Source organism: Polypterus senegalus, chromosome 12, assembly GCF_016835505.1.
Source record: "Polypterus senegalus isolate Bchr_013 chromosome 12, ASM1683550v1, whole genome shotgun sequence".
Lineage (NCBI taxonomy): Eukaryota > Metazoa > Chordata > Cladistia > Polypteriformes > Polypteridae > Polypterus > Polypterus senegalus.
Genome location: NC_053165.1, coordinates 149,660,263 through 149,721,210, shown reverse-complemented (window position 1 = coordinate 149,721,210; position 60,948 = coordinate 149,660,263). Strand labels below are relative to the sequence as shown.

Below are 60,948 nucleotides of genomic sequence, written 5' to 3'. Positions count from 1 at the left end.
ATTAAATTTATATATAGAAATAAGAATCAACATAGTGCCTTAAGATCCCTGAAATTATTACGTAGCACGGAAAAAACATCAAAAAAGAAAGCAACTTATTAAGATAAAATGGAAAAATGAGCTGTTTTGGTACTCTCACACATATTACGGTAAACAGCAAATAAAGGAAATTACTAGACTAGAAAGGAGTCGCTGGAAATGTTAAACAAAGACGGTGTGATGTATTGCTGTTATCAGTGTCTGACATTTTAATTACGTTTAAATGACAGGCTTAAAACTGAAAAGCACAATTTGATACACTATGGAGGCATAGTAAATTCCAGAATTAAGTAGCCTGGTTTTTAACTGACTTCTCTGCTACAGCATCAGATGTAAGGTAAGAGCCAACCCTGGATGTTTAGGGGTGCTAAACTGTCACAGAGCAATTTGAAGTCCCACGAGAGACACTTTAACTTGCTCCCAGCTCTTAAAACAATGACAAGTGACAAGCAAAACACGCAGCTCGCAGCAGATGATCCGACCGCTTCTTCTTGCGTGCGTTCAGCCACCCTAACCCCCCATCTTCACAACGTGAAAGCAGAGACAAGAAGTGGCAAACAGTGCTCAACTGTCACAGAGCAGACAAATTTCTCATTTATCCCAACCTGAATGCCTTCTTCTTTATGAATGTGCATGCATAGAACTTCTATCCCATTTACTGAGATATCCGATATTACAACATGCCACATTTCCCCAGAAAAAGCAGCTTATTTTAATACATGTGTATATATAATATATTTCTATTGTGTCGGCATTTAAAAATTTGATTTTAATGCCTTTACAAAGGGGTTTCATTCTTAGCCCCCCGCTATATAACGCCTTTATTTGAACCCCTGTGTACTTAGTTGGCTGAATGTGAGACAACTGCTATCAAGTTATTACAGTGGAGAGCTGGATGGTTGCTGTTTTACGATTAAGAAATGACACACAAAAAAATTCAATACAAGTATTCCATAAAAAATAATCTTTGGACTTTCTGCTTTAAAAATAACTTTTTTTTGTCTTTCTTTGGTATGCTATAGTATTAAAAAGTTATTTTTACTTTTTGTTTTTTTTTTTTGTTTTTTTTCTTCTTTCGTTTTTTTTTTTGGTCTGGATACAAAACCCTTTGACAAATAGGGAGAAAGCACTGCTGTGTCGGATGTCGGTTAAAAATGGCCCTGACAGGACTGAACGGAAAAGTCGAAGAAATCTTGGAACTTTTGGGGTTCAAGTCCTGACAGACGGGAATCGAACAGACGATCCCACAAACATTCGAGCCATACTGAGGCACAACCCATTTCATTGTCCTGTCCTGACAATGTCTCTGACCTATGGTACACACACTATGTGTTTATACATATATATATATATATACATACATATAAACTACATGTAAATATATATATATATATATATATATATATATATATATATATATTGTTTTCAACATCATACACCTTCATGGCATTTTGAAACAAAAAGAAAATGGCTCATATTTTGGGATAATGTCCATTCAATTACGAGAACCACAATGCTGCAGACCGCCATAACAGCCAAATACGTTGAGGGATGATGAGGATGATGATGAATATGAAGGTGTACGACCAGTGTCTTTTTTGCAAGAAATCCTATTAAAGTGTGTTGCAGAACAAAGTCTTAATGCAGGTGGAAGAAGTCTTTGGTTTTTCTTTGGATATTATAAATATCATATTGTCTTTTTTTTTATTTGAAAACAGTTTAAAAGGATCAACCTGCTATCTTGAGGTCCTGGTTTGTCTTTCTTTGTTTCATTCATTTTTAGTTTTTTTTTTTTTTAAATTTATAAAGCTTTTCCACCGAGGCTCAGTTCATGGTTATTCCTTCATGCTTTGGTACAAGTGCTTGATGAAGATGAATTAGCTGAGTTAGAACTGCCATCGTCTTGCCACTTATCCAGGCTTCGCCTTCGGGCGTTCATGAAGAAGTTGCTGACAGTGGTGAGCTCCAAACCCAGCTGCTGGGAAATGGTTATTTGCAATTCTTTGGACGGACGCTTGTTTTCCTTGAATATTGCATGGAGAGTTCGACGCTGGACATCTGTGAAGACCAACCTGGGTTTTTTGGTCACGCTTCCCCTGTCTCCTTTGCCATGTTCTTGTTCTTTTCTCTTGCAAGCTACAAAAAAAGTAGAAGAATCAATGTCAATAAACAATTACAGTTTTTTAGCATTTCGTTTCATTAAACATAAACCAGTCACTTTGGATAAAAGTGTCTGCTAAGCAAATAAATGCACATTTAAATGCAAGAGTCATTAATGTGTGTCTGCCCAATGTCTGTGGGCACCTTTTCTCAGTGGCTACCCACTAGATGGCAGCAGAGGGTGGCATCGTATCCTGTGATCAACACAAATGAAGTCGACTTCTAATAAATGCACAGATTACAAGCTAACATTTATATACTGATTAAGATTCAGAATTCTCAATGTATTGCCCACTTTGCTAAAAATAATGGTGAATGTAACCAGAAATTAGAAAAGTAGGTTAAAAAAATGGGACACGGGTATCAGGATAAAAGCCTGAATTGTTTTTAAAAATGCTATGGAAGTTGTAAATATCAAAAACCAAATAAACCGATCAAAAATGTTAATACTACAGTAAACTGCTTATTAGGAAATATTGAGATATTGTCCAGTTTGCAAAATAGATACATAAATGTAAATTAACTCGAAACTTCAAAAGCTGACAATTGTGAAACTATTATTACATTATTATGATTACATTACTAATATTACAATTATGACATTGTGGAACTATTACTACATTATTATAATTAAATTACTAATATTACAGTTATTACATTGTGGAACTATTACTACATTATTATAATTAAATTACTAATATTACAGTTATTACATTGTGGAACTATTACTACATTATTATAATTATCTCTCTATTATAAAAAAAAAAATCTTGAGGTGGCAGACTATGGAGACGAGATGTGATCTTCTCAGAAGACAATCTGAAGTCCCACGAGAGACACTTTAACTTGCTCCCCGCTCTTAAAACAATGACAAGTGACAAGCAAAACATGTAACTCGCAGCAGATGATCCGGCCACTTCTTCTTGCGTGCGTTCAGCCACCCTAACCCCCCATCTTCACAACGTGAAAGCAGAGACAAGAAGTGGCAAAAAGGACAGCGGCTGTACAGGCTTTAAAATGATGGCCCGCCCTTGACAACGCGAGCAGCGTTATACGTCCTGCGAGAAAGAGATGTAACCACGCCTGGGGCTGGAAATAAAGGACAAGTGTTGTTTTTACAACGTCACGCGAGACAAGGCAGTGAGACATCATTTAAACCAAGTCCACGGACATCTAACCTAGCAGTTGTTGGATTGATTTTGGCAGACAGGCTTCATGTGCTCCTAGCTCTTAAAACAACAACATGTGACAAGCAGAACAGGCAGCTTGCCAGCAGCAGTAAGCCAGCAGATGATCCGACAGCATCTCCTTAGCGTGCGTTCAGACGCCCCCCCCTACCACAACGCAAGCAACATCATACGTCCAGCGAGAAAGAGATTTAACCATGCCCGGGGCCGGAAATAAAGGACAAGTATTATTTTTACAAAAGTTTTTAAAGTAAAAGTGAAAATAATGCATGTGTAACAATTCCAATGAAAATAACAATCTATTTAAATTGTATATCCAGTAAACCAAACACAGGGGTGGGCAAGCGAAGTGAGCAGTGAAGGGAGCCCCTAGTATTACTAATATTACAGTTATTACATTGTGGAACTATTATTACAGGACAGCATGGTGATGCAGTGGTAGTGCTTCTGCCTCGCAGTACGGAGACCAGGGTTTGCATCTTGGGTCCTCCCTACATGAACTCTGCATGTTCTCCCTGTGTCTATGTGAGTTTCCTCCGGGTGCTCCAGTTTTGTCCCACAGTCCCAAAGGCATGCAGATTGGGTGCACTGGCAATGCTAAATTGGCCCATGTGTGCACTTGGGATGTGTGTGTGTGTGTGTTTGCTCTGCAATGGCCTGGCAATCTGTCCAGGGTTTGTTCCTTCCTTGCACCCTGTCCTAACTGGAATAGGCTCCAGCAGACCCTCATGACCCTGGTCTGGACTAAGCGGGTTTGGAAAATGACTATTATTACATTATTATGATTGGTCAGTCGGTCACCATTATTATTATTATTATAATTATTACATTGTGGAACTTTTAATAGTTATGGAGCTATTATGCTTTTTTTTCCAAACTAAAAATAAAATGGTGAAGTCTTTTATTTTTTATCACTGATTTGTTTTTCTCATGTCTGGAGACTGAAAGGCTCTGAAGCTCCATTACAGGTTTCTGACACCCTATCTATTATATAGTGCCTTTCATATCTATCTATCTATCTATTATATAGTGTCTTATCTATCTATCTACAGTATCTATCTATTATATAGTGCCTTTCATACCTATCTATTATATAGTGCCTTATCTATCTATCTACAGTATCTATCTATTATATAGTGCCTTTCATATCGATCTATCTATTATATAGTGCCTTATCTATCTATCTACAGTATCTATCTATTATATAGTGCCTTTCACATCTATCTATCTAATCAGAGGAAGAAATACAACCTTCAAAATATTCACATAAATTTCAATTCATTTAAACAAAGTCGGACTCCAACTCTGAAAAGATCCACTTAGAGCTCAGTCTATTTAAACATGTTCTCTCAAGCACACACTCATGCTTTTGCCCACAACACAAATATAACTAAGAATTTTAATGCAAAAATATGTACTGTATAACTCCATGAGAGCAGCTCTTTTGTGTTCTTTATCGCGTTCACTATAACTGTCCAAATGTAAATTAAAATGTCAGGATATCTGCATATCTGCAGATGAAGAAAGCTGACATTGACCAGAGATGGACTTCCTCTCAATGAAAGCGACTTGTCCCAGTGTTGTCTATAATAATTACTGACTTGTTGGAAAGGTGGTCATTTGCCAGATCAGCTTCCCACATATAGTAGAGGAGTGAGGTTTGGGGTGACCTGTGACCCTGAGGAAGGTGAATAATTGGACTTCAACCAATTCTGGAAGGCAAAGATTACATGACTGTGTGTCCAAACACCTGATAATGAAAATTTTAAATACAAAGAATGGTGACGTGTATTTGGTTGTTATGTGCTCTTTTCATCAGCAGGCCTTGGTCACAGAGACCCAACAGTTCGAGAAAGAGTGTCACTCTCTGCTTGGATGAAGTTTCACTACTGAATTAAATCAACGAGGTTATAAACAGCTCATTGCTTCTGATAAAGTTTGTCACGGAGTCTGACTAAAAAGACTAAAAAGATGTCCGTGAGAAAACACAGTTATTGTATAAGATTGTTTTTAATGCATGCTGAAAGAGGATTTCCACAGTCTCTTTAATTAATATTAATATTTAAGACTATCCATATATTTATTCTTCCTATCAATCTACTGTACTTTACACCACTTGGAATGTTTGGGAAGCCTCAGCTAACCCAGGTACTAATTAGGGTAACATTGACGCCTATCTCCAAAACGGCACTTCACTTCTTTGTAATGTATGCAGAGAAACAGCAAATTGGTCGAGTGGAGCAAGCAAAGCTAACATATGTTTTTTTTGGATAATAGGAAGAAACTAGAACACTTTGAAGAAATTCATAAGAACCTGAGGATGGCATGCAAACATCAAATAGGATTATTACTCATCATGGAAGCTAACCATAGACAATGCACACTAAAGTATAATCCTAGTTCCTAAAATAAGGCGCACCTGGGCTAACTGGACTAGTTACGCTGCCCAAATCCTGAGTAACAAACAGAAATGAGTTAACTAAGTCAAACCTGTTATGCCAAGTTCTATCAGCAGCGAGTCCTGGTAAACCTGGTCCAGTCGAGATTATGGATATTATTATTGGAACATTTTGGAGTGGCACATCTTACTTTGTGTCCTCATCTTACACCTGTTTGTCCAAAACTGACCAGACAAGAACACTAGTGACCTGAACAACATAAGACCAAGACTCTGGAATGCACAATTCGATCAATGTCATCTTTGTACATTGAAACTGGCTAGCAGATTTATGAAGTGGCTGCTGATACCATAACAGACCTTCATGGTTAAAAGGACGTGGAGTGGTGGATGGAACTCATGGGTATCTTGTCAGTCTCCATCCACATCGTGACTCATGATGCTACACTAAAGAGATGTAAGACTCTAAGAACATCTCACCAGTCTTAGCGTCATTACACTAGTTACCTATGTCCTTTAGAACTGATTTTATAACACTATAAAAGGTACCTGATACTCTGAATAATTTTGCCCCTTCTTATATTTTGGAGTGCTCTCATCGTCTTCTATTCCCAGCCATAATCTTAGATCTTCCAACACTGGTTTGCTTCTTATTCCAAGAAGTGCTGAGGTGGATTTTGCTCTAATGCACGAAAAATCTGGAGAGCCTAACCAGAGAGACTCCAAGCTAATACTGTTGGTCAACTCCTCAATTTAGAAAGTTGGCTTTTTCATATGTTCTTATTTTTGTGTGTCTAATCTATTTTAATATCATATACTTCATTAGTCTGTAATCATTACTACCAACTGCTATTCTTCATTTCCTTTCCCAGTTTCCTGTGCCATCAAAGTACTCTGCGACAGTCTGTGATCTAAAAAGGAATGCGGAAAAGTAGTGGAAAGTAGTGTGGAGGAGATAAATAAAAAAAACAACATGGAGAAAGAATTTCTAACCTAAAAACAGATGATAGCCTTCAAAAGAACTCCTAAGGGTTTACTTTACGCCTCAAACTCTACCTATAGAACTTACTTCAGGTGAGCCCAACAACTTCACCATGCTCCATCCATCCATCCATCCATTTCCGCTTATCCGAGGTCGGGTCGCGGGGGCAGCAGCTTGAGCAGAGATGCCCAGACTTCCCTCTCCCCGGCCACTTCTTCTAGCTCTTCCAGGGGAATCCCAAGGCCAGCCGAGAGACATAGTCCCTCCAGCGTGTCCTGGGTCTTCCCCAGGGGCGAGGCGTCCAGGAGGCATCCTGATCAGATGCCCGAGCCACCTCATCTGACTCCTCTCAATGCGGAGGAGCAGCGGCTCTACTCTGAGCTCCTCCCGGATGACTGAGCTTCTCACCCTATCTTTAAGGGAAAGCCCAGACACCCTGCGGAGGAAACTCATTTCAGCTGCTTGTATTTGCGATCTCGTTCTTTCGGTCACTACCCATAGCTCATGACCATAGGTGAGGGTAGGAACGTAGATCGACTGGTAAATTGAGAGCTTTGCCTTACGGGTCAGCTCCTTTTTCACCACGACAGACCGATGCAGAGCCCACATCACTGTGGATGCCGCACTGATCCGCCTGTCTATCTCACGCTCCGTTCTTCCCTCACTCGTGAACAAGACCCTGAGATACTTAAACTCCTCCACTTGGGGCAGGATCTCGTTCCCAACCCTGAGAGGGCACTCCACCCTTTTCCGGTTGAGGACCATGGTCTCGGATTTGGAGGTGCCGATTCCCATCCCAGCCGCTTCACACTCAGCTGCGAACCGATCCAGAGAGAGCTGAAGATCACGGCCTGATGAAGCAAACAGGACAACATCATCTGCAAAAAGCAGTGACCCAATCCTGAGTCCACCAAACCAGACCCCCTCGACGCCCTGGCTGCGCCCTGGCTGCGCCGCGAAATTCTGTCCATAAACGTTATGAACAGAATCGGTGACAAAGGGCAGCCCTAGCGGAGTCCAACTCTCACCGGAAACGGGTTCGACTTAATGTGGACCAAGCTTCTGACACCAGTTGTACGGGGACCAAACAGCTCTTATCAGGGGGTCCGGTATCCCATACTTCACCATGCTAAAAAAAAGCAAACATGTAATCCAAAGAAATGGCACCGGAGCGCAGAACAGGGACAACATGCTCAAAAATGAGAAATGTCAAAAACATGAGAGCAAATAGAGTGGCCAGAGAAGAATTTACGGAGTAAATAATACTAAAGCCCAATTTGGACGAGATTAGTTTGACACCACGAGGTGGGGCAGTCATTATTAGAGGACCTCTGAAACTTTAGTCCTATCCAAATCATTCAAGCCAGTAACTTTTTATGGACTACGCGTTCATATCTTAGTAAAGATTACAGAGACATTTGCTTTCATAAAATGTCAGTAACTCTAACTTAAACTAGCCTAGAGCAAACTGACCTGTCAGCAAAATTCTGATTCTAAAATTGCAAAGGTATTCCGGTATTGATTACTTTATTCTTTGCCTGAAGTGTTAAGAAAGGCAGTTTCCCCCTTGTTGCAGGTGCCGAATAATCGAGGAGCAGGGATATCCCCTCAGAGGTCCAAAGGCACAGGTTATATACAGTTTATATTTAAAATTGGACGGGGTCCCCAGGTGACTAGGGACCTTTTATATCTATGATCTCAGGCAACAAGATGGAATGCCAGAAAAGGCAGGAGAAAAAGTTAGAAATACAGTATGTTATATCATGTGTTATAGGTAATATGCTCAAAATAAAAGCAGATAACAAATATGTAGGTTAACTCTTTTAGGGCGGATGTCGACTTTTGTCGACAGGAGGGGTTGAGGGCGAATGTCGACTAAAGTTAACATCCAGGGATAGAGGGCGATAATCAGCTGTTAATGGCAACAAATCTCACATTCACGTCACAGGCATTCCCTCTGTGCTTGGAGGAATGCTAGACTTGTTGACTTGGCAACTAATCCTAGCGTGTGCGTGAGTTGCGAATTGTAAACAATGGCAAGATGGCATCGACATGTGACAAGGGAGCGAAGCAAGTGCAGAAAAGAAAACACTCGGCAGACAATGTTTTGCGCATTATCGCGGAGTCGGACTCTGATTTTTCAGAATCGGATTTTATTGACAGTGATCAGGAGATCGAGCAAGAGAGTGAGAAGCCGGCATCAGCTGATCAAACACCAGCCGATGCCGCACCAGCGGATCTGCTGCCAGTTGAGCGCTTCGTGTAGCCGATGCATCTACGGCAAGGTTCGCGTGGGATAAATACACAGACATTGATCCGTTGAGAGCCGATCTGGCTGCTGGACTTCACAAGACGGCATGACTTGCTGTTGGACATGACAGATCATCAGCTGCTGTACTTCAGGCTGCTCTCTCCTGATGCTGCTTTTCAGCTACCGTCAGACGAGACAAACAGGAAGGCAGAGAAATTTTTTTGAATCACGGGCTGCGTTTGCATCGCATTCTCGTTTTTCAAAGTGTAAACCCACAACAAAAGACGAGATGAAGCATGCTGTGGTATTACAAATAGAGATGGGACAGAACTGGTGATATAACTTCAGGGAGCATTGGTCCAAACGTGCTTTGTCCCCTGGTGGCTTTGGACAGGTTATGCAGCATGGTGATAGGTACTACGTGCTGCTGCAAAGTTTTATTCACTTCTGTACTAAACAGAAGCAAATCCCATGGGGTGAGCCAGGCTATAATGCCATGCATGCAATGTGGCAATGACTGAAATTGGCTGCTTTGAGCGAGATCAGACTTTGCAGGACTTTGCTGTGTAAAATGTATGTGATATGTATGTGAAATCATAGAGTATGCTGGCTCATACAACATGCAAGACAGTAACATTTGTCAAAAGTAAATATTTTTTGTTGATTTGATATGTTAAACAATTGCTTTGTGTTCTTTTTAAAAAATGTTAGTTTTTGGAAAAATATTCAGCCCTGGGAGATAAGAAACAAAAAAAAAAATTAGCCCTAAAAAGAGTTAAAATAATACAACCTGATAATAGACTACCAGGTGGCTCTCTGTCTTAACGTCTTGATTAAGCTCTGACCTGATGTGCTCTGGCGTGCCCTTGGTCCAGCATGCCAACTGCACAGGGCAGCAGAAATGGCTCCTCATCAGAATGGAAAATAGCAAAGACAGGAGAGAGAGCTTCATTATTACCCTGTGTTTATGTTCATCTGGCTACCTTAAGGTATCTCCTGGACCAACAGGATGTCATAGTGTAGGCTGGCTCGCCTGCTTCATTCGCCACACCAGTTTAGGCACAGCTCACCTTAGGTAGACTCAGCTCCCATTCCTACCCATGCTTACATTTCTAATTACCTGAAATGGGCTCATAAACTCATCCTATCCCTCCCACTCCATGCTAACTGTGCTGTTGGTCTGGTAAAGGCCTTTAGGGTGTACTCACACCAGGCACTTTTGTTCCGTACCGTAGCCTGAGCACGACTGTCCCCCCGCCTCCCTACTGCCCCTCACACTGTGTTTAGTGTTCTGGGCCCGGGCTCGCTTTCGTCATGACCATACGGCTTCGTGTAAAATGAAAACATCTGAACACGGAGTGACAAGCATGCGTGTCAAAATGATTTTCCTTATTTTGTGTATTTTCAGAGTCTGGTGGGGCAGGATAACACTCTACCCGCTTACAGATTTATTGAGTGTGCAGCACAGCGTTTTACTGTTAATCATGTCGCACATACGGGAAGATTTTTTACAGAGACAGATGATGTTAAGGGAGGAATTTTCAGCTTTTCTCGTCAACTACAGTTCATTTTCATCTGTAAGATGAGAATGAAAATCTGGTTTTAAGTTAAATGGTATAAAATGAAATGACACTACATGTGTTCTATGCTCCGGCACGTTTAGCATTCACACTGTTCCCAAATCCTACTGAACTGTGCCTTGGGTCCACCTCTTTCAAGCCGGCCAGGGCATGGTACAGTTGGCATGGCATGGAGTGATCACACTAACTCAACTCGACTCAATTTTATTGTCATTCATTCACATAAATATGATTGAACGAAATTTCGGTGCATAGGCAAAACAACATACAATGGACATACACCATAATATTACCAAAACCCAGAGCAACAATACAACATAACAAGACTAAAGCTGCAGGACTATAAAGCTTGAACAATGCTCGAGATCCATAGTAAAGTGCAGAGTGCAAAGGGACAGTACATAATTGGGGGAATGTTATAGGGATATGGTACTGGGTGTTGTGGTGGGCTGGCGTCCTGCCTGGGGTTTGTTTCCTGCCTTGTGCCTTGTGTTGGATGGGATTGGCTCCACTAGACCCCTGTGACCCTGTAGTTAGGATATAGCGGGTTAGATAATGGATGGATGGATGTTACTGGGTGTCATGTAGGAGTTCAAAAGTCTGACAGCTTGGGGAAAGAAGCTGTTATAGAACCTGGCTGTGCTGGTTCTAATGCTACGGTATCTTCTACCTGACGGCAGGAGGTCAAACAGTGCATGTGATGGGTGAGAGATGTCTTTCACAATGGTGTGGGCTGTACGCAGACAGTGTGTCTGAAAGATGTCCTGGATTGAGGAGAAGGAGACCCCTGTGATTGTCTCAGCAGTCCTTACTACACGTTGCAGAGTCTAATAGTCAAACAAACTTAACTTGGGTGGTGTGGACTGGGACCCGGACACAGACAGACGGACATCTTATGTTCACCCAACACACTGTTTATTCTACAATATATACAAGTTTTTGTGCACTCACACACCCCAGTGCCTCCAGCACCGATTCCCCCAATGTCCAGGCCACACAGTTTCTCTGCCTTTCTCCTGGCCGCCTCTAGTCCTTCCTCCAGCTCCGTCCTCTTCCACCCGACTTCTGCCTCTGACTGGAGGGAGGCGGCCCCTTAGATGGGAACCCGGATGGACTCCAGCTGCTTCCCGGCAATCAGTCCTAGCCACACCCCAGTGTGGCGGAAGTGCCGGCTGCGCACCCGGAAGCCGTCCGGGTGTCTCCTGTCTTCTTCTCCCCAGCACTTCCTGGTGTGGCGGAAGTGCTGGGCTGCAGGGTTCCTCAGGCACTGGGGCACCGCCTGGCGGTGGCCACGGGTCCCTACAGGGCTGGGCGTCCAAGCCCTGTACCCGAGGCCAACAAACATAACCAGGACGGATGCCCCCTCACAGTCTGGAGGAGGCACAAGTCCTCCTCTGGTCTTCCTGGGCATCCCGGCCGGGCTCCAGCCCCGGCCAGGGACCACAGTGGTTACATGCGGACAAACGTGCTCTGGCACATAATGCCTTGCTATTGTGAGTATATCCTGAATCGAACTTCATTTGTATTCCCCCAGGCTAGCCGGCCAGTCAATTCATGCTTTTTTTAACTGTTCTTTGTTAAGATTTAATCTATGCTAGTTATGATCTGTGTAAATACAATACAACATTTGGTTTCTAAAGTATTTTTCTTTAGACAAAGCGCCATTTCAGAAAACTAGCTAGCTATTTACAGAGATCTACACCTCAGTGAGTGAGACAAGGCGTTAGTATGGGAGGTGTGAATCTCACTACTTCTTGTGCCAAAATGGTGGAAATAGAAAGTGTGAGGAAGGTGGAAGATTTCTCGCTCTGCCTTTGCCACCATAGGCAGTGTTGAAAGGGTGAGTTGACAAGAGCCACTCTCCAAGATCAGAGTAGGCCACCCCAGAACTAGACAAGAATAGGCCATTTAGCCCAACAAATTTCGCCAGTTGCACCCACGTAATCTTTCCAAAATAACATCAAGTCGAATTTTGAATGTCCACCACACTACGTACTTATTCCAAGTGTCTGTGGTTCTCTGTGTAAAGAAGAACTTCCTCATGTTTGTGGAAAATTTTACCGTGAACAAGTTTTCATCTTTGCCCCCGTGTTTTTGATGAACTCCTTTTAAAGTCACAGTCTCGATCCACTGAACTAATTCCCTTCAAAATTTTAAATCATGTTGAAATGTTTGAGTGGTGATCCCATTATTCCTTGTCCTGGCTGAAATAATCTGTCTCGATATTTCAGACATTGCTAACCTTAAGATGACGAGCTAAACATACAGTGCTAAGCTCAACAACACAATCTTGAGACTAGTAGGGTAACACGTTAAAAGTAACACGCGTTAAGTAGTCCAGTTACTTTTTGAAGTAACAAGTAAAGTCACAGATGACACGGTGGCACAGTGGGTAGCGCTGCTGCCTTGCAGTTAGGAGGCCTGGGTTTGCATTGGCAATCCTAAATTGCCCCTAGTGGGTGTGTGCCCTGCAGTGGGCTGGTGCCCTGCCCGGGGTTTGTTTTCCTGCCTTGCGTCCTGTTTTGGCTGGGATTGGCTCCAGCTCCCTGTTGTTAGGATATAGTGGGTTGGATAATGGATGGATAGATGGAAGTAACGTCACGCATGTCTCATTTAAGTAAAAATACACGTGTTATTATTATTTCAGGAATTTTTTTGTGCAATTTAATGACATTGGAGCATTACGACAAAGAAGAACTCCAGAAAATTTCTTACGCATGTAAACATAAAGGGCGGAGTGGTGGCTGCGAAGCTAAGGATCTGCACTGGTATCCAGAGGATTACTGGTTCGGATCCTACTCTGCTGGGTCCTTGAGCAAGGCCCTTAAACTGCAATTGCTCCAGGGGTGCTGCACAATGGCTGACCCTGCGCTCGGACCCCAAGGGGAATGTGAAACCTAACAAATTCCTAAAATAAAAAATTGTATAAAATGTCACACACACACACAATTGGGAGACAGCTAAAGGGCCCGAATAACAGTAGTTCCACACCGACCAGGTGGTGAGGTGCATTGACTTTCTCTCTCAATCCTCTGCAGACCATCCACGGAAAATCCCGCACGGTTCCGGTGCAATTGATGACATCACTTCCAGTTCCTGTGCCACTGATGATGCTACTTCCGGCCCTGACAGCACCACTTCTGGTTCAGACACTATTGATGACATCACTTCCGGTTCCCTGGCCTTCGATGATGTCACTTCTGATCCAGAAGACATCAGTTCTGGTCCCGATGACATCACTTCCTGTCACGGCCTTTAAAGCCACCTTCTTTACAACCCTTAAAAAAACAGTTCTGTCTTGAACTCAGATCTGTGAACAACCCAAACGAATTATCCATTTGCAACCAGGGCACAATATATGGGTGGCTGCCCCAAATCTTTTCCGATGTCTTTTGACTATGATTGTGACAAATGTAAAATTAAAAACGTTTTAAGAAGCCAGGTTTCTGCCTCAAGTGCGTTATTCACTTTCTTCTGGTTATGTGTGTGCAAGAGTAAGAGGTGACATAATTGAAGTGTTTAAAATTATGAAGGGAATTAGAGGATCGAGACGGTTATTTCAAAATGAGCTAATCAAGAACACGGGGACACAGTTGGAAACTTGCTAAGGGTAAATTTTACACAAACATGATGAAGATTTTCTTCACTCAGAGAACCCCAGACACTTGGAATAAGAGACTAAGTAGTGCGGTAGACAGTAGAACTTCGGGAACTTTCAAAAATCGGCTTGATGTTTGTTACTTTAGAAGAATTAAGTGGATAGGACTGGCGAGCTTTGTTGGAGAGAATGTCCTGCTCTCGTCCAGAGTGTTCTAATGTTTTAATGTTAAAACACACTCACAGTCACAGCACCCGTTTACCCTAGAAAGCTATAGCAGCCATTTTCAATAGTGTGTTTATATCCCACTGGTGCTTTTAAATAAAAGTAGTAAAACAAAATTAATAATATCACTAGATGCAGGTTGCGTGCCTCTCCTATTCCAGTTAGGGTTATGATTTAGAGTTAGAGAGGAAAGAGAAGTCCTTCCACTCAAACAGAAGTTATTTGAGTGACAACGGTCGAAAAAGGTCTTTTTTTCAGGGGTAGGCAGAAGACCATCAGAGTTGTAGTAAGAGTTAAAACAAAAATGACAGATTGTTAACCAAATTACTAGAGAAAATAAAGATTATGCTGTACTAATGTGGCTGAGTTAGTTTATTATGTTTTATTTTAGTGAACATTCCCAAAACTGTTTTCTTTTAATAGTGAAATGCTTCTGTTTTATATATTGTGAATTTTGTTTAATATGAATGCAATCAGTGTATCTTTTGTATAATAGTTCCTGTTTGCCTGTAGTAGCGGGAGGGCTTTAATTAATGAAACACCCATAGGATGCACATGTAGCGTAACAGCAGACTCCTGGCAAAAGCTGGATGACGCTGTTGCAGGTAAGGCGCCTCTCAATACTCTCCGTCTCTCGTGTAAGCTGACAAGTTTTGAAATAGTGTATTCTGTCTGAAACTGCATAGAAACATCACGTCATGTGGTTATTGATGTATCTTGAGGTTCTGTCGTCACTTTGGTCGGCAGAAATGGATTTTAAAAGTGTTTAATTTAACGGAGATCCAGCCTCATTAGCAAATTGTTTGGCTTGCTACAGGAGACTGAGAGAGCGCCTGACGCTGCGTGTGTTGACTGTACCCCTTACTGCTTGTCTTTTAGGTATGTTACAACGTTAATTATACTTTGTTCTTCATTGTTATTGTTCATATGCATTTGTTAGATTTGTATGGTTTTGAAAAAGTTAATATAAAAAATGCTGGATGATGCTGTTGCAGGAGACTGAGAGAACGCCTGTCGCTGCGTGTGCTGACTGTGCCCCTTACTGCTTGTCTTTTAGTTCACGTTGTTGCAGAATAAACGTCAGAATCCGGATATTGGTGTGTCTGTCTTCTTTCAGATCATCAGCAACCATTTTAAAGCCGCTACGCCTACAGACTAAAGTGAAGCAACGTTTTAACCAAAAAGTCTTTTATCTAAAACAGTTTGAGGTAATCTCAGCAGAACTTTTCCCATACAACTGAAGTTCGGATGCTTTTTATGTGAATGGCTAACTTGTACATCAAAACTCCTCATGTTCAGCTCTGTAGGGTCGCGGTAGCTGGAAGTTTTTATTCCAATCTAATTTCATAATTCAGTTCTGGCCAATCATGGAGATTGTTATTTTATTTTATTGCTTACACTTAAATGTTACCAAGTCATTCCTTATATCGTAGATTTGTCTTTTCTGAGAATGTCATCCAAATGATCTCCGAACATTTTTTTCCTCTTCCATTTCTTTCTTTCTTGTACCCGCGACCTCGTTCTTTCAAGATTCAAGATTAATTTTTATTCATCACATAAACTATTGGGAAGAGTTGTGGCTCTGAGGCTTGGGATTTGCACTGGCAATTGGAAGGTTGCCGGTTCGAATCTCGTAAACGCCAAAAGTGACTCTACTTTGTCGGGCCCTTAACATTGCAATTCCTCCATCCTTGGGTATGACGTTAATCTACATCTAGCCCTGCATGTCGGCCCTCCAACCTGCACGGAAAAACCTGGGGGTTGGTGGCAGAACTGGCACTCCAGCCACCATAAAAAACCTCACATTGTTCCATTCCATCTAAACTAGTGTGGCGCTGAGGTGTCACCCGTTGCATGGCTGCACTCGGGTCCTAATCTGTGATCGTGAGTTGGTTTGTCACGTGGTGGATGCGGCAATGTGCTGTATCAGAGCGTGCTCCTGACCTCCTCCTCATACACTATTATGTGTGTACAATAAAATGTACACCTGATTAGCTCAACAGAGAAATAATATAAGTAATAGATAATGTAGATACAGATACATAAATAGAGAATATGACAGGGGTATTATGATAATAATAATATAATAATAATAACTTAAATAAGGATACTTAGATTAACGAGGGCTGAGCAGCAGTGGCATATCCTGATTAAGAAGTCTTATGGCCTGAGGGTGGAAGCTCAGTTTAAGTCTCTCATTTTTAGCCATAAGACTGCGCAAACGTCTGCCCAATTTCAGTAGGCTGAACAGGCAGTTCATGGGGTGTGAAGGGTCTTTAATAATTTTGTTTGCTCTGGTTCTATATCTCTTACTGTAAATGTCCTGTTGGGGGGCACAGCACAACGGGTGAGACGCTTTGCTGTTTGAATCACTCTCTCCAGGGCTTTATGGTCTTACACTGTGCAGCTGCCATACCAGGATGGGCTCTGGGTTAGTTTGCTTTCTATAGCCCCTGTACAGAAAGTATCAAGCATCACTGGGGATACCCTAAATTTCTTCAACTGCCTCAAATGAAGCAACCACAGTCTTGCCTTTATGACCACTGCTCCAAAGTTCATGACCGTACATGCGATTAGGGAACTCAGACGTGCTGATAAATTGAGAGATTGCCTTCAGGTTCAGCTCCTTCTTCACCACTACAGGTTGTTATAGTGACTGCATGACTGCGCTTGCCGCCCTGTTCCAGCTGTTGATGCCACCATCCCTATTTCCCTCACTCACGAACAAGACCCTGAGGAACCTAAACTCCTCCACTTGAGGCAGCAACTTACCTCTCACTCATAGAGGACATTACACCGTTTTTCCTACTGAGGACCATGGCCTCCGATTCAGAGGAGCTGATCCTCGTCCCTACTGGTTCACACTCGGTCACAATCTATCCAAATGTGTCCTGACAGCCTGATGAAGCCAACAGGACCAGGTCGTCTACAAGGTTTAAGTCCATAGTAAGTAACATGTAAAGAAATATATTTTTGGGTAGACTATTCCTTTAAGAAGCATCATTTCCGTGATAGTAAGGTGCTAAATAAAATCGCAAGTTTGCTGATTCAACTTCTGCTAATGACTCTCTATTTGACTGTGAGAAGGTCATGTAAAAATCGATGTGTGGAAATGTAGAAACAATTAAACAATGTACCTGTATATAATGCTTTTTGAGATATTGTTCACTACGAGAGGGTCTCTGTAAATTCCCTGTGTTGATCCCTGCATCACTGAGTGACTCTAAGCAGGTTGGTTAATCTGTGGAAACAGTTCTAATATACCCAGGAATCATGATGGTGTTCACTGTGGAAAGGAACTAGACTACATCATGCAATTGCTCATATTTCGTCACTAATGCCCAGTGTGATCTCCATTCTAGAAATAACGACGTAATTGAAGGGGATAGTGTTCACATTTGAAAGCGGCCATATAAAATGACAAGATTGCTTGTTCAGTTCCTACCCTGAGTAGGTCACATCAACTTCCAGGGTTCAAGGTATATACTTATGGAAACGTAGGTTCTCTACTTACAAAAAGAGATGAGTCACTTTGGAAAGATGCCCTATGGTGTCACATTTTCTGTTTCAGTTCCTATCACCGATTCCCTGCATGACCTTCAGACCATTTATATATCACGGTCTATAGCATATAAATATCAACACTACATGAAATCACAGTTTTGATGGTCCAAAGTCAACTAGTGACTCTTTGTGTGACTTTGACAAAGACTAGAGGATTATTCTAACCCATACAAAGCTTGTAACATTATGAAGATTATGGTTTTCAATTTCTCCAGTGCCTTCAATATCATCCAGCTATCGCTGACAATGGGTCAGTTCAGGGACATGCAGGTGGACAAGCCTGTTGTGTCCTGGGTAATGGAGATCACAGTTTGAAATACGGATATGAAAAACACTGAAGCACCACAAGGAACAGTCCTGTCTCCTTTTCACTTCACTATGTTCACCTCCGACTAGAAATATAGCAGCATGTCATGTCACTTGCAGAAATTCTCAGATGATTCTACTGTTATGGGATGTATTGATTGTATTGACAAGGGGAATGAGACAGAGGAGAGGAGTCGGGGGAGAATTGTCTGCAACTGAACATCAGCAAATCCAAGGAACTGGTTATTGACTTTCACCACACCAATGGGCCTCTATTTCTGGTCAGCATTCAGTGACTGAATGTAGAGATGGTCCACTCCTTCAAGTACATGGAGGTCCACATCAATGACAGGTTCAACTGGTCTCGGATAACAGAGGAACTATATAAGAAAGGCTTGTTTAATGTGACAAGTGACATCCTTCAAATCTTCTACAAGTCTGTGATGACCAGTGTGATTTTCTACGCTGTGGTGTGCTGGGCTGGTAACGTCACCTCAAGAGAGACCCACCAAATCAACAAGCTAATTAAAAGGGCAGGCAGTTATAGGACACACTCTGGACCCCTTGGATGCCGTAGTGAAGGAGAGAATTAAAACAAAACTGAGTGTCATTATGAACAATTCTGCACATCCTATCTCTGACACACTAACACTAAGGACTTACAGCCAATGAATTATTCAGCAGAAGTGTGTCAAAAACAACTATGAGGGTCCTTTATACCAATGGAAATAAGGCCTTACTGAAAGTGTAATTGACAACACAGATTTCCTGCTTTTAATTGTCTTCCTTTTTAGATATTCTGGTGTTATTTCAGACCATTGTGTAAATATAATTATTTATTTAATACATTTCTGTAAAAAGCCAAATTTACCTATGGGGACAAATAACATTTTTATAAAGTTTATTTAGTTTGTGGGCTCAAATACTTATATTTTCCCACTGAACTAGTAGTTGGTCCGGCCCTCTAACTCTTTCTCTTTTTTTCCCTGCAGAACAGCAGAAGAACCCACCTCATAAACTCTTTTCTGGTCCTCAGAAGCCATTCTCCAACACTTCATCTTCCGGCATTCAAGATCCCACCTTACCCTGATGTAATTTCCAGTTCCCATGATTCTACCCATCTATTACATCACTTCCTGTCTTCCATACATATTTTGCTACCACATTCAGTTCTGTTTTGAGCTCACGTCTGTAAAGACCTTCTTTTGCATTTGCTTGTTTCAAGTATACAGGGTGGTACACCAAACCTTTTTCTTGTTTCCGTGTTTATTTTATAGGGGTGTAGTCGGCAGGATTGTTATTTGTACAGCATATATACATATATAAAGAGGTTATTCTACCAGAATTCAGACTGTAAAAATGTGTTCTTCTAAAAGGTATTGGTATTTTTATTGTAAGACTAAATTTAACTTAAACGAAACCCAACACCTACCATCTGTGAATAAAACTAAATCAAATGAGGATGTATTACAATGTGCATCATACAGACCAATTTCACTTCTGAATAATGATGTTAAGATACTCTCCAATGTCCTAGCCAGAAGGATGGAGAAAGTGCTGCCATCAGTAATATCACAAGATCAAACTGGATTTATTAAAGGCCGACATTTAGCGTCCAATCATCGACGCCTGTTTAATGTAATATACTCACCCGCAAAGTCAAACATCCCAGAGATGGATGCAGAAAAAGCATTTGATATGATTGAATGTAACTATCTTTTCACTAGGTTGGAGAAATTTGGGTTTGGCCTGAACATTTGTGCATGGATCAAACTACTGTATACCAATCCAGAAGCTTCAGTTTGTATTAACAACATTAATTTAGACTACTTTAAACTAGAACTTGGTAGCAGACAAGGATGCCCCTTGTCACCACTACTTTTTGCAATCACCACTGAGCCACTGGCAGTTCACTGTCGAAATGCTTATGAGATAAAGGAGATTATCAGAGAAGGACTTGAACAGAAAATTTCTCTATATACAGATGATGCTGATGACTGTATATATCAGACCCACAAAATACTGTGCCTGCAGTCTTAACAGCACTTACAGAATTTCAAAAGATTTCTGGTCTCAGAATTTATTTCACTAAAAGTTTGCTCTTTCTGGTGAATTCTCAAGCACACAATATTAGATTGTACGCCCTTTTTTATCATTGCAGATGAGTTTAAATATCTAGGGGTAAACATCACAAGTAATCATAAAGCTCTTTATCAACAAAATTGTGCCATCTGAATGGAAAAAATTAAGCAAGACTTGCATAGATGGTCAACCCTTCATCTCACTTTAGCTGGAAGAATTAACATTATTAAGATGAATATCCTCCCCAAGCTTCTCTTTTTATTTCAAAACATTCCAATATACATGAATAAATCTTTTTTTAAGAAATTAGATTCAACCATAACCTCATTTATTTGGAATTCAAAACATCCACGTATCCAAAGAGCGACCCTACCGAGGCCAAAGGCAGAAGGTGGCATGGCTCTGCCTAATTTTACTACTGGGCAACAAACATACAAACTATAAAAACCTGGATATGGACACAAATAGATGAACATATACAGGCTTGGTCTGCAATAGAAATAAAATTATCAGAATGTATTTTAAAGGCAATTCCAAAACATATTCAAATTTGTTAAAAGATTAAATCTGAGATCTGACAACAAGTCTACCTGTCAAATCAAAGCTTGAAATGACTAAAGAGATGTTAACTGTAGCTATCGTAATTGTTATTTTTTTTAAATTTCATTTTGTGAAGTTTTTATTTTCACAGAGTTTCACAGCTTGATCTTTAAGTAGCTGGCTGCCATGAGGAGCCCCCTCACACTGCTTGTGACTAATTTACTTAGCAGCATCAAGCATCCTAGCAACCAAATGGCACCATTTGAGAAGTTAAGATAAAACAAGAAAAATAAAAATCAAAAATAAAAATAGCACAAAATCACAGGTTATTTTTAAAAACCTGATAAACTGAGTGTTTGGAAGATGACTTTAGAGTGAAAAACAGCGACCAGTCCATGGAATGCCCACATAAGTATCTTGAGCGCTGCAAGCTCTGTTTGGGCAGTCTGAGGATCAGTGAAGGAGAATTCAAAATGGTTGGTCTAACTGCAATGGCTCAATTTGGTGGTAGTCCCATTGTAATAGATGGCCGACAGCTCAACCTGGCCAGGATGCCTAGGGACTGCAAGGATGGGGGAAGGCAGCTACTGTGAGACACTGCCTCCCACAAGATGCTAGAGGGTGACTTCTCCACAGCACAGCAGAACCCTGGATGCACACAGGGCACCATGGGATATGGAGTTCGGCTTCACAGCCCTGTTGGGTACCGTTCCGTTAGTGCCGCCAGGAGACACTGTAGAAGGACTGGGAGACTTGTACTTTTTACATAACCTGGAAGTACTATCGGATCATGGAGACAGTCATCCGGAAGTACTTCCGGGTGAACGAAAAACTCAAGTTCTCCATTGGATGAGTCAGGGTGAGTCAAAATTATGTTAGCACTAATGGTACTGCTATGCATGTACGTATATACTATTTTTGTGGGCAATTTATGTGCCACATATGGTATGTCTGTTGAACATGATGGCGAACAGGTTGAGACATTCTTGTAAATCATCTTGCACATATGAAGTATGTTTTGTGAATAAATTGCTTCCACCATTCAAATGTTAACATCATTTTGAATCATCCTGTATATAAAGGACTGCTATGAACCTAGCAAGCGAGCCAGAGTCGGGTGGAGGTGGACAAAGCTTGCTGGGAGGTGTGGAGGAGAAAGAGAGAGAAGAATATTGTGCTTATTGTGTTTATTTAATTGTGTATTGTGGCTGTGGTGCTTGGAGGGCACTGTATAAGAAGAAAGAAAGGAATAAATAACTTCTCAGTGCTTTTACCCTGTGCCCTGCGTGTCTGTCTGTTGGGTTTAAGGGGCAACAGTGACCTCTAGCGTTCACACCATTTATACACTGAACTTCAAAAACTTGCATTTTGTGGACTGGGTGTGCATGTTGTGGAAAGTACCACCATGCACTCAAGAAGGAAGATGATGCCAGGAAGTCCTAGGAAAAGCTATTCAGATCCTACTGCCTATTGATATTAGCGTGTTCAAGTGCAAAAAACCAAAGAACCAGTCTAGAACGCTGTGACTGAATATCATTATGGCTGTAAATCGTTGCTTCGTAGAATATGGAAGCAAAAGCAGACTATGTGGAGATAAAGTACATGAGCACAACAGTTCATTCCACCCATGCATTGTGGTAAATCCATTTGTGGGTGCTAGAGCCTGGTTTGATGGCAACTGGGCAACAGTCAACTCAGCCAAAAGACAACTCAGCGAAAGACAACACGGCGAAAAAACAAGTCGGCGAAGAAACAACTTGGCGAAATACAACTCGGCGACATCCTTTACCAGTTAGGTAATAGGTAGGTTCAAAGAGATTTTTTAATTATATTAAAATGACAACGTGATTTAAAATGTTGAAAATAAATTTATATAATTGATGAACGAACAATATCTCATCCAGATACTTCTCAAAGGTGGTCCTTCAACACCGTGTCTCAGTGACGGTTTCAAAACATGTCACACAAAGGACATGTACTAAATCGGCAGCAGTACAGCGAGTGGACACTCGATATGCCTTTCCAACTTTATTTATGTTATTGTTTCCATTACACGTAAAAATATTTTTTCTTGTTAAAAAAATTAAACGTTTTTGACTCGTTTTTCTGAGGGTATACATAATGCTAGTGAGGTTAATTCCCTTTTGACAGGGGAGCCATTCTTGAGCACAACTTGAGAAGGCCTGAGCAATCTCATTACCCAATACAGAAATCCCAAAGAGAAGCCAAGAACTCAGATCACAGCGGTCAAAAATCCAGAGATATCAGAAAGGTACAGAGCACAGAGAAGCACAAGAGAAGCACTCACCAACTTGCCAGAGCGCATTTAGTGAACCACCTGGAGCGATGGGAGAGTCTCCGGATTTATAGGGCGGAGGGTTGTCCTTGGCAGTGATTGACAGGTGGCCCCGCTTCTTGGAGAACCACCCACAAAACACATGGAATATAATCAAGGCAGAGTACACAGAGCAGAAAATTAACAAAGGAGACTTTAGCATAAATAAATGAAACAAAAATTGAACAAACTAAAAGATATGAAACAAGACAGCTAGTCAGAGATTCTAAATGGGCCATATTTGGTTTGGCATTGCTGCCTTGTGCTCAATGCTGATTTAGCAGATTTGAGAGTGATATGTTATATTAAATATATTAGACAAAATGGTGCTGGTTAGGCCATCTTATCACTACGTGATAACCCTTGCTAAAGCTGTTCTTCATTTCTTCAACATTCAATACTTTTAGCCTCCTTGGCATTAATCCCAGGTGTCTCTTGGGCCTGGAATTGAATGTAAAAATGGTTAAGCCCGAGTGTCTCTCGAGTTAAGCTGTTACGATCTGAATAACGCTCAGGACAGTATTCAGTTGGGGGGACACGGTGGTGGAGTAAGGGGACCATGGTTCATGTCCTGAGTCCTTCCTGACATAAGTTTTTATGTTCTCACCATGTCTGTGTGGGTTTCTTCTGGGTGCTCAGGTTTTCTCCCACAGACCAAAGACATGCAGATCCTAAATTGGCCCTGATGTGTGGTTGAGGCAGCTCTCTGTGTGTGTCTGTGTTTGGCCTGTGATGGACTAGTGCCCTCTTCAGGGTTTGTTCCCGCCTAAATAGGCAGGATCCAGCACCCCTGCTACCCTGTTCAGGACTAAGAGGAGGGAGGTTAGGAGCAGGCACTAATACAGTGCATTGCTGCATCCACCACATGACAAATCAACTCAGGATCTCAGATTAAGAGTGTCACCAATGGGTGACAGCTCAGCGCCACACTAGTTCAGGTGGAATGGAACAGTGTGAGGTTTTTTATGGTGACTGGAGTGCCAATTCTGCCACCTACCCCCAGGTTTTTCCCTGCAGGTTGGAGGGCCTTCATGCAGATTAGCATCATACCCAGGACGAAGCGATTGTAGGTTAAGGGCCTTTCTTGCTCAAGGACCTAACAGAGTAGAGCCCCTTCTGGCGTTTAAAGGATTTGAAACAACAACCTTCCGATTACCAGTGCAGATCCCTACCTCAGAGCCACCATTCCACCCTAGGACTAAGCGGGTTAGAAAATGACTGAAAGTATTCTGTTGCCATCTAGTGGATAAAATAACATCATGCTGCAAAAAAATTGTGATTGTAGGCGTTGTGCTAATTTATGGTAACTCATCAATAATCACAAGTTGAGTGGAGCCTTCAACCAAATCATATACAGTAATTAAAAAGCTGTAAAGCCAGTTTTAGAACAAACTGAAACTGAACCATTACTTGAATGAACTCTTTCAGGGCAGATGACGATAATCAGCTGTAAACGGCAACAAAACTCTCCGTTACATTTTAGTTTGACTCTCTCTGCTAGAAAGAAAGTTAGCTTAATTTATTTTGACCTCGCTTTCCTGTGCATGCATGACTTGCGAAGAGCAAACAGCCTCTACAATGGCAATGACAATGACATCTGGCGAGAGACCAAAGCGAATGTGCACAGCAAAATACTCTGCAGATGATGTTTTGCATATTATTGCTGAATCAGACTCTGACTCTTTGGACTCCCCGGAGATCGAAAATGAAAGTGAGGTAGCAGCATCAGCTGATCGGTCCCCAGCTGACTGTGGTGCTGAACACGTTCATTTGGCAAAGTTTTCCTGGGAGGACTGCCACTTACGATGACAGGAGGTGCAAAACAGATTGCACCGTACTGCGACTGCCCACCTGCCGCGTCAAGACAGTCAGGCAGCCACGCATTTCTGCTGGCTGTCGAGCCGCCAGAGACGGCGAACAGGCGCCGACAGCAGCCAAAGCCCACGGCAACAGACATTTTATGTTTATTTAGGTGTGAAACCATTGCTTTGTGTGTTTTTCAGAAAAATATTCAGCCCTCAAAGAGTTAATCAGTAGTGATGATGATGTTGATCTGTCATCAGACCTTAAGATGGATAATAAAACTGATGTGCATGGCACTGAACGAATGAACTGCCGTGATGACTTTAGTCCCTTAAAGATGTGGGGATTCATTTCGCTAAAAGGAAAAAAGATTTGCGATCAAGAGGAAGGGCAAGAAAGATGTTAGCCCGCTAAGCACTGTTTACAGCGCAGCAACTGTTAATGTCCATTACATGGGAAATATAGAAGGCATTAAGTATTGTACTGTGTTTGTCTATTGTGCGGACGACGCTGACATTCTACCATCTCATACAGTACAATACAATACAATTTATTTTTTGTATAGCCCAAAATCACACAAGAAGTGCCACAATGGGCTTTAACAGGCCCTGCCTCTTGACAGCCCCCCAGCCTTGACTCTCTAAGAAGACAAAAAAAACTCCCACAAATACCCTTGTAGGAAAAAAATGGAAGAAACCTCGAGAAAGGCAGTTCAAAGAGAGACCCCTTTTCAGGTAGGTTGGGCGTGCAGTGGGTGTCAATACAATGAAGTACAATACACAGAACAGAACAAATCCTCAATACACTATATACAGTATATACAAATAAAAATTACAATTTTAGAAGTACGGAGTAGAATTTAACAGTAGATGACATCACATAATATGATTTGGATTTGTTTAGAGTCCTGGAGACCTCATCCATCAAGATGCCTCCCCAATTTGGCCATTCCACAGCTGAAATAGCGCTAATCCAACAAATGGACCCCTCTACCCGACGATTCCTGCGATCCTCCATCAGGGATGACTTTACCTTAGGCAGGCAAAACAACTTGGCAGGTGGGCCGTGGCACCAAGTGCCACATTTGAGTACCGAGAAGAGAAACAGAATAGGTGAGGGTTAGTATCCAATTATAACTATCATGTCACTTATGTTTTAGTGCTAATGACTAACAACAGAAATGCAGTCTGTACAGTTAATCAGCAGCTCTAGGCAGGGTGTGCTAAACTGAAGTAGAGAGTTTTCAGCCGGGATTTAAAAGCTGAGACCGAAGGGGCAATGTGCACGGACCAGAAAAAATAAGAAAAGTAAGCAAAGGAACACACTTCTACTGTCCTGACTGTGATGTTGGTCTGCGCATTGGTGACTGTTTCGAAACACAGGGGGGACGTGTACTAAATCTGTACCAGAATGGCAGTGGACACTCAACAGACCTTTCCTACTGTTCTTGTGTTGACATTTTGGCCTTTACATGCTTCTGTTACATGTAATAACATGTTGTCGACGTCTTTGGCTCGTTTTTCTGGGGATAAACATAATGCTAAAGAGGCTAACAACCCTTTTGACAGTGGAGCCATTCTTGAGTACAACTTGGGAAGGCCTGAGCAATCTTATTAAAATGTGAATTCAGAAACAAGCGTAGCTGGACAGAGTAGAACAAACACAGAAACTGACACTAGAAAGAGACGCTGAAACACAAGCCATGGGCTGAGTAGCAAGTGAAGGTCGGGAGCTGGCATGATGTCCCTAACATTGACTCTACTGTGGCTTAATCAAGGCAGTATAACATAACGAGAGGGCTTGATCTTATTCATTTGATTTTGTTGTGGCCTTTGGGACTTGGTTTGAATTGTATGTAAGTGTACAACACAAGCATGGAGACAACAATGAATGTGGGAGTCTTACAGAGATTTCTCAGACTTTAGCAGCCATTTAATTAGATGGATAACTCATTGAACATTTTGCCATGGCTTGGCGTACAGCCCTCTGTGATGCCCCCTACCCTGTGCTAGCCAGCCCCTAGAGGACCACTGTCTTTCAGATTACTGAGATCATTACGGGTTGCTGACTGCAAAACTGACAGGTCTGACATGGCTAACTGCCTCCATAGTCTCAATTTCTGTTAAATTGCCATTAACCTCAAGTTCGTCATCATTAACACCACCCTCCCTCATAAGCAATTCCAAAGATGAATGCCAAAAAATACTTTCAGTTTTTTTTTCTCAATGTTATTTTTACATCTTTAACTGAAACAGGCTTTTCATCACTGCATCGTCCTTTTGATGGATGTGAAGGAACGTGTGCAGTTTTTTAACAAATGCTAGCAAAAGGCTTAACTGGATTACTTTGTAACTAAAGGCGTTAAAACTAATTGCATTTTATTCATTCACAACTTTACAACCTATCTCTCATTCAGTTTTTCTGAATATATCGGATGCTTTTGTTTCATGGATGTTTGCTCATCTTATTAAGTAAGACCTAGGAAGCCATACCCTAGCGCCACCATTGCTCAGGAGCCTGTTTAAAATAAATCAGCAGATATGGCGGCTAATAGATAGTTGCAACACTGAGTTGGAGGTATGGCATGACAGGACCTCTCCATCTAAGACATGCCAAAAGTTTTAATCAAGGAACTTTAATAAAGCAATAACCACAATGCACGTAAATCCCAAATAATGAACACTAGAGGGGGATATATTGCCAAACCCTGGCAAAATAAACAGGCAAATACAGAAATGTCAAAAATAAAAAGGTTTTATTCTTCACAAAAGGTACTTTGTGATACTGTGGAATTCCAAAAGGCACAATTGCAAAATGGAGTTGCCTAAAAGCACAAGGCAATTGATCAAAGACAAAAAACAAAAAAAGAAAAGCAGAGCACAGACGTCAAAAATCCAGAGATATCAAAAACACAAGCACTCACCAAACTCCTAGAGTGCATTCAATGAACCTCCCAGAACTTTGGAAGACCCTCCAGATTTATAAAGTTGGAGGGTATTTCCTGGCAGGCCCTTTATGGGATCCACCCATAAAACATATGGAACATAACCATGGCAGAGTACACAATGCAGATAATAAACAAAAGAAACTTTAACATAAATAAATCACACGCAAATAACAAAAAAGACATGAAACAAGACAAGAAAGAAAGCATAACATGAAGAAATACCCAAATAAAAAAAATCCAAAAACGGGATAATTTTTATCCATGTATAAATAATCGAAATTAATGGGTTCAAAGACCGCTCGATTAAAAACACCCGTTATGTGTCACAAGCCCTTTGCTTGCTGTATCACAATCTCCTAATGGAGGGCAAGTTGGCCTGCTGAAAGGCCCTGACACATGAAGAATAGTAAATGTCATTTATGGATACATCTAATGACTATTTGCTAATCGATTAGTGAGTTGAGTGCTAATTCAATCAACTGATGAATCAATTTTTTTAAAAAATGAAACATTTGTGCAAAAATTTTCTTCCGTGCACAATACTCTCCTTCATGACAATATGCTCTAAAAGTACATATACCTTTCTTGTTTCTAACTGAAGCGTCTAGCATAACACTTTCAAGGCTGTTGTCGACAAAAGTCGACATTAAGGACAATACCGAAACCAGCACTTGGCATGGTTGTCCCGCAAGGGTGGCGGTATAGTCGAGTCATCCCAATTCTCATTATTATACCTTAAATTTATTAAATGTCAAACAGTACACAAGATACCCCATGGCAATTAGGGGGTACAGTTAGCACTCAGTATTGGCTGAGCACAGAAATCTTACTCTGGTATTAACGAAGAAGCAATTAATCAGTGATGGAGAATGTCATTACTTAGGATATGCATCTTAAGTAGATAGAACACATCATACACAGATGTGCACTCTGCAAACAAAAGTCACAACACCTTATAATATTCAATTATCGATCAGAGCATCCCCTTTTTTGTGAGATACTTTAACACTTTATGCTAAAGACTGCCACCAGCATGGCGGTAATCCTTTGCTCCTGCTGAATGCTGACTGCCTTCAAATGTGCATTTCCTGTCTTCGGCCCCTGTGAAGTCTTACCAGCTGCTGGTAGCTCTGACTGAGGTTCATCACAATGATGGCCTTGTCCGCGTATGAGCAGAATGTACTGTCACACGCATGCGCATTGGGGGCAGCTTAAAGGCTCAGATAATGGTAACATCCCACCAGAACACAAGAGGGCGCTGTTAACTGATACCTTTTCTCTTCCTCTCTCTGCAGCCCAGAAGATTGCTGTCTTTAACACCCATGACATCACTTCTGGGGTTCGCCTGCCTGGACCCATTTCTTCCTGCTAGAAGTCCTTATCACCGGAACCTCTGCCATCTTGAGGGAGACCATTTGGAGACTCGCTTCGACAACAATGTTTCGTTTTCTTTTTTTAACGTTGTCATAACCCTTGTTTTCTTTACATTATACAGAGTTTGCCTATGGCTGCCCCAACTCTTTATAACTGTCTGTGTTTTTCCTTACAGTACTCAAATAAACTTTACCACAGTCACCTGATCGGTGGTTTATGAGAATATCTGCTCCCAATTGCTTAACGTTTAACTTTTTGGCGAGCATCCTCCTCCTCTCAATGGATGTTGAGATTTTAAGTCACATGTCTGCTCTGTTTGGACAAGGGCTCTCTCTTCAACTCCCCAACCTAGTCCTTTCCTTCACTGCAGATTGGCGAATAAAAAGTCAGATCCTGAGGTGCAGAAGCTGTTAGCAGATGCCCCATCTGAAAAGGCCGTCAGATCTATACAGCTACGACCTTACGTGAACAATGTAAAAATTTGGATTCTTTTTTCAAAAAACTGCCTAATTTCTGACAATTTAAAAAAAAATCACAATCTATTTGATAAAATGTTAATTGTTTACTTTCAAATAAGTTTATGATTCTTATTTTTTGTTTGTGAGAACAAACAGATAGGCTGAAATCCTTGTTAAGCGTTGACAAAAGTCGCCTAAGTGTGTTTTGTTCGATTTTATCTGCTAGAAGAGACCAAATTCCCAATAGTATCAAGGCAAGGAAGGACCCCCTATGCAAGTCTCTAGTGGTGGTGGTGGGGGTCTCCAGTGCATTGAAACGCATTATGTAGTCTACCATACATCAAAGTGAGAGGGGGTTAGAAAAGTAGAATTTACTTTCGCTACCGAAAATTCTGTAATGCTGTTACCAAACTGTTTTTAAGAAATGCATTTTTTGCTACTCTTTCAGTAGTGATATATTGTATAACCCCAAGCTATGACTGAAAGTGGCTGGGAGAGGTTGTCTAATGCGACGTGGCTATTAGGTTACCAAAACTGGACCTTTGTCTGTTATAGCTGTTTCTGGGCCCCCCAGAGGTTTGTTTTTCCCAAGAATGCCATTGAAATGGCTGCTCCTCCTCTGTCAACTGGTCACAATTGTAAGACATTCAGTACCACTATACTATCAGTATTTTAATGTTGACCAAATTAAATGTAGTCTGTTTTATTGGGTATTTAAATAACTCGTTTATGTATGTAAATGAGGTGTTTTTTTGTATTAGAGCTATAAACTTGTTCCAGCTCTCTGAAGCTGTACTCAGTATAGAGCGCTCTAAAAAATACATTTCATTGAAAAGTTTTGGCAGCCTGCTCAGGGCTGATTGTCACCTTATGCCTGATGCTTCATAGATACGATCCTACTAATGATGACCCCTGGAAAATTGGGTGCATAACTTGAACGCATAGATATTTTTTAAGTTAGAAATTAAACTAATCTAATTATAATTCTAACTTTGAGGTAAGATAGTTATTTCAAACAAAAAAGACAGACGTTTTGAGGTAAAGTAGTAATACTGATCATGGCACTGGAGAGTGGTGACGTGTTTCATGTTGATTAGCACATGCAAGTAAGAATTTCACTGGACTCTGTACATGTGACAATTATAGCCTTATTTACCATATAGTGCCTTTCATATCTTTCTGTCTATCTATCTAAACACTATATGGTGTCTTTAAATTCTACCTACTATATAGTTCATTTCTAGTCTGTTCTATCTGTACAGTATACTATATGCCTTTTTATTCTATCTATCTACTATACAGTACCTTTCTATTCTATGCTATCTACTATATCAGCGGTTCTCAAACTTTCGTATTTCGCGCCCCCCTTTTCTACATGGAATAATTCTGGCCCCCCTGCATAATATAAGATAGATGAGAATAACTCCTGATATAACTAACAAAAATATGATATTCGTGCGGTGTCGCGGTATCCTCTCATTTTTACTTCCATAAGATTTGCATGTGTTTGGCTAACTTTGATGAAATATTTGCCTTGTGTGGTTTTTGGTAGTAATTCTAATCCCAAAAACATCCATCCATCCATTTTCTAACCCGCTGAATCCGAATACAGGGTCACGGGGGTCTGCTGGAGCCAATCCCAGCCAACACAGGGCACAAGGCAGGAACCAATCCTGGGCAGGGTGCCAACCCACCACAGGACACACACAAACACCAAGCTCACACCAGGGCAAGTTTAGAATCACCAATCCACCTAACCTGCAAGTCTTTGGACTGTGGGAGGAAACCCACGCAGACAACATGCAAACTCCACTCAGGGAGGACCCGGGAGTCTCCTAACTGCGAGGCGGCAGCGCTACCACTGCACCACTGCACCACCGTGCCGCCCTCCCAAAAACAAAGAATACATTATTAATTCTTATTTAATTACTTTTTTTATGTAAAGAAATGATTAAAAATGTTTTATTTTTTAAACATCTCGTAAACGAGGACACCGATGAAGTCAATCTGAGCGAGACGAACGGATTTTCGTCCAACAAATATTATACCGCCGTTAGTTGTATCATGAAAATAACCGAATACGCAGTAAATTATTTAACTCAGTTTGGCAATATTGGCTACTCTGCCAATGTGGTGCAGTCGCGCCGCATTATCACCTGATCTACTGTCACCCGAATGTTCGCGACAGATAACGATACGTCTCGAACTCTCTGGATTGAAAATACGCGACTATAAAAGCAGCAGCGGCGCGCCGTCATAGAAACAAACTTCAAATAGAAAAAGGAGCTCAGAGTGTCAGTCTCGAATATCAAACCAGGCTGTGTACTTTAAAGCAGGCACATATTAGTCATTAGATCGATGCCTTAGAAATGTTTTATTTTAATTTTAGTTATAATGCATTCATTGTGATTATATGCTTGCAAATTTAAATTTGAAAAAAAAAAAAGTAAAAAATTAATTTTGATGTCTTGTTCATTTATTCGATGCCCCCCTTGTACAGCTTCAGCGGGGTGCGCGCCACAGTTTGAGAACCGCTGTACTATATAGTACTTTTCTATTCTGTCTACTGTGTAGTACCTTTCAATTCTACCTACTATATGCTGCCTTTGTATCCTGTTCTCTCTCTACTATATGGTGTTGTTCTGTTCTATCTGATTTTAAGAGACAGCAATTGGTATCTATTTGTGTTTTAAAGGCGTCACAGAAAGCTAAAAACATCTGTGTTTTAAAGCCTTATTAAGCACATCTTCAGAAACGATCAATCATATAGTGCCTTTCATATACTATATACATTTTATGCACATGAATGCTTATTTTTTCCGAGCAGCTGCTATCACTGGCCTTATCACTGTCATTGCAATGTAAACTCCCACAATTTCACCATCGATCTCTCATTAAAATCTCAACTGAATTTCATGCTCATTTTCTGGTTTTTGCATTTTATATCTGATTCCGTCTTTAACTTTTTCAAAGCTGACTTTTTTCAACTTTTCATAATCGTGTTGTCAACCACGCATGCTTAAGGAACATCTTAAAGGCTTCAAAAAGATAAGCATTACCACCCCAAGCAGAGAGAGGGGGCACACTCACTGATACCATCTCCTTTTTCATCCGGACCACAAGTAACCCAGCATCCACACGCATCTCTGTCATAGCCCTCCAGGCTGGCAGCATAACAAGTTGTATGCCACCAGAAGCAGGCGTTCATGTGGTAAGGTGGAAGGATCGACCCCTCACCCTTTCTTTTGTTCTGGCTGATGCCAAATGTTTGGACCTTCGAGTATTTTTTTTTTGTTTTTTTATCCTTTTTCCTTCCTCGTTCATTGACCAGCATTAGCAGGGGTTACTCCAGACCATTTTATGGGCCCTGCTTCATCTTTCAGATTACAATGTTCTTTACAATGTATCGTTTAGCTCTTCTTGCTGCCAGTTTTTCTTTGCATCATTCTAATTGGACCCTTGAACTTGAATACAGCGTCTGTCTCATTGTAATTATCCTGCGCTGTGTCTTATTACGGTGTGTTTTTGTTTATTGCTCTTGTTTGTACTTTGTAAAGTGCCTCGTGATTCTGATCTCTGTGAAGGCCGAGATATGAAATAAACATCAACTGAACGATTAATTGATAGACTAAACGTGGATTTAATGGTTGACTGTTCTTTTTTCATTCCCAAACTCTTCTTTCATTATGGATTAACATTTTCTAACCTCGGACTAGTCTGGATTTTTTCAAGTTATGATCACACTTTCACTTCATTTGAGCCTTGCCACAGACAGTGAAGTCCTAATGCCAAAGTTTTAGACTGGATATAAGAAAGCTTCAGGGTAAAACTCCACCTGGCCTCATGATATTAGGGGTTGCAGTTTTGAGGGGTTTTGTCTAAGGACCCTGATGTAAGCCCTTTGGATGAGGAGCACTGTGAGACTGCAGACTTTCTGCACCTTGTGTAAAACGTCACTGTCATCCACCCGACAACCAGATACAGATACAGTCCCAAATGCAGCAGCAACGCGATGGGGCAAGAGGACAAAAATGAAGGGCATGGGTAGGGTGCAATTTACCTAAAAGTCTTAATAAGATTGGGTTCTGTGAGTTAGGGTTAGGGCTTCCTCAATGAACTCAAACTTGACCTTTACTGTTATACAAAATAGTTGTAAGGAATTTCCTTCTGCATTACGTCTATAGGTGAGCAAAGCAGACACAATTAACAGGCTAATACACAACATACGAAGGACGTTCAAAAAGTTTCCACACTTTATTTTTTAACTCTTTTGATAGTGAGGGAGCAGGTTGAGGAGAACCTGGAGAGCTGGATATATGCTCTAGGGAGGAGAGGAGAGGAGAGAAATGAAGGTCGGTAGGACCACCCAGACAGAATACATGTGTGTGAATGAGAGGGAGGTCAGTGGAATGGTGAGGATGCAGGGAGTAGTGATGGCGAAGATAGAGGAGTTTAAATACTTGGGATCAACAGTGCAGAGTAATGGGGATTGTGGAAGAGAGGTGAAGAAGAGAGTGCAAGCAGGGTGGAGAAGAGTGTCAGGAGTGATTTGTGACAGACGGGTATCAGCAAGGGTCAAAGAGAAGGTCTACAGGACGGTAGTGAGACCAGCTATGTTATATGGGTTGGAGACGGTGGCACTGACCAGAAAGCAGGAGACAGAGCTGGAGGTGGCAGAGATGTTAAGATTTGCACTGGGATGTGATGAAGGTGGACTGGATTAGAAATGAGGACATTAGATAGATAGATAGATAGATAGATAGATAGATAGATAGATAGATAGATAGATAGATAGATAGATACTTTATTAATCCCAAGGGGAAATTCACATAATCCAGTAGCAGTATACTGATACAAAGAACCAATATTAAATTAAATAGTAATACAATGAAAACAATGAATAAAATCAGAGGGTCGGCTCAAGTTGGACAGTATGGAGACAAAGTCAGAGAGGTGAGATTGCGTTGGTTTGGACATGTGCAGAGGAGACATGCTGAGTATACTGGGAGAAGGGTGCCAAGGATAGAGCCGCCAGGGAAGAGAAAAAGAGGAAGGCCTAAGAGAAGATTTATGGATGTGGTGAGAGAGGACATGAAGGTGATGGGTGTAACAGAACAAGATGCAGAGGACAGAAAGATATGGAAGAAGATGATCCGCTGTGGCGACCCCTAACAGGAGCAGCCAAAAGAAGAAGAAGATTTATTAAGAATTTCAAAACCAAATGACATCACTTTTCTACACATTCACCTTCCTTTGTGATGTAATTTTCCCAGCGTTGTACCAACTTTTTAATGCCATCAGCAAAAAATGATTTTGGTTGAGGGCATAGCCACTGATCCACCGGTGCTTTCATTTCTTGTGGTCGTGGCTGTGGCTGGACGTCCAGAGCGCTCTGCATCTGTCACACTAGTACGGCCATTTTCTAAAATTTCAATCCACTCATAGACGACTCTACGAGAGAGAACTTTATCCCCAAAATGAGCACACATAAGGAGATGAATTTTGCCTTGCTCCTGGCACACCATCTTCCCACAAAAAGCGTATGACAGAATGCTGTTCCTCTTTGTTGCAATTTGCAGCCATCTTCACCACAGGGTGACAAATCTTATACTAAACTGCAACTCGTCACATGACACTCTCAGACTCGACCGATTACGACTCCTCCTGCCTTTACCGTTTCTAACGAAAATATAAAAGTGTGGAAACTTTTTGAACGTCCCTCGTACTACATTATGACAGTATTACAAACAGTAAGTAGTAGGGAATGTCAACATACGGCAGAAAACATAATATTAACTCACTAAGCAAATTCTTAGAACCACTATACTAATACTTGGGGGCCTCCATTTGCTTTCCAGATGGCCTTATTTCTATATGGCATGGATTCTCCAAGATGTTAAAAACATTCCTTTGAGATTCTGGTCCATGATGAGAAGATGGCACAATGCAGTTTCTGCATTCCTGCAATGCCACCACATCCCAAAGGTGTTCTACTGGATTCAGATCTGTTGACTGGGAAGGCCGCTGATGAACACTGAACTCATTGTCTTTTTCTGTCTTTTTTGTGAGATGGTGGATTCCCATGCTGAAAGTAGCCATTAGAAGATTGTCAAATTGTGGCCAGGAAGAGATGCTTTTGGTCAGCAATAACATTCAAATAGGTTGGGGTATTCAAGTGATGATTGATTGGTATTAATGGACTCAAAGTATGCCAAGAAAAGCTGCCCAACACCATTGCACCACCAGCACCTGCCAGGACTGTTGACACAAGGGAGGTTGGGTATATGGATTCATTATGTTGGTGCCAAATTCTGATCCTACCATCTGTGCGACTCAGCAGAAATTGAGATTCTTCAGACCAGGCTACGTTTTTCCAGTGTTCAGTTGTCCAGTTTTGGTGAGCTTGTGCCCACTGCAGCCTCAACCTTCCGTTCTTGACCAACAGGAGTGGACCCCAATGTGGTCTTCTGCTGTTGTAGTTTATCAGCCTCAAAATCGGACGTGTTGTGCATTCTGAGTTGCTCTTCTGCTCCCCACATTTGTACAGAGTGCTTATCCTGAGTTAACAGAGCCTGTGTGTCACCTCAAACCATTCTGGTGATTCTCCTCTCACCTCTCTCATCAACAGGGTGTTTCTGTTCGCAGAGCTGACGCTCAATGGATGTTTTTTTAGTTTTTGTAAAATTCTGAGTAAATTCTAGAGGTGGTTGTGTGTGAAAATCCCAGAAGATCAGCAATTTCAGAAACACTCAAACCAGCCCAACTGGCACCAACAATCCAACCACGGTCAAAATCACGGAGATCACATTATTTTTTCCCTATTCTGGTGTTTCATGGGAAAATTAACTGAAGCTCTTGAACTGTATCTACAGAATTGCATGCATTACACTGCTGCCACATGATTGGCTAATTAGATAATTGCATAGCAGGTGTTGTCATGCATATCAGCCTAGGGATCACCTTCAAGGCTTAACTAAGGTAATTGATGTGGATGAATAATTTTAGGGTGACATAGCATTCATAGCATAAAGGGTTAACAACCTGTTTAGGTATATCAGGACACTAGATGAAGGTCAAGTGAAAAACAGAGACAAAAATGTAATACATTAAATGTTCTGAAAGACGACTAAGAGATCAGATGACCTGTATTCAACAAGATCGGACAGTTGGTATGTACACAGAAATTTCAACCCAAAGGATGTAAGAAGAATAAGGATACAGTAAAATAGACTTTTATTTTAAATAGATCATTTAGGTTCAAACCAATGAACCAACCAGAGTAAATGTAAATGTAAATTCATTAGTTTATTAAATGAACCTGAATCCTTTGTTTCCCTGACCATTCTCATCATGCTGTAGAAGGATGCACCCTCTTCAGCATGGTGCTGCAAGAGAGTAAATGGCGCAATAAATGACTTTCCTCCCTCCTGGTTTTCATTTTGAAGACATTTTACCAACTTGTCCTACTAGAGGATAAGTTCCTTTCTTTAATGAACATATTGATTTCTAGAGGAGGTTGTAATCAGAATATAACTTCAATATGTCACTGTTCTTTGTACAAAAATATTTTATAAATCCACTCACATGTACAGCTAATACAAGGCCAGATTTAGCACACAGGGGCTCATCATTTAGAACTGCTAGGCAAGCATTAGAAGACAAGACAGGGACAACTATAAAAATGGGCATTGTACTATTTCTGTGTGTCAGAGTCAGCAGGACATTGGATACGAGACTAAGTAAGGGCCTGCACATGGAGAAAGAGTCTAAAGCCTTGGAACATTGCCCGGTACACCTCTGAAGCCAATGGACAGATGGGAGATACCATCATCCGATCCTGAAAATCCTTCCAGCGCAGCGACGAAAATGACAGACTGTATATATTAAGATCCCACCTCGGGGATAGTCTTGTCTTTGGCTTACTCATCTCTTATGCTATGTAAATCGACATTAAAGAAAGCTGTTATTTTCTTTTATGTGATTTCTTACCATCATATCACTATGGGAGAGGTAGCGCCTTTTAATATTATATCTATTGTGGTAAGCGGCCAAGACACAGACAGGCAGACATCGTTATAATCAGCTAACACATGCCTTATTTACAAATACTCTATTTACAACCCCAAAACTCCCCCAAAGTCCAGGCCTTTCCAAATGCCTTCTTCCACTCCTCCTCACCAAGCTCTGTCCTTCTCCTCTACCGACTGCAGCCAATGAATGGAGGGAGGCGGCCCCTTTAATCATCACCCGGATGTGCTCCAGGTACCTTCCAATAATCTTCCGCCGGCACTCCCCCAGTGTGGCGGAAGTACCGGCTGTGCACCCGGAAGCACTCCGGGTGTCCCTGGTCTTCTTCCCCCCCAGCACTTCCAGGTGTGGCGGAAGTGCTGAGGGCCAGGGCTCCTCAGGCATTGGGGCACCCCCTGGCGGTGACTACGGGCCCCTATAGGGTTGAGCTTCCAAGCTCCGTTCCCGTGGTCCCCAAAGCCACCAGGGCGGTTGCCCCCTAGTGGTCTGGAGGAGGCGCAAGCCCTCCTCCAGTCCTCCTGGGCGTCCCGGCTGGGTACCACCCCCAGCCACTCGCCACACTATGTAGTTTTGGGTTACTTAAGACACCGCAATTACTAAAGAACTTATTCCAACCAGGGAGCTAGCGCCCCCTAGAGGAAAACAGAGGTGGTCTCTCGGCTGGAGATGATGCAAAAGTGTCGGGCCCCGGGAAGTCTGTGCTTTTGCCTCTCTGTTCCAGGTCAGTCTCTGGCAGGCCGTACCTTGAGCTTGAACTTGATGCCTCTTTAGGCTTGGATGAAGCTTTAGTTGTCTTTTCCGTTTCTTTCTGAGGCTTTTTTTCTGCCACTCATGCTTTTATATGCTTGCATATACTGTAATGGGTAACAGGTTGAATAAATCCAAATACCTCGGGATGTTAAAAAACAGAGAAAAAATAATACCGCTGCTAACGGAGTTCCGCCTCAGATGTCCATCTCCCGTAATGGACGAGACCAAAATCCGAGGAGGTGCTCTCACTGACGATTCTGTCTGCAGGACAAAGAAGAACCCTCAATACTGATGCTACATACAGAGCCCGGAGAAGGCCCCACCTCTTCCAGGTGGGATCAAATCCAAAGAGGTGTCTCCAGAGTGTCACTCGGACCCCAGATGTGGACATGGAAGGAGCTCCTGAGCTGCCTGAAGTAAGTCTGCTCCCACCACGACTACAGGCTAGACTGGCTGAATTTTCTTTCTTTAGCCAGTAATAATAATTTTGTTTTGCTAACATTAAACAGGGTTGCCCACCAGGCTCTCTAAAGTGTATTGTGGGCTGCACTACTCTTCCAAACTGTGACAATGTACAGGTGTTCCTCATAATTTGCTCAGTGAGTGTATAACACAGTATGACACATTGTGCTTGTGCCCAGTAGTGCTGTGTATAGGACAGCCTTTACAAATTTAACGTAATTTAGGTTGTATTTGGAAATCTAGGAGAGACAGAGATGAATTAAAGACTGTGTTTAAATATTAAGAACCTACTTACTGTATGTACCAGAATGTTTGACAGAATGAACATGGCTCAGTTTGGAGTTCACAGAGAGGTGTGGAAGTAAGCATTGCTACTGAGAACTGCGCTCTGCGGTGCAGAAAGGGACACTCAGACAGTCCTCTTGAATGGAGGCCCACGCACTTCTTGCTTATGTTCTTCTCTTTCTTGATGCCTTCAGTGATTTTGCATTGACTTTATATTGAAGCGGAATGGCTTAATTGTGTTCATGTTGGTGTTTGATTAGCATGGTGCAATATTATGTTGTTACAGGGGTGGGGCCAGTCAGGCAATAATGTTTATCACTATGAAATGCTTAGAGAGAAGGAGATCAGGATGAAAGCTACTGCTTCGAATGTATGTGATTATCTGTAATTCTTAGTAAATATGTGCACTAATAAATTTAGACTGACTGTGAGCTGGGGCTACAATAAGGTCACTGTCCCTCTTGTGTGTCACTAAAGGAGTTTGGCCTCAGGAAGGGCATTCAGCCATAAAAACCTCTAAACCAATATACTCGGAATATGGAATATTTAACGGTGGTGTACAGTGGAACTTTGGGTCACAACTGTAATTCGTTCCAAAATTCTGGTCGCAACCCGATTTGGTCGTGACCCGAAATAATTTCCCCTGTAGGATTGTATGTAAATACAATTAATCCGTTCTGGACCATACGAGCTGTATGTAAATATATTTTTTTAAAGATTTTTAAGCACAAGAATGGTTAATTATACCATAGAATGCACAGTGTAATAGTAAACTAAATGTAAAAACATTGAATAACACTGAGAAAACCTTGAACAGAGAAAACTAACATTGCAAGAACCGCTCGCTGTAAACACTTTTTTTAAAAGAGTTTTAAGCACAGGGAAAAAAATGAACATTTGAAAAATTCGTAATTTATACTAAAACTAACCATAAACAACCAAGAAAGCTAACCTTGCATGAGTCGAGTTCTGGCATGAAGGAAGTGAGGAGGAACTGGGTGGAGAGGAGATTACAGTTTTGAGGTAAAGTCTGTGACGATGCGGGTTCGCTGCATGCTCCCATCTCGCTTCCGGGAGCCCTTAAACCCATCACACCCATCACTGTTGGTAATGTTACCGACAAGCACAACAGTGAGGCACTACAATGGAGGAATCAGATGGTGCAAAAGTGCCAATTGCTTTTATTGAAATCAACAAAACAACAATCAAAAACAAAGTCCAAATTAAATTAAGTGCAGTGCTTTCAGAATCCTTCAATAAATAAATGATCCCATAAAATCAGAAGTGAAGTGGAGGTAAAATCCAATAGAAAAAGTCTTCATTAAATACAACAAGGTTAAAACAATGCTCGAAGCAGTCTCTTTAAAAACAAGAGTTTTTGCATTCTTTAACTGCCTTCTCTGCCTTATGTGGCCAGCCGTCCTTCTTCTGGTCACTCCAGCTCCTTGGTCGCTCAGCTGGAGCGACCGCTTCATTCTACCCCACGAGTGTCGGCCAAAACACCTCTGCTTGGGCTCACTGTCCAGCTGCATGCCTGCGAGGACACGCTCGCGCGCTCCTCTTGATGTGAGCTGTGGACCCGCTATACCACAAAGTCCCTCTGCATGATGTACATCTGACCAAGAACAATGTACTCTACAGGGACAGACTGAACACGTGCGTAAATTATCTGCGCATATGAACGAAGGGGAAACTGGCTTGTTCATCACCCGAGTATGTGGTCGTGAACAGATGCAAAAGTTTGGCGAACTTTTTGGTCGTAACCTGATTTGTACGTGTTCAGAGACGTTCGTGACCCTAGGTTCCACTGTAACTAGTACAAAAAAGGCCACCCTCATCTTTATATACAGTATATAAAATCCAACGTCTGTCTGTCCACTTTTTTTAATGAGAGAATGACTTCTGCCATCACACTAAGTACCATAGTTTGGTTGCGGCACCGATTTATTTGCACAAATCTGAGAGACAGGCTGCGGGCCGAGGGAGGGAGAAGCGGGACCTCAGGAGTAGGGAGCCGGGCAGGGCCCTCCTCACTCACGTGCCAGCCTCCGTTAGAGTCGCTCCACCTTTCGCCACTTATTGGAGCCTCTGCTTAGCTAGTGATACCTGTTTGTTCAGGAGACATTATCATCTACAGATTATTTAGGAATAACGTTTGACGTTTTTGAGGAAGAGATCAGAGCTCCATGTGTTTTAGAGGGTACCTGCTCAGAGATATATCATAGCCATGTGCTCTTCTCCCCACGCAGGGGACGCTCTCCTGTCAGAGCTGACCACGATCAGATATTGTGGTGACATTTGACATTGGAGCGTACCTACCTTTCACTAGGCCAGAGATACCTTGCCAACTTTTTACATTTTTGGCAAAGAGATCACAGCTACATTCTTCCCCCTGATAGCAAAACCAAAAATATTGTACATGAAGAGACCCTTGGAGAAGAATGATGTTGATATAAATTTTTCTCAATACAAATTATTACATTTTTCATTGATTTTTAAACTCCAGTTTCATTACTTTGTGGGCGGAGCCGCAGAGGACAGCTAGTGTAAAATAAAATTAAATCAAATTTAAAATGTCCATCATCAATGAGATTATCAAGCACAGTCTTAAAAATAAAGGTGGCAGAGCACAGAGATGTAATAGGGCAGCCATTTCTGGTTCCCCAAAGGACCCATCCACATGAAATTTCCAGAAAAAACCATCAGATCCATAAATAACCTTGGATAGTTGATAACAGATTTGTGAAATCCCATTATGTCCTGATTTTAAAAGGACTCTCGCTGCCTATAATAACACAGCAATGTCCAGGTTTTATTAACCTGGTTTTCGACATATTAGGAAGTTTTTTAAAGTACAAAAAAAACCAACTTCATATGCAAAGAACTCTTCACAGAATGAAATGGTGCTTTGTCAAGGAACAACTCCACGAGGAACCACACAACCCAGTCAAGAGCCATCAAGTGCCATTAAAGACCTGGCATTTTTAAGAGTGCATATAAGCTGCATAAAAGGTCAACAGTCATGATTAAGCTCTATGGAGTTGTGGAAATGACAAGACAATTAACCTTTTCATTCAGGTGTAACATAGGCAAGCATATTAATTATAAATAAATTCTTTATTTGCCCCCAGCCCTATGGGCCCTGGCACACCTGCCCCATCCGCATAGCTATTAGTTATCCAAATGACAATAAGCCAACCTGGCTGAGCCCAGAGAGACGACAGAAGGTTTATGAAAATGTTTAGGATGAGCGAATGATCTATGGCAGACAAATCTATAAAATGATCCTGCAGTGAAATTCAAACTTTTCAGCTCCAACTGTAGTGCATTAAAAACGTTTTGAGACACATTCAGCGATCCGTTAAAATGTGCATTTTTGTCTAGTTGCAACTTATTTGCGCAGTTGTCAGGTATAAGAGTAATATATAACAGCGTTTTATTGTGTGGTTGTTTTGGTGCCGTGGTCAGCTGCAAAAGCCCAAGTTCAAATCCCGACTCGGCCACTGCTCCTGTAGTCTTTCCTTTCAGGCTCAGATACATGGGGTCAGCATGTGTCACTTATCATTACTTAAAAACCAGATCACACATTAAGATCTCAACATGCCAGCCCACTTAGGATTCCAAGGATTAATTAAATAACAGTGGGAGGTCGAGCCTTTAGTTACAGGGCCCTGAAGTTGTGGAGTTATCTGCCTACTACTATAAGAGGTTCCCCTTCAGTCTCACCTTTTAAATCCCGGCTGAAGACTCACAACTTCAGTTTAGCATACCCTGACTAGAGCTGCTGGGCATGCTGCATCTCCATTGTTAGTCAACAGTACTAAAATATACAATATTTATAAACTGTTACTAACCCGCCCCTATTCGGTTTTCGTTTCTCGGTATACTCATGTGACACTCAGTGCCACTGCTCTACTGCCAGGTTGTTTGCCTGACTAGGGAAGAGTCATCTTTGATAAAGAGGCACTGGAATCATCTGCTAGAAGGGTCCTTTCACCGACTCAGCTGTAGTATGGCCAGTAGTTGCGGAGCGCGGCATGTTGGCCGAGGTCTCCAGGACTTTGACTGTGTCTGGCTTGTTACAATCTGTCCAGGGTTTTACAGTTACCTAATGGACAGACACTGCTGTTTCTCATTTATGTTAATTAGTTTCTCTTTTCTTTTTGATGTACTTGACCAAATTTGTACCCTTATACAGTATGTGATACTTCAGTATTTAGTGAGTGGTGTCATCTATTCTTGCATTTGACCTTGAGAGTTGTTGCTGTGCTCTGCGCCTGAACTTGGGTGTGTTTTGCTGTGCAAGAACAAAGTAGTTTGTACTGTTGTGTTGTACTTCTGAGGTGGCCATGACAGATCGGCCATCCAACTCTGTGAAGCGGATGAATTGTGTTTTGTTTTGTGGGTCATATTGACGTATTTTTTTGACACACCTACCTGGAAGGGGGTTTCTCCCTGAATTGCCTTTCCCAAGATGTCTTCCATTTGTTTCCCTACAAAGGAGTTCTTCCTTGTCTTCTTAGGAAGTCGAGGCCTGGGTGTGTTTTGGCTGTCATGAAATGGGACCTGTTAAAGCCTGTTGAGCCATTTGTTGTGTGATATTGGGCTATACAGTACAAGAAATGAATTGCTCAGTCCAAGGATGGCTCCAACGCGGCACTTGACTTGACTGCCAAGGCTTTGACTAAGCAGCTTCACAAAATGAATTGTTAATTATTAATATTATATTTTCTTGTCACAGCCCTTTCCAGATGCCGGGTGCTCTTGGGATATACTGAATCTTCAGTATTGATTTTTCTTTTCCCCCGAACGTAAGCTGTGTCAAGAATCACTGATTATTGTAGCTGCTGTATTTTTCATTATTGCTGCCAGATGAGAACCTTGGGTTTTCTATACAAGTTTTTGTAAATCCCTTCAGTGGCTTCAGTTATAATTTGCTCCTTTATTGTTATCATTATAGCGATCATTTTTTTGATTACGGTTATCTAAGCAACCAACAAAAAAAAAACAAGGATGCACACAATACATCAGAGAACTTCATGTATTATCTCTTCAAAAATACAGTTCCTGGAAAATATTACATAACATTTTGTAGATTTTAGGCCCTTAGACATAACTCTCGAAACACACACCTCTCAAAACAATGAACTCAAATTACGTCACACTGAAGTTAATGTAACTTAAAATGCTCGTGTTTGCTGGTATTGTGTAGCTGTTTCAAGTTATATTGACGTAAAAACAATTAACTCAATTAATTAACATTGAAACAAAGCCATCAAATTATTTTATTTCAAACAGAGGCATAATGTGTCTTGGGACACGTACTTGCTCAAAATTAACACCTTTTAATACTTAAAAAAATGATACAGCCATTGTCACAGCTGCCTTAGGATGAGTTGACTTAACATAAACAAGTTTTACGCACTCGACTACGTGATATTTGCTTAAAGTGTGACGTTCGACATAAAGAAACAGCCCTGCTGGTTCAGGGTTTCAAAAGGATCCCCATGCCTTTGTAAAGTTGGAAACAAGATTTTTAGCAAATTAACTTTTTTTCCTGGATGCTGTGGGTTGTGGAACATGACTATATTTGAATACAGTGGAAAACATGTTGCCCACCCTACACACTTAAAAATAAAGGTACCAGAGTGCTTCTTCAGGGCAATGCCAATTCTTGGCCCCCTAAAGAACCATCAGCCATACCACCTGCAGTTCAGAAGAGGTCGTCCACCTGAAGCTAAGCATGTTAAGAGGCCCAGCCAGTACTTGGATGGAAGGACCAACCAGGAAAAAGTTTAGGTTGATACTGGAGGAGGTGTTGTGAATGTGGATCCCAGTGCCTCCAGTGCAGTGACAGGGACAGGGACACTGTGCTGTAAAAATGGCACTGTTCTTTGGATGAGATGAGTGTCCTGGCACTCTGTGGTTATAAGAGATGCCTGGGCATTTTTTTTTAAAAAGTAGGGTGTATCCCAAAGTCCTGGCTAAATTGCCCACTACAGCCTGGTCATTCTGGCCACCTAATCCTCTGCTGTGTCTAAATGGCTATCTCTCTCAACACTTTACCACCTAATAGCTCATGTGTGGTAAAAATGTCTGCCATCGCATCATCCAGGTGGACGCTGCACATTAGTGGTGGTTGAAGAGGCTCCCCACTCACTGAAGCGCTTTGAGTAGATTATTATTGTTATTAGCCACATGAAGGTTCCAGGAGGATCCTTTATTTATTTAGACCAGCAAAAGGCTCTGTAAATAATCATAAATAGATTAGAGCAGATTTATATAACTCCAATGGGTTCCTGCAATTATAAAGACTGTTCCTGCATTAGGACATTAGAGCAATCTGGAAGAGAACAGGCCATTCAGCCCAACAAAGCTCTCCAGTCCTGTCCAATTCATTCTTCTAAAATAACATCAAGTTGAGTTTTGAAGGTCCCTAAAGTCCTACTGTGTTGTATTTATATGATCACATATACATATATACATATATATATATATATATATATATATATATATATATATATATATATATATATATATATATATATACATATATATATATATATATATATATATATATATATATATATATATATATATATATATATATATATATACAGTACAGGCCAAAAGTTTGGACACACCTCCTCATTCAATGTGTTTTCTTTATTTTCATGACCATTTACATTGGTAGATTCTCACTGAAGGCATCAAAACTATGAATGAACACATGTGGAGTTATGTACTTAACAAAAAAGGTGAAATAACTGAAAACATGTTTTATATTCTAGTTTCTTCAAAATAGCCACCCTTTGCTCTGATTACTGCTTTGCACACTCTTGGCATTCTCTCATGAGCTTCAACAGGTAGTCACCAGGTGGTGGAGGTGAGGAGGTGTGTCCAAACTTTTGGCCTGTACTGTACATATACATACATATACATACATACATATATATACATATACATACATATATATACATATACATATATACACATACATATATATACACACACATATATATATATACATTATTATGTTACGTTACATTATTTATACGTTATTTTAATTGTATATTGTTATTTATGATTGTATAGTTTTCTTTTTATTTATGGTTAATTTCTTTTAGTATTATTTTATTAATTCTTTGATTTAGTAAATTTTCTATTGACTTTTTGTAAGGTGTCCTTGAGAGGCACCTTTATCCACCCACCCATTTTCCAACCCGCTATATCCTAACACAGGGTCACGGGGGGTCTGCTGGAGCCAATCCCAGCCAGCACAGTGAGCAAGGCAGAAACAAATCCCAGGCAGGGCGCCAGTCCACCGCAGGGCACACACACCCACACACCAAGCACACATTAGGGACAATTTTAGGATCTCCAATGAACCTAACCTGCACGTCTTTGGACTGTGGGAGGAAACCCACGCAGACACTGGGAGAACATGCAAGCTCCATGAAGGGAGGACCCGAGAAGCGGCAGCAGCGCTACCACTGTGCCACCCAAGGCGCCTTTAAAAAAAATGAATTATTATTATTATTATTATTATCTTAGCCTGTGTGATTGTATGTAGCAGGAGTCCTTCTAAAATGATGACCCATTGGTATTTCACAGCATCTAACCATCTATTCATGGTTATTTATGGGGTCTGTACGCATCTGAATAAATAAAGGTTCTTTCAGGAACCTTCACATGAATGATTATTTTCTGAACCAAAAATGGTGCCCCTATGGCATCTCTCTGGCACCTTTATTTGTAAGAGTGACTCTCCTTTCCCAGAGTGCTACTGAGGCTGTTTTCATTCTAACCCTTTTGTTAATTATTGACCAGTTTTTTTTTCTCTTAATTTAACTTCATTTGCCTTAATTCTAATGGAGCTGCTATTTAAGACTCCGACACTTTAATTCAGGGGTCTCTCCAACTGCGGTCCTGTATTGCTGGGATTTCATTCTAACCCTTTTCTTAGTTAGTGACCAGTTTTTACTGCTAATAAACTCTTTTGCCTTAAATTTAATTGATTTGCTATGTAAGACTTAATTAGATGTCTTAATTATTTCTCTTTTCCTTAACAAGCCAAAACTTGACCAGCTAACCTGTGCCCATTGTACAATATTTGAGAATAAAGAAAGGCGAAGTTCTCAGTAATGTCGATCTGCTCAGGTATAGAACATATTTTGTCATTGTTCTTAGAAAAAGAGAAAATCAACAGTTTTGGAAATGTCTTGTGTAGCAAAATGAGAGCTGCAACAAGCTGTGGAATTAAATAACGGGTTTAACTAACAGCCAGAATCAGCTTCTAAGTAGAAAAGTGGAGTTTGAAGCCCTGACTTAGCTAGTCATGTGTTAGTTAGCTCATTAACTTTACGTTCATTTTAGGTGCCGTTTAAGGATAAAAAAGGAAGAGAACGCAATTCAGAGGGCTGAATTGTAAAAAACACAAGTCAATTAAAATGAAGAGAGACGTTAATTAGCAGTAAAACAGGTCACTAATTAAGATTTAAGGTTTAGAATGAAAACCTGTAGCCACCTTAGCATTCCAAGACTGAAGTTGGAGACGGCTGTACTAGAACTTTAGCTTGAAAAAGAGCCATTTCTTTCTGGGTAGTGATCTCTGCATATGATATCAGTTCTTTGGTTTTTGAAAAGGTCCCTAACATGTGGACAAAACATAAATCTTGAATGTATAGAAGGCCACCCAAGTAGGATATAACAGAACAGAAAACCTGTAACTGTGTGCAGCAAGAGTTCTTTTACAATTAAGATCACTAATCGGTTATAATCCATTCATGGTACTTATGGAATCTGTTACAGATCTAAATGTATAAAAATTTATTTCTGAAACTTTCATATGGATATATCTTTTGGGAATCGAAAATAGTTTATTTACAGCATTGCTCCGAAAAAAACACTGGCAGTTTTTATTAAAGAGTACAAGTTAGACTCGCCAATTACCCGACCACACACATTCCTGTATACTGTACTAGGATATGTGATCATTCCCACTTACCGAGAACTGTAAACACACCAGGACACAGGAGTCGGTCTAATCTCACCGGTGACTGCTCATTTATAAGGTGCGGTCATTTGTGTTAATGCTTGACCGCCAGCTCTCATTGGCTACTTGCTGTCCACGTGGACGTGAGTGAGCGAGTGTTTGTTTGCATTCGCCTACACGGTGCTCTCTGAACCTGGAAGGGGACTTGCAGTGGGAGGGGCCGATCACACCTACTCTGGGAGGGCTGAAAATTCGACGCGTCGATTCTTTTTTTTCGTGTAAAAAAGCTTTTAATTAGAATATGAAGAGCGGGAAATGAGCTGACCAGGGTACTGAAATTGACTTTGCGTCCTGTCGCAGTGTAAGTCTCTAGTTTAAAGGATATATTAAAAATGATTGGAAAAAGATGGTTGGGTAAGAAAAGAGAAAATATTAGGCAAATCACTAAAAATCTAGATGCATGAAATGAAGGCAACGTGTGCAGTGCAGCGGATTCACAATGGAAGTGACTTGCTGTAATAAGAACAGAATATGCCCAGCAGATGGCGCACTGGTTCTATCAGACCATGATATGAATCAATAAATAAAGTGGCCTTCCCCTATGTAGGCCAGGGTTTAAACACGGTGTTTATCATTCCATCTGACAAACACAAGCAGTTTCTTTTCTTGAACACATTTACGTGACGGTAAAATATTATGCTACAGTAGGCGCGTGATAAAAGCCATTACAAAAGCGGAGGCCGCTTATAAAATCTGGATCAAACAATACTCAAAACAACATTTCAGAAATTGAAATAATAATTTTTCATCTGTGTAATTTAAAAGTATATTTTATTTTTTTTTTCTTATAGCATTATTGGCACTAAATAAAATAGAATGCACATTCGCAGATACTGCATCTTAATATGCAATACAGTGTCGGGATGTAAACGCTTAGCTGCCGATGCTGTACGAGCTGGGCAGGGCTGTTCTTAAAATATGTCTCACTCACTATTGCGAAATTCTGACTGGTTGTATTTATGAAATTTTGTTCTTTTCTATTTGGATGCAGATGAGGAGGCTCACTAAGTATTTTTAGAGCAGAAGTGACTCAATAAAAAATGAGCTTTACACCTGGGTTTAGCGGACGTGAGGTTTTCAAAACCTACATACTGTACCTACACACAGTTATTAACGGAAAATACCTTAGTTTTCGTTTATAAAAGTTCCGAAAAATATTTTCGTTAAGAATGTTTTCATGTTTTAATATCTTGAACCATATAAGGATTTGCGCATTCTTCAAAACTTACCCTACAGTGCCCTGCAGTTAAAGCGTGTACGCCGTATTCAGTTTAGATAAATATTAACAAAAAAGCAAATGAGATTGTGTAGTAGCTGGTTATAAATCAAACAGTCTGCAAGGACACGCTACAAACTCGAAAACAGAAATCCGGCGGGCTGCACTGGAAAGGTGCAAGAGCGCGCCGCACGCCTGAAACCAGAAACAAACATGTCGGCCCAAAAGCAAAAGCAGCAGGCGCTTTAAAAATGCGGGCTGCAGCGAAACTCCATTTCCTAATTTTATTTTTGAACACCTTCTAGTTTCCACATAAAGTTCGATGCGTTGAAAACGAAACTAGCCTATTTTCAAAATAATTACAGACAAAATGAAAATGAGCAAAACTTCACACCAATGCCTTGTCCTCTTAATGTTAAAAACTCCAGTACTCGATAGAGCTAGAAATAGTGAAAGCACTCAATACTTTTTAATTACTTATTAATATCACTTCTATAGTTCGTTATTGATTAGTGACGTGTAGATTTCGATATTTTTAAGAAATACCTTCCACCGTCCCGCCGACACACATGCATTGAGCAGTTCCTATAGGTGCGCATTTCTCCATTATTCTGCGCCCACATACAGTGATTAATAATAATAATAATTAACAATAATAATAATTGATTGTAATGCCATTGAAACAAACACATACATTATTACCTAATATCCATTAAGTAATAATTATGTACAAATTCGATTAATTGTTTTAACACTCGCTGCGTGATTTCTTTATACAATCATTGAAAATCCCGAAAGTTTTATCCCGGAAATCACAGCAATCAAAACCACAGTACTGACACTACTACCAGTAATAACACCATACTTGTATTGTTTTGGCCTATAAATTCAGATGCTGTTGTGAAGTGTAATAAGAAAAATACCGACAACCTACCCAAGATGACTTAGTTCAGCTTTACAGTTACATTTATCTGCTTAACAGACGCTTTTATCCAGAGAGGTCAGCATAATGGAGTAAACATCAGTCTGGCCGGGGGACTGTTTGGGAACAAGTGTGACAGGACGAGGTGACCAAATCGATCATCACAAACATTTATTATTTATTCATTATTTTATTGGTTATTTTTTATTTATTTTTTTCTTTCTTTGCATTTTCACCAAATGCCATTTCTTCGTTTTTATATAAACGAGATATTTACCTGTACTTAATTCCAAATAGCATCCATTTGGACTAGAACTATACGGGATAAAAATATATTTAGCGTTTAATTCCTTTCTTCTCTTTTCTTTCATTTATTTTATTATTATTATTATTTTTTTGGTTGTTGTAAATGTAATTTGCGTGTGCATGCGAGTTAAGTAGGTACGTACATACAGGATACCCACGCCAGTGTAAAACCGCACAACGGATTCGATCTGCTTGCGAAAGATTAATTTTGTCTTGCTAGCACGAAAAAAAAATATTTTGTCAGTTTCAACAAATTAATATTTTTAACTGAAAGGAAATTGTAAAAGAAATAGTAGATGCCTGCAAATATATATTTTTTCATTATTATACATTAATAAAAATTGTATAAAATATATGCATTTATTCTAATGGACTCTAGCGTTTTAATTAAACGTAATGTCATTGAAAAATAGGTATAAATTAATGTACAATTTTGAAAAAAAAAAAAGATAAAAATAGAACAAAACAAGAAAGAACGGACTAGAAAAAACATCGGGTTACCGAAATATTGCTTACATTTAGTGAGAGCACAAACCAGGCGTTTACACCTCTGCATTCATCACGTTTTGCTACTGTTGTTATTATTATGATTATAGGAACAACAACAATAACAACAACAATAATAACAATAATTATTATGATTATTATTAGTATTATTGTTGTTGTTGTGAATACGTGAATTATTATTCTTTGAGATACAAAACTTCTGCCCGTTCTTGTACGGGAACTGCAAACGATGACAAAAGGAATTTCCTCTGAAAAGCCCAGAAAGAAAGTCCTGCCGAGTTGGAGGACAGCGAATCATTAATTGCCGTGTAATCGAAGCATATTTAAATAATCAATATTAATTTTACATATAGCTTCTTAGAAGGCGGCTCACATAGTTTCTTTGACTTTTGCAGGTAATCAATAAACAGTTCTCTGTGTGTATTTATTTCACAGTCAGATTTTAGACTACAGCTCTTTAAGAACAAATATATATGCACAATACACAGTATGCAAATATCGCAAGTTTAGAAGCTGAAAGATTTATATTTGTAAAAATATAAAATAACGATCTGATATATATATATATATATATATATATATATATATATATATATATATATATATATATATATATATATATATTACATTACGTTACATTACATTATATATAAATGTTCACTGACCACAGGACTCACATCGTTATTTTATATTTTTACAAATACTTTCAACTTCTAAACTTGCGACATTTGCATTCCGTGTATTGTGCATATATTTTTTCTTAAAGATTTGCCCTTAAATATTACGAACATTAAACATCGTACTTGTTCGTTTTGGATATTTAATAAATATGTAATACATTTAAATGTAGTCGTGTAAATTTTCGGAGGAGTAACTTACAAGTGTTAGTTTTGTTGCTTATTAAGGCCCAGGACTGAAGTTACAAACTTGGCTCACGCGAAATCAATTTTGGACGCCTAAATACTTAGTGATTGAATATATTTTGTATATGATAATGCTATACAAATGTTAAAAATGTTCTTAATAATTCGGCAATAATAAGAATCGAAAACACGGTGTCACCCCGGCTTGTCCCGTCTAAAGACAAGGCCGTTTTATTGTTTGATTTCCCCCAAGCTTCAGCCTTCCTTTTATCAAAGAACAGGTGAATTATTGTGTAAGAGTGTTTATTCGTGTGTGTGTGTTTTTGCAATTGACCCAATGTTCTTCTTTTCACACTGGGTCAGCCAGTCTGAATTGCCAGCGTTTACATTCAGATAACACGCAGAAGGGTCTTCAACAACATATTCTAATTCAAGTGGTCGTTTCCAGTATTGATCCATGTAAATAAATGAGGACTCGAGTCGGCCAAACTGTCGTAAAAATACACACAAGATCGAATAAAACGAGATTTGTCTATTGTTAGCGTTAAGGATATTTTCTTTGTCTGCGGCAGCCGTTTGGTTTTGTATTCTGATCCGAACACTTGCTAAATAAAATTTCTCACTGTGCTATTTCTGATTGGCCTCTAAGGTTGGGGGTCTGCTCATAGATCAATAAAAAAAAGCTACCACATTAAAAAAAAGGTTTAAAAAAGTTCATAGCATCTTAACGAAGATGAGACCACATTTAAGACACAAGCAGGTGTGCTGCATATACAAGAAAATCGTATACGTCCGACATACAGAGGACAGTGGGCTTAAAAAGAGGGCGTGTCCACATGCAGTCACCCACATACACAAAAAATCCTAACATTATATCAGATATGACCGTCAAATTAATGTGCAGCAGTTTTACATTATGAATGCGACGGCTTTTCGCTTAGAATGTGGCCCCCGTTTAAAGAACAGCCGTCCTTTGTGCACTCGAGGGGGGGTGACTCTTTCCCTCTCTCTCTCTCCCTCTCCCTCTCTCTCTCTCTCTCATTCTGTGAAACGGATCAGTGCCCCTGACTTGCGTTCAGATTGACTGTGTCTCATTCTCCAGGGACAAATTAATGGAGACCTATCAGTTAATTAACAAAACCTCAGTCCGTGCCACGTCACTAAATCCAAACATGCTGTGCACAAGCAAAAACAACAAAAACCAAAACAGCTAGAAAAAAAAAAAAAACCCAAAACAAAGTGCTGGCAATCCTGATCTGCATTGTTCTCTATATGGTATCAGCTCGCTGGTGATCCGCTTTGCTATTAATTTCTTCTGTTATTACTAAATTGCCTTTCTGATCTCCTGTGCTAAGCTTCCTTTGTCACCTTAACTGTCAACCGAGACCAAATAACACAACAAAATGACTGCTTACCCTTTTTACTGATTTCTTTTACAGACACACACTTAAAATGATTAATTTGAAAATATGATGGGATCAACACAGAGAGACCCCCACTTACACACATACACACCTTGCTTATATCCATACAAAAGCATTCCCTGGGCCAGGTAACTTATTAAAGATCTGGGGGACTCCAGCATATTAACATCTTATCTACAAAGACGCGTTAGCTGAAGTAGACACGGCGAATAATAAATGAAGCAGCACGTGCAAACAAGCAGACGAAATAAAAGACATCCCAGTTCTCTTCGTCTCTTTTAGCAGGACGGTGCAGGACAATAGAGAAGAGCGGACAGACAAGAGGTACGGACACCTGATCCCTTCCCCATGAACATACACGCTTTTGTTCGGCAAATTGCCACACAAGTAAAGAATACGAATTGTGCGTGTCTATGTCTTTTTTTTTCAAATATTCTGATTTTCCATTTTCCATCTGAATTGTATAATAGGAAAAAAAAACGGCACCCGCCTGATAGATGCGGTGTCGCTTTACAAAGAACCCCATCGATCGATATTTCGAATTGAAAACATAACCTCATTTTTTTTTGTCCAACCGAAGACCCGATATAAAACGGCTTTAGGTGCACAAGGCTGTGCGATGGGGGAAGCAAAAAAAAATCACCTTTACAACATAAATATTCGAGATAAAATCAGATGAACCATTGAAGTCGGGATTAGACACCACTTTTTATTTTATGATTATTATTACAATTATTTTTAAAGCCACACAAAGTCGTGTCTTTTTCTCGCTCCACATGGTTCGTTTGAGGTTAAAACAGAAAGTGAAATCTGTACTCACCTGCAAGCCTGAGAGCAGACATTCGCTGGAATTCCGGCTCCTGGAGCCACTTCCACATTCTTCTGAAAGTCTCCCGGCCTGATTTTAGCTTGCTCCAAGGTTTGGGGTTCCTTAGCAAGTCAGAGAGGGTCCCCTGCGATCGACACAGCACCCTCTGAGCGAAAATGGCCTGCGGGATGCTGTACCTTTTAAGCTCGGTGGTGATCCTCTGGGCTACTTCTTTGGTATTAATTTCTTCAATTTGTCCTGAATTGTTTCCGTTATTGACCTGCGATCCAGGCACTGATGATGAATTTTGTTCCCTGGTGGAGCCTAAAACCTGACCGTGGCTCTGGGCATTGAGATGGGCATGGGGATGGTGATGAATCCCGTTGATATGCACCATGCCAGCCGAGGAAGCTGTCATGTGCTGATCACCGTGCCTGGCCAGCATAGCAGGGTGGTGGGCTTCAAATCCGTTTGGTGTCAGCATCTTCTCGCTGGGCATGGTAGCGCCAGGTTGAGCGTAAGGAGGCAGACCTTGCTGGGAGTTGTGAATGGCTCCCAGCCCTGACCCCGACAAGGGAGAGAGGCTTTGTCCCATGCTGGTGACATCCTTGTGGTATGGAGCATAAAGATTGTTCATAGAAGCCAGACCTCTATCGTCCCTCATCAGGGTGAAGCTGCCGCTCACATTTCCCGGTATGCGCTGGTGGGGGTGATGATGGTGATGATGGTGGTGGTGGTGATGAGGAAACTTGTCCGAGACCGTCGAGATGGGAGGTAGCGGCTGCAAAGGGGTTAAAGTGGTGTAGGTGCTGCTCATGCTCATTCCCGGGGGCGCCTCACAAGCCATGGTCATGGCGGGGTGCAGGTGTCCCGTTAAAGCGTGGTCGGGTGGCCGATGGTGATGATAGTCGCTGCCGTCAAGGATGGATGCCATGCCCATGGAGCGAGAGTGGGTTGACAAGTGGTTGCTGCGATGGGCTACGGAGCTTCTGTGATGAGGGCTGTTACTGTTCATCAAATCAGCCGTAGTTGGCACCTGCTCATGACTCACCCCGTGCAGATCGCCAATATTCTCCATCGTCAGCTGAGCATTCATTACTATTCGTGCAAGCTTGTGGACAACACATCTATCTGATCTGTTTGAGGATTGTCCAAAGAAGTCTTCACATTCGCCAAGCGAGATTTGGTTTCTGTTGCAAAGCTTTGTTGGAATTGTTGCTATGGTTGTTGGTGTCCTTAGTCTGGTATGGCTTTAAGGCCCCCGTTTGCCTAAAAGAGCATCAGCAGCCGTGGTCGCAGTCTGATCGTGTCCCTCGCCATCTCTAGCCATGTCTCGTACTGTTTCGATTTCTTTTTCCACAGCTCTGGTGCTGCGGCTCCCACTGGGCGAGCATGCGCATTGGATCCGTCAACCCCCCCCAAACTCCCTCCCGTTGCCTACTCACATGCCGCTCCTCTCCTGTGACATCATCGCAATTATTAAGGTGGAAGTGCTCCCTGCCGGCTCGTCACTTGTTTTAACTGTTTCATGTAGCTGCAAGACAACGCTGCAAACTTCAAGAGGAAATTGCGCTTGTGTGTGTGTGTGTGTTACTGTGTGACTGTGTGTGTGAGTCCAAGAGGTACAGAGTAGGAAAAGGAGAGAAAGAAAGAATACACGAGATGGAGAGGTTGACAGAGAGAAATGAACACGGTCTATTTCTAGATAGATAGATAGATAGATAGATAGATAGATAGATAGATAGATAGATAGATAGATAGATAGATAGAAATTAAATGAAAGGCACTATAGATAGAAATGAAATGAAAGACACGATAGATAGATAGATAGATAGATAGATAGATAGATAGATAGATAGATAGATAGATAGATACTAATCGTAACTTTTTAAACTACTCAGATCATTTGTATCACAACCCTTCTACCCATGTGCTTTTTGAACCTTTGCAAAACGAGGACGAGTTCATTCTGGTGGCAATGGACTCAGATATAAGGACCAATCCTGGACCATGAATAGGGAGCCATTCCGTAGTCTATGCAACTTGAAAATAATTTTATCCAACCAGGTTTGTTGCCCTAATGAAAATTCTTTCATGAAATGTAGCTCTCCAACCAGGTCATCCTTATACTCTTAAAAAAATAACGGTTCAAAAATGGGACTTTACTGGGTTGTGTAGTTTCTCACAGAACTATTTCTTGTTAAAGAACTGTTTTATTCTAAGTAGAGCTCTCTGCATATTAGTTTTCTGAGCCGTGAAACGTTTCCTGATATGTGGGAAAAAATAGAAATCTTGAATATCTAGTATAGGCTATCTGCACCAAGGAAACAACAGATCAACAAAACCTGAACTTGGCCTGTGTTATTGAGTACAGCCACGAGTCCTTCTAATATCACGAGAATCCTTTGATATTTGACATATTTTTCTATTCAAGGTTAGTTATAGGGCTTGTTACTGATCTAAATAAATATTTTTTATCTGAAATCTTCTGCTGGATGGTTCCTTGGGATTCCTCTTTGCTATTGCTCTACAGAACCAGTCGGGCACCTTTAACTTGACCTATAAAGTCTGTATCTTCTCTCAAAATCATGAACGAAAACTCAGTACAAATAAACTACAGAAAATGTTCTTGAGTAGTAGACACGATTTTGAAAGAGACGCATAAGCCTTTCATTAGGGACTCAGACCTCCACCGTTAGGCGCTATACTATTTATTCCTCATTCTTAAGCAAGTACAACATTCCGTACTGTTCTCCCGAGTTTGGAAATTAAAATATGTTAAAACTGCTAACAGCCTGTAGAAGTTTAAGTCGACCACATTTTCAAGTATTCAATGAATGAAAATTTACAGGGTTAGGGAAAGGCCGACAGGGACGGAACGAGGGGGGATAACGTATCGCTGTGACCTTGAATTTGCCAAAGCAATTCGTCTTTTGATCTGCGCTATAAAGTTGTCGATTCCAGCGAAAAGTATTCGATATATAAGATGGATATTAATTTAATAAAAGAAGAATGTAAAATATTTAAAAAACGAGAAGCCATTGTTAGAGATGTTTACAATGACAGATGAAAGTGGAGAACGTTGTGGACATGTTCCTTATGCAAAGGATTCGCTTTGAATAAAGTTATTGCAAAAGCTTTGCGTTCCTATTAATGAACTTCAGGTTGGATTTTCATAAACAAATGACCGTGACTTATTGTAAAATAAAAGCAAGGGTGCTAAGAAATAACCCGATCTATCTATCTATCTATCTATCTATCTATCTATCTATCTATCTATCTATCTATCTATCTATCTATCTATCTATGCTTTGACGTTCATGTCTAACTGTGATATGTAAGGACATTGCACATTATATCGAACAGATACTTGAAAGTATCAAGATCAGATTATTAGGCCAGCTTAATTTTTACCTAAACAAATGGTGTGAATGGTCTACAGCCGTTTCTCATATTTCTTATATATATATATGGTGGACAATTACAGGACAAGTTCATTAGGGTACAGACATATCTAAACGTAACTGTAAGCCATACCAGCAATTTCAAGTGGTGCCTCCACTGTTTATTCGGTTTTGCTAATACGCCGGGTCTCCTTAAACATCGTTTTAATATTAACTTCCGGGTTCTCCTCAGGAGAAAAAAAAAATCAAAGCCATCCTATTTAACCAACCACATAAACTCTGGCTGATTTGCCTTAAATTAAGAGCCAAGCCTGCAACGCTCGCTTGTTAGTCACGGTGGGCGCACGCCGCAGATGAAGAAGGCTTTGCAGTTAGTAATATTCTGGTCCCTACAATTGTCCAGTCGTTCTTCTCTGTATATTTTAATGACGGGTCATGTCACATATTTACATAGTAAATTTAAGAAGTTTGTTTTTGGAGCTAACAACTCGAGTTCCAGTTGAATCTTTTTAAGTCCGACCTGACATCACGTATTTCACAATCGTACATACTCGCATTTATGGAGGTTGCTTTATTTGGGGTTGTTTCAAATAAAGCAACTCATTTGCCCAAACCTTCCAGCAGCTTTAGTGAAATGAATCAAATAAAAGCAGAAGGATAATAGACGCCGTGAAGACCAAATGCCACTGTTGCTATTGTATGCTGAACTGCTCAGATAAAGTACTTTACGTAAAACACAAGGCAGATGTGTCTATTGTTCAGCCATTAACAATAACGAACTAAGCCTTCTAAAATGTAGCCCCCTTACTCAAACTGTAGCTGCAGGAGGGACGGAGTTATGACACAGCACATTATGATATTTGAATGAATTTCAACTGATTTGAAATGAATTGCTAAAATTGATCTGAACTGACAAAAGGGAGAGGTGTGCCATTTGTAGAAAGGGCAACACGAAAAAATGTGCTGCAGTTAGGTCATTTTTTCTGTCCATACTGTTCGTTTTTGGATGCCTTTTTAGATATTGTTACTTCTAAAAATGACATGACCTATAGAAAATAAATAAAAGTATATCAGTGTAAGATGTATCTATTGCTTGCTTGCCGCGAAAGACGTTTACGATTCGCAACTCCCGTTGTAATGCGTGCTAATGAAGCGCACGCGATGTGAACTCAGCCAGTCACACGTCGCACTGCTTACTATATGCTTAACTATACGTGATCTCTAAATACTTGGTATTGTATATTTTAAATGTTTCCCTAAAAATAAACATGCAAGACTAAAAGAATATTAAACAAGAAACAACTAAAATAGATCAGAGTAAAATTTATTAAGTACATCCTTTTTAAAAGAGAATTGGACATCATCATCATCATCATCATCATCGTCCTAAGCGTTGTGTATGGACACTCCTAACCGTCTGTTACATCCTCGTTTGCAACTTTTTGATGACGTGCTGGACAGGTTGCCTGGAAAGCGTTTTTTTTTTCCCTCCTGCATCGTGGTGACAGCTTGCAGTGGTCAGTGCTTGGAGGTCTTGGTCTGAAAAGAGGACATGTCAAAGGTGACGCTTCAAGACTCTAAAAGCCAACAGCTGCCGGTTGAGCAGATTAACTCTCAGACTTTCCCCTGTTGAGCTTCATGGGGACCTGCTCGGTGACAAAAACACATACATCTGTCAGGGTCAAGGAAGAATGAAACACGGTTTACTTAGTTAAAAAAAAAAAAGTTAAATTAGCAACAAAGAGAATGTAATAAGTTGAGAGAGAATTAGCCGGGATTCGTTGCATAATCTTGCTGAATATGCTAATAATAATGAAAGGCGTTGCTCTTTTGTGCGAGTGGTAATGAACAAACCAACAAAAGTCGATCAAGATGACAGTTTAGTCGTTTGTATGCCTCTTCGGCACCGTCACACACACACACGGGCACAAAGAGAACATCACATAATAAAAATAGACCAGTTAAGCATGTTGCTGATTCATCTTTATGTGAATAACTTGAAATGAATCGCGTATCCCGTTTGCTTTAAATCGGACGTTTTACGGCGACTGCCTGAATGATCACGTTAAGGTGTTTAAGGCGCTATATATATATATATATATATATATAAACTCGTTATTTTCCCCCTTTTTCTCCCAAATGAATCCTTAGTTACGAGTTTAAGTTTTGAGTGCTTGCCGATAATATTTATGTGGAATACTCGTTCTATATGTTCCACACTGCATCTGTTCGCATTCTCATAGTGGTCGATATTGTCATTCACACTCGTGCCTCTGTGACTTGCCAAAAGCGAGAAAAAAAAAAATGTCCTTTTTGTTAAGATTCACTCAAGCGACCCTGATGCGTGTTAGACCCCCAGTATGTCTCATATGTTTTGTGCCCGAATTCAATGGCAAATGGCCGGGAACATTCTTTGGTTTTGCTAAACAGACTCTGCAAACTCTGAAGAATGAAAAGAAAAGGCGTGTGGCAATTATTGTGCAAGAAATAATTGGTATAAATACAGGTATTATTAACATTTAGTCAAGCAGAATACATATTGAAATGGTAGCGGGGAGATCCACCCGGCACTCTCCCCCGCAGCAACAATGAAGTCGTTTTCAGCGCAACGTGCGCTCTGCTGTGTAAAATGCTAATGATCGGCACACTCGCAGTCTTCCTCTTGCAGTCTGAAGTTTTTTTGGCAGACCCCCCCCCCCCTACCCAACCCGTGCCCGTCCCTACCTAAACCATCAAAACGGTTTCATCGCTGTATTTCACCCATCCATTTTTTCCCCTAACCCCCTAAACCCGCTTCGGGGTTGTGGGAGGTGCCCGTTTTTTCAATCAAACTTTATGGATTTTAAAATAAACGAGGGGTTTTCAAAACAGATCTGGACTGCTGGACTTTTAGACGGCTTCGCCCGATTTTGAGACGGGTGGCTCCTGGCGCACGTGCGGAAGCGCCGCAGAACAGTTAGAAGTTTGGCTGCCGCGCCAGAAAACAAAGCGCAAGCCTCCATGAAAAGCCTTCTAATTTTAAAATTGTAAAAAGGGCTTATGTGCAAAGAGGCCTGGATGTCGAATTAATTATTTATACGCTGATGCCT

General features: G+C 40.8%; 1 protein-coding gene across 1 annotated transcript; it reads right to left on the bottom strand.

Moving 5' to 3' along the window:
* Positions 1-1,500: 1,500 nt before the first annotated feature.
* Positions 1,501-55,802, bottom strand: onecut1 (one cut homeobox 1). The gene is made up of 2 exons (XM_039770286.1): positions 54,468-55,802; positions 1,501-2,175 (listed from the first exon to the last, which is right to left on the bottom strand). The coding sequence occupies exons 1-2, from the start codon at positions 55,549-55,551 to the stop codon at positions 1,883-1,885; spliced, it is 1,377 nt and encodes a 458-aa protein (XP_039626220.1). The 5' UTR covers positions 55,552-55,802; the 3' UTR covers positions 1,501-1,882.
* Positions 55,803-60,948: the final 5,146 nt, after the last annotated feature.

Coding starts and splice junctions, on each gene's coding strand:
- onecut1 (XM_039770286.1), bottom strand. CDS start 55,551: ATGAATGCTCAGCTGACGATGGAGAATATTGGCGATCTGCACGGGGTG. Junction 2,176..54,467: donor GTCTGCTCTCAGGCTTGCAG/GTGAGTACAGAT, acceptor CTTTTTTTGTAG/CTTGCAAGAGAAAAGAACAA.